Below are 72,089 nucleotides of genomic sequence, written 5' to 3'. Positions count from 1 at the left end.
GGCTGGGTGAAGGGCATTAATGTGACAGATTTTCAGTGACTCTTCAATTTGATTGCATGGGAGCACTAGTCTAGTCTGTGTTTTGCAAATCTGCGCCAGCTCCTAGTTGATAGTAAGCTGACGGACCCCAGGAAGCTTGCTATGGAGGCGGACTGCTGGGTGAGTACTAGGGTCCACAAGAAAGCGTTTGGGAGAGACTCAGCCAAAGTTGGGCAGGGTCCCCAGCAGAAAAGTGAAGGGGACAAGGGTAAAGCACACAAGTTCTCTAAAGGGCCCCAAACTAACACCCCGTTAAAGAGTCCCATCCCCCCGGAGATAAGAAGCAAGGGGTCCCATCAAGAAAGCCTGCTGAGTCGGATCCACACTAGTGTTTTGCATGTGACGAGGTGGGCCACATGAAGAGGGACCCCAAGTGTTCAAAGGGGGCTCAGCCACCCACTCGTGGGCAGTCCAAGGTGTTGGCTAGTGTAGCTAGTACCCACAGGAAGGAGGGACCCTGCAGAAAATACCCCTGTCTCACTAGGGGACAGTGAGATGGTCCCAGGACACCAGGCACTCCCTAACACAGAGAAATACAGCACCTGGGTGACCATCAATGGGAAAAGGGTACAGGCTTTCGGAGATACAGGAGCCAGTGTGACCTCAGCCTGGTATCACCTGGTCTCTGAGAAGCAGGTGGTCCCAGGGGCATTCCACCAAGTAATTGCGGTTGACAATTCATAGCGCCAGTGTCTGGTGGCGCAGGTTCCCTTCGAGTGTGGAGGGGTCTCAGGTGCTTGAGACTGGTTGCGAGCACTTCCATGCCTGTAGATTGTCAGCTAGGTAACAACCCGGAGCAGTCCTTGTAGAAGGATGTTGAGCTCAGGTCTCACTTGGAGATGCTTGGGTTGCCAGAGTGGGCATCCATGTCCACCCGGTCAATGGCGGCCAGAGAGGGTGGTCAAGAGGGCTTGGAGCCTGAAACAGTGGCCCAAGTCCCTGCCAACAGAAAGGGCAAGGGGCGCAGGAAACGGACCCTGAAGGTCATATGGACCGGGAGGAGGCGGACCTTGAAGGGGACGCCCCGGTGTCTACAGGGGAGCAAGTAGCTGAACTGGGGGACATCTCTGAGCTGACCTGCAGGCAGCAAGAAGGGGGTCCCACCAGGGAGGAATGCTGCAAGGAGCAGAAAGAGTACCCTTCTCTAAAGGTTCTGCAGTGGCAGGCTGCAGACCAGGCAGCTGGTGCTCAGTCCGGATCACATTGGATCTACTGGGAGAATGATCTCCTGTATAGTGAGCTTAAGGTTGCTGAGCCTGGGTCGGCCTGTGTGCTGGTGGTACCCCAGCATTTTAGGACCTTCCTACTGGGTCTGGCTCATTACGTACCTTTGGCAGGACATTTGGGGCAGGACAAGACCTTTGACAGGCTTGTCACCCACTTCTTTTGGCCCCATATGTGTAGGCAGTCAGATGGACATTGCAGGTCTTGCCAAACTTGCCAGGCAAGTGGTATGCGTGGGAGGAAGGTCAAAGCTGCTCCCCAACCTTTTCAAGTTGTTGGAACACCCTTTGAGAGGGTAGGGATGGACATTGTGGGGCCGCTGGATCCCAAGACAGCCATTGGCAACAGGTACATCCTGGTCTTGGTGGACCATGCCACCCGGTGGCAATCCCTCTCAGGACAAGGACGGCGCCAGTGGTGGGCCAGGCATTAATGGGGATCTTTTCCCAAGTGGAGTTCCCCAGAGAGGTGGTTTCTGACAAAGGGACCAACTTTAAATCCAAGTATATGACATCCCTGTGGAAGGAGTGTAGTGTAACCTACCCCTTTCCGGTGCTGCGCAGGAGTGGAGGCGGCGGCGGATCCTCATTTCCGGGCTCATAGTGACAGAGTCAGCACCTGCGAGCTCGCTAGGGCTGCAGGCAGTGGGCTGACTGGATGGAGCACATCTAGGACACGAGGGGAGCCAGGAGACCGCTTTCTCTCTGAGTTGGCCCCAAATAGAGGTAGAGGTAAGACTTTGGTGGCAATACAGAGGGGGAACTTGTCGGTCCTCTCAGTGCCTGCCCTGGAGGCGTGTGGCGAGGCGTGCGGGATCTGCGCCGCTCGAGAGAGTTCAGAAAAGGCTGCCCGACTACTCAGCAGACGGGTCTTTGAAGTTGTATGGAGAATAGAGTGTGGTGCCCCCTGCAGTGCCAGAGCTCAAAACCGTGTGTGTGTCTGTATACTTTGCGCAATAGGACCGCGGAATTTGATACTGGTATCAATTCCATCATTCATACTCATGTCTCACCTCCAGTTGCAGAGGTAAGGGCCATTGCTAGGCTGGGCAAAAGGGAAGCTACCACGGAGAATATCTCTCCAGGTGGCGGAAGAGGGAAGGGCGGGGCTAAGAAAATCTTATCGTCTAAAGTCAGAGTAACCTCCTCCCTGAAGACGTTTTACAAAGTTATATATACTCCTTCAGATAAGGGTCTAAATGAAAAAGTCAGTATGTTATCTCTGAACACACAGACAGTCCACCTGCAGAACCCTCCCCCGCCTCAAGAAACCATTTTGTCCTCTACTATGCTGTCGTCTCTTTCTGGGGTAGTAAATGAAACGTATTCATTGACTGAACAGCAGGTGGCTATCCATCCCTCCATTGATATCTCTAACAGATATTCGCCCTAGAAAATCAAGGAAACCAAGATAATGGACCGGGTCCTTCTCAAGCTATGGCGATGGTCGACGTGGCGGCAGCGCTACCATTTTCAGTCTCTGATTTACCTGGTCCTCCAGACATATCAGACCTACATAAAAAGGAATCCTCTAACATTGTGGGGGCTGCATCATTAGCGGACATTTTGATGATTCTAAGAGAGGATATAGGGAGAAGATTTACCACCTCTGAAACCAACCAAGCCGCAAATAAACCCTCATGTGAGGTGTTATCTCAAAAAATCGAAGAAGAGTCACAAAGAACCGATGTTTTGGAACTCGAAATTCCCCACATAAAGGAAGCTTTGCATAGTTCTTCAGTGGAAATGGACAAACTAGCTCTCCAAAACAGAGACCTGAAAGACGATATAGAGCGCCTTGAGAACCATGCTAGGAAAAATAATTTCAAAATATTAAATGTTCCTGGAGGGAGGAGATATTAGAAATTTTGTGATTTCTCTTCTAAAAGACACAATTCTTAAAGACTCCCCGGAATTAGATCTGACTCAGGACATTCAGCGTGTCCATTGAGATCCATATAAGAGGAATCTTGCAAATTGAAAGCCAAGGAAAATATTAGTGAACTTTCTAACATAATCCCTAAAGGAGAAAATCCTATCCCTCGCATTGAGAGCAGGCGTGGTCAAATGTAATTCCTTTTCTAGCCCATTCTCTTTCTCTATCAGGTCTGACGTATCCCACATTACCGCAACAAAACAGTGGGAGCTGGGTAAAAGAATGACAATCTTGAATTCATTGGCATTGCTTCGATTTATGTGGAATAACCACATGTATAACATGTGACAGATTGAGGAGGTAGATACCCTCATTGACAAAATTAAGTGCGGCGGTGGGGTATAGGGTGGGTGGGTGGATGAGTCCTAAGGTAGCAATCATCATAGAATCACCTGGCTGGTTTGTTTAGAGGGGTCTGGCGTATCATATGTATAATTGTCTTTTTTTTAAAGCGTCTAGGAGACCTCGACCATAGGGCTTTCACCCGGAGTAATAGGGGGGTTTCCCAGGGTAGCAAGAGGGAGTCACAGGATCAGGGATGGGTGGTGGGAGGGAGGGGGAACACTGGTCGGGAGAAAATCAATAAAAATATCCTCAATCTCAAACCTGATTTAGAATCGAAGCCATCCTTAGAATGTTTGAATGTTGCACTGTTAATCGGCAGAAATAGGCCGCCTCAATGAGTAGTAAAATTAAATGTATCTCTTGGAATATTAACGGGCTCAGATGTCCACGTAGGCAAGGGCTGGTTATGAAGTATCTTGAACAGTCCTCTGCTCAGGTTTGCCTCCTTCAAAAGATGCACCTGAGTCATTCGGAGTGTAGGATCATCTTTGGTAAATATTGTTGGATCGAGTCTTTTTGTTCCTCTGAGCAGGTCACACATTATAAGGGGGTTGAAATCATAATTAGATACGGGGCAAATGGCACTATTAAATCAGTTACCTCAGGCCAATCTGGGAGATGGATTATAGCACAGACTGAAATAGGGGGGACCGGGTTAACTATAGTTTCATTCTATCGCCCAAATGTCGACGATCCGTCGTATCTCTGTAATATTCAGGCTAAATTAATAGAAACCACTACCCCAATAATCATCGGAGGAGACTTTAATGTGCTTCTCGATCCCTTAAGGGATAGATCTAACCATAGTCATCATGTTGGAGCCCCACGCATTCGCAGAGCAATGATCAACATGATTCACGATCTCGGGCTAGCAGACCTTTGGAGGGCTAAGATGGGAGATAAAACTGGTTTTACTTTTTTTAGTAAAAAATATGGTCATTCTTCGCAGATTGACTACATCTTAACAGATAGGTTGGGCTTAGAGAATGTCGGTGATATTTCTATTTTACCTTGTATTCTTTCTGACCATGCTCCTATTTCTTTTTCCTATGAAGGGGGTAGGCGAAGCCTTAGATCTAGATGGACTTTGAAAAGGGCAATTGCTTTCTAATGTCGAAATAATGAGGGCACTTAAAGCTGTAATAGATTATTTCACCCTTAATATTGGCTCAATATCCCCAGACTTTGCCTGGGATGCCTATAAAGCAACTCAACGCGGTCAGATTCATAGTCTGATCTGCTCAAAAAATAGGGAAGAGTCACTGAAATTTCAAAACCTAGAAAAAGAGATAGAAAAGTTGGAAATTGAGAGGCTCTGTAGTCCCCAGATATCTATTAGTAGGTTGGTACAAGTCAATAAAGACCTTGACCGCCTCCGTCAAGAATATAGGGGCAAATTGGATCTAAAAGTAAAAGCCCAGTGGCTTTCACATAACATGCAACACTATGAATATGGCGAAAGGGCGGGGGCTCTTTTAGCCTGGAAGGTGCGGATAGATCGAGCCAAGAACAATATAAGTGAATTAATTATCAATGAGAGCAGGGCAACCTCTTGTAAAGTGGCGGACATGCAAAGGTGTCTCCTCTCTCTGTTTTCTGACCTCTATAGGGAAGAGATTACCCCCTGTCCAGAGAGCATCCAAAAGTGGCTGAGGCTTAAAGAGCTTCCAGTTTTAACCGAGGGTAGCCGAGCTTCTCTGGATGCTCCCATTACAGAGAGTGAAATAAAAACACATATAAAAAAGATCAAGAACAACAAGGCTGCGGGGACTGGTGCTCTCCCAGGTGAGGTTTACAATATCCTCCAGGATGAATTGGCTCCAAGGCTTTGTGATTTATTCAATTATGTATATAGCCCAGAAAGTCGAGTCCCGGGGGGCGTGGCTGAGGAAGCCATGATGGCGGACGCAGCTTAACGGAGCTCCGTCCCCGCCAGCAAAGTATCCTCTGCATAATCCTGCCTCCCCCGTCCCAGAGCGACCCGGAGGGGAGAATCCTGTATCGGACCCTGGCGGCGCCCCTCCAGAGTAGTTTTGGGCAATTTGGTGTGCTGGGGACCTTGCAAAAGCAGCGAGGAGGAGTGCGGCCTGGGCAGCCTGCCGAAGCCGGGGACCTCGATTTTCGCGAGTCCCGGCGGTAGGCGTGTGGCGGAGCAAAGGGCACATGTGGAGCGGAGCGGGCCCTGAGACAGAAGGGGTCCGTGGCAAAAACGAGTGGGACTGACTGTGGATCCTGGAGCCCCAGACATCAGTGAGGACCCCGAGGAGGCCGGCGGGATCCTAGTCCCGGCGAGGCGGCAGGGCTGCGGGGCCTAGCCCAGGCGCTGAAGCAGGGGGCTCGAGTTTGGCGTGCTCCCCGGGGCGGCTCCCGCCCCTCGGCCTGGTGGCGGGTCTCCCCGGACGACATCGGCCTGGCAGCCAAGACAGTAAGGAGGAGTGTGCCGACCCCCAGGTGTGGGGGAGTGGGGAGGCCCAGTGGGACTACGCTATTGAAAGGGGCCTGGGACCGGGCTGGCGGCGGTCAGGTCAGGCCGCGGAGGTTGCAGACGCCACGTGGGGGGCCCGATGATCTCTGGCTGTTGACAGGGGGGCTGCTCTAGCCTGGGGCCAGCTGACGTGGCATAGGCCTTGATTGCATCGTGGGGCTGAGGTGGTGCTGCCGTCTGGCGGGGCCATCATTTGGAGCCCACAAGAAGGGTGCTGCCCCTGGCTCAGGAGGCACAGGCTGGGGACACATTCGGACTCTACAACAGCAGAGGGGCTCCCGAGCGGTGCCTCGGCGGCTAAGGCGGGCCGTGGCGGGGACTTAGACGGTGCTGCAGGCAAGGCTCCTGGCTTATTTAACGACGGGACTCGGAGAGGCAGCCTCCCAGCAACCATGACGCAAGGTGGAGGAGGTGGGGGGCCACCCAAGCAAGGTCCAATAGACAAGTTTACGGGTCCCAGCGGAGGTGCTGGGGCGTCAGGTGCCCCTCAGGATGCTGGACCGGATAATGCGGCCCTCATGGCGGCCATCACCCTGTCACGAGATATGCTGGAGGCGAAGATCGGGGCGGTGGGATCCGATGTCACATTGCTGTGCCAAGATCTGCGGAACACAGTTTCCCGCATCAAGGAGGCTGAGACACGCATCACCGGGGTGGAGGACGACATTGTGACCCACAAGCGCAAGGTGGACAGTATGGAGTCCGTTCAGAAGGGCCTGGCGCTCCGCGTGGAGGATGCGGAAGGGTGCGCCAGGCGAAACAACCTGGGCTTTGTCGGTCTGCCAGAGGGATGTGAAAAGGGCAACATGGAGGGCTTCTTGGCGCGGTGGCTGGAGAGCTGGCTCCCTCCTGACTCTGTCTCGATGCTTTGTAATTGAGCGGGCGCATCGGGCCCATATGCAAAAACCGCCGGTGGGGGCACGGCCGCGGCCTGTGATTGCCAAGTTGTTAAATTATCATGATCGGGACGCAATCCTGCATTAGGCCAGAGCGAAGGATCCATTGCTATAGGAGAATCAGCCTATCCTGATTTTCCCTGACTATACCCGTATGGTACAACAACAACGGCAGTCTTTTACGGCGGCAAAGGCTCATCTGAGAGACTTGAAAATACCGTATGCCTTGCTTTACCCGGCCCGTCTTCGGGTCGTGTTCCAGTCCCGCAAACACTTCTTTGAATCCCCAGAGGAGGTGTTCAAATGGACGGACGAGATAGTGCCAGTGAGAGTGCATACACCCCCAGGGCTGGATTCTGACTCCTCTCAGGGTGGGTCACAGGCACGTACCTCCCGGGGGGCACAGCTGAAGGATAATTGGAGGTCCAGGTCCATGCAGCAGTCTACGTCGGGTAGTGCATCAGAGAAGGGGAAGGGAGCTGCCGGGAGTCAGGTGAAGGGCACCTGAGAGTTCAGATGGGCAACCATAGGAATGCTGTAATTCCCTTGCGGAACAGTGTACCGTACCCTCGGATACAGAAGGTTACTAACTGTGTGGGTGCAAGACATTTGTGGAGTAATAGGACGTTTCAGTATGTGATTCTTGGGTTGCCGGGGTGGAGGGAGGGATGATCGGGGCGGGTGGTTCCCCCCATTTGCGGGTTGGTGGTAGAGGGGTGGAGGGGTGTAGGGTAGTTCTATGGGGATCCATTGGTGTGGATGGTCTTCGATCCCATGTTGGGGGTGGGAGGCCTGCTACACCCCGACAGGTACTTCACTGTTCTTTGAGGTATGGGGTGGGAATGGGAGTTGGGGGTTGGGAGAGTTGTTTGCAGTTGGATTGGGGGGGTCGCACGGTTCTGAGGAAACTTCAATGGTGGTTAAGTGTGCACAATCATGGCGCGAGTTGTGGCTCTGATCCAGGTGGTCCTTGATGTCGAACCCGGATGATAGGGCTAGTGGGCCCAGGGACTCTCTCCGTGTCCTCAGTTGGAATGTGCGGGGACTGTTAGATAAGATAAAACGGGGGGGGCGGTTTTGCGACAGGCAAAGAGGGCGGGGGCAGATGTTGTGATGCTACAGGAAACACACCTCCTGGGTAATAAAACATTGTGTCTACTCGATAATGAAGAGGTCCAGGGAAGATGGCTTGTATGGAACATGATAGAAGACCTACAATCCGTACCAGAGATCTGAGAGAGATGTAAGACATCTGAAGAGTTTGGGCAATTTCTATTTTTATTGATTTTACTTTGGATAAGGGAAAGTGTAGAGTCACACACTCTGAATGTATCAAGAACCCCAATAATCTCATTTATTTGGATGGAAAAATAATATATTTCTACTTGTTGATGAGAAAACCCAGATCTTGCCAAAGAGAACTAGTAATCTCAATTTGAGACTGGAGAGACTAGAACTTTTGACCCATTCAAAAGATGTCAATCAGATAGATGATTAATCTGACGAGATGTGCCGCTACAGGTTTCACAATCTTTGTGAGTCTCTAAGGCACTGAGGATAAGCCGAAAGGTAGGGAGGAAAACTGATCAATTTTTTCTTTCCCTCTGAAATTGAAGATATTTTCTGAAGTTGTGGTGAATTGGGATTGTTAAGTACGCATCCTGTAGATCTAGTCGAACCATCCAATCTTTTTGTAATAATGAGTCTAAGAGGTGGATATTAGTTTCCATCTTGAAATGATGATAAATAATAAAATAGTTGAGATCACTTAGATTTATGACAGGTCTCATCTCTTTATTTTTTTCTGAACCAAGAACAAAGAGCTAAGAATGCTGTCTTGTGCAGCACACATGGAAAAAGCTAAATGCCAAGGTTTGTTTATGTATAGGAAGGTGTCACTTCCTGTACATAAACAAACCTTTTTTTTAAAAACCATTTTGTAACTTACATGTGTGCTGCATGAAGCAGCACACATGTAAGTCACAAAATGGCATTTTAGGTTTGTATGTACAGGAAGGGACACCTTCCTGTACATAAATAAACCTCCCTGCTCACAGACACCCTTCACTCTGGTGTAAGGGTGCCTGCATTGGTGTTAAGTCATGAGACTTAGCGCCATTTCAGGGGGAAACACCAGGCTGCACCATATCCTTGGTAATATGGTGCAGCCTGGCATTTCCGAAGTGGCTATCAGAGGCGTTAAGCCAAGGAGGCTAACGCCTCTCATTACCACTTCCTAGATAATATGCCCCACAGTGTTTGAAAATGTTAATGGAGCTGGATGATGAATCTGAAAATGAATTGCATAGAGCTCTACAGGATAACCTTGGACTACATTCAACACTCAATGGTCTGTTATTATGGTACGCAATTTGTTGAGGAGAAATCTTAAATGCCCTGCTACCATATGAAGGCCAAAAGGGTGACTTACCTGTAAGGATTGCTCTTGGCTGTGGAAACTTCTCATTCTTTTGGAGTGGAACTGTAGCCTGAATTCCTGGGGCCCGATTCACAGAATGAACTTAAGACTCAATCCTAAACTTACTACTATTTTGGTATTCACAGAATGCACTTACTACTTTTAGCATCCACAGAATGGACTTACTACTTTTGATATTCACAGAATGAACCTACTACTTTTGGTATTCACAGAAGTTAGGATTTTCGGCCACATGCATCATTGTTGGTATTTGCGATTCCTAAATTGTGAAAATTAAGGAATCGCAATTTAGAAATCGCAAATACCTATGCATTAAAAATTCGCATTTTTTTTTGCAATTTCTTATTTTTCCTTATTTGCGATTCCCAATTTTGTGAATAGCAAATAAGAAATCCCTTTACATTGATTCCTATGGGCCTGGAGGCCCATAGGAATCAATGGGAAGGCATTCTCATTTTGCGATTCGCAATTCAGGAATCGCAAAGTGAGAATACAATTTCTAGGGTGCAGTGGGCGTCCTTTGTCCGGACGAAGCCCGGACAAAGGGCAGACAGTCTGTGACAGTCCGGGACTGGACGAGGCTGGGCTGGGCCGCGGCTCTTGGACTGTTGCCCCATGAAGTAAGAGGACATTTAGAACCGTGGAACAGTGAACTTGATCCGGTAATGGTGATAATCCCCACTTTTATAGGTTGGGGGGCAAACACCGTGATTAATTTTATTTGTACATCCTCTAGCCTTGTTCCTTGGATTTTGCCCCCTAAAGTCGTTGATATTTCTCTCAGCAACCATAACTGTTTAACAATTGAGGCCTTTCTCTGTAAAGAGGATAGACCATCTAGTACGGGGCATATTGATAATATCGAACCTCATAGGTCTAATGGGACAAGACTTAGATGGAAAGGGGATAAAGCAGAAATGACGTCTGATCTTATTATAACCAGCTTATTATCTGAAATCACTGGGATCCTCGAGGATGTTGACGTCACTGTCGAAATCATTCGGCATTTTATCCAAATTAATTTAGTCATTGATTGCAAGCTTACTATCTCAGCTAAGCGCAAGGCAGACTTCCTAACGGGGTGGTTTGATCAAGCATGTACTTCTGCACTAAAAGAGTTAAAAAGGGCACTGGTTGCCAAACCTAGAGATAAGAGTCTGGTTTCTAAACTTAGAGGTAGCTATAGGGTCACATTAAAAAGAAGGAAACTGGAACTTCAGCAGGAGGCCTGGAATACTTTAGCCCAGGCAGCTGAAACCAATAATTGCACCTTGTTCTGGGCCACAGTGAACAGTCCGTTCCTTAAAGATGAGAAGGTCCCCTTATTAACATCGAAGGTTAACAGAGAAACATGGGTCTCTCATTTTTCTACCATCTTTGATACGGACAAAATTATGGGTCATGAAGAGGAGTATTGGCCCATTGTCCTTTTGTACATCACTGTCACAGAAGTTTTAGATAGCATCAGGGCAAGCAAAGGGGGGAAGGCACAGGGCCCGGACAGGGTGCCTATTGATATTTATAAATTAGTCCCAGAACTTTTGGGCCCTATTTTAGCTAAAACTTTCAATGCAGCAGTTTGTAATGGGGTGCCCCCTACATGGGAAGAGTCGATCATCATCCCTATTTATAAGAAAGGAGACCGAAGTGATGTGAAGAACTATCGACCGATCTCCCTGTTAGATTCTTTGGTAAAAGTTATGAGTAGGGTGCTTTTGGTTAGGCTGGAGGAATGGGTTGAGGCCAATGGCATTCTTGCAGAATGTCAATTTGGATTTAGAAAGGGGCGGGGGACGATCCAACAGTGTCTAAACCTCGAACTGCTGATCGGAAAGTATATGCAGGCCAAGCCGGGCACTATTTATCTCTGCTTTGCAGATTTGAGTAGTGCTTTCAATTTGGTGGATCATGCAATTCTTTGGGCCAAGCTGATCGAAATGGGGGCACCGGAGGGTATCGTTTATTTTTTAGCCCATCTTAACACCAAATTACGTACCTGTGTACGATACGGTTCCAATGGTGAGTGTACAACTAAGTTTAGGATCGGGCGGGGTATTAGACAAGGGTGCGTTCTTGCCCCCTTGCTCTTTACCCTCTTTATTAACGAAGTGGATTCCGTCCTAATAACCATTGCAGCAGATGCCCCTAAAGTTAATGATGTCAGTGTCCCGGTATTACTCTATGCGGACGACGCTGTTTTATTGTCCCGCACCCCGATAGGCCTCCAACACCTGATAGATGGGTTTTCACAGTTCATAAAAGAGAGAAAGCTTGTGATTAACAAATCTAAGACCTATATCATGGAATGTGGGCAGGGGCGTAATAGAAAGTCATCCTCTTATTTTATTGACGGAAATATGGTCGAAAAAACCGAAAACTTCTCATATCTTGGTATCACTTTTTCTAACAATAATAGCTGGACCAGCGAGCATAAAAATGTGAGGGCCAAGATGGTGAAGAGTGTTTACGGAGTGTTTACATTGGCCACTAAATTAGGGGATTGGCGGATTAGAGACATGCTTAAAATATTTCAGTCTAGATGTCTCTCTACCGCTTTGTATGGCGCCGCGGTATGGGACTTCGCCCCTGCCGGGAGCTTACAAGTGGAGGAGAACATCTTTTTAAAAAGACTCCTATGTCTACCTAATTCTGCCTCTAACGAACTAGTACATAGAGAACTTGGCATTCAACATCTTACCGACTTGATTCTCCTTAGACCCCTTATGTTATGGCGATCTATATGGATAAAAGAAGAAACATCCCTATGTAGAGCCATCATCAATGACTGCCTCTCCATGGATAATTATTCTAAGATCCCATGGATTAAATACAATCTAGATAGTTTCCAGGCGATCTATGGCCTCGATATTAAATTAGATAATTGCGGGGCCTCTGATTTATCTAAATCCGTTATGAAGATGTCCTTCTTGAACCTTCTTTCTGAGAGGCGACTTAGTTACAGTGGCAGCCTATCCACTTGTGTGTCATATAATGGTTTGAATGAATTAGTGGGCTACCAACCATATCTGACCCGTGACTAGAACATCACACCGGTTTGTACTAACAAGATTTAGGATCGGGATTGTCCACAATTTGGTGGCTTTCCCTTCCCTGAACAGGCACCCGGTTGGACCATGTCCGTGTGACAATACTTCAGCACAAAGCACTATGCACTTTCTTTTGCTGTGTCAAATGTATAGGTATTTGCGAATTGTTTATTTAAAACTTATTTTTGTGAAGTTTGGAGTGAGGACTGTAAATGACTCCATGAAACTGCTTTTTAACCTGCATCATCCTGATGTATGTTTTTTTACGCCTACCTTCCTCCTTAAAGCAATCAATGTAAGGAAAAGTATGAGTTTTTAATTATTTATTAACCCCCTTGCCTGTATATTTTCTTCTGTTCTGTTTTTAACTCTGGATATTGTCTTACATGTTTTTAATGTGCTTTTATGGACATTGTTCTTTGTTCCGAATAAAGCTTTATGAAATGAAATGAGTCTTAAGTTCATTCTGTGAATCGGGCCCCTGGTAAGTGTAGTTGTTAGTGCCTCTGAAAGCTGGATTTCTATAGGAACGGCCAGCAGAACAGCTCCTGCCACTGCCAGACCTGGCAAAACACCTAGGGCCCGATTCACAGAACTAACTTAAGACAAAATCCTAAACTTACTACCATTTCGTATTCACAGAAGGCACTTACTCATTTTGATATTCACAGAAGGCACTTACTCATTTCGATATTCACAGAAGTTAGGAGTCCTAACTTTAGGACTCTTAAATGCCTTCTGTGAATACCGAAAGTCTTAAAATTAGGATTTTTCTCAATTTAGTAGTAGTAAAGTTAGGACTCCTAACTTTAGGACTCCTAAATGCCTTTTGTGAATACTGAAAGTCTTAAAATTAGGATTTTTCTCAATTTAGTAGTAGTAAAGTTAGGACTCCTAACTTTAGGACTCCTAAATGCTTTCTGTGAATACCAAAAGTCTTAAAATTAGGATTTTTCTCAACTTTACTACTACTTAACTGAGAAAATTCCTAATTTTAAGACTTTCTGTATTCACAGGAGGCATTTAGGAGTCCTAAAGTTATGAGTCCTAACTTTACTACTACTAATTTGAGAAAAATCCTAATTTTAAGACTTTCAGTATTCACGGAAGGCATTTAGGAGTCCTAAAGTTAGGAGTCCTAACTTTACTACTCCTACACTGAGAAAAATCCTAACTTTAGGAAAAATACCAAGAGATTTTGGGGTACGGTGCGTACATACGCGATTTTGGGGTACGGTGCGTACATATGCGATTTTGGGGTACGGTGCTTGTACGGTGCGTACATGACCAGTACCCCCTCATCGTGTATGTACGCACCGTACCCCACTTTCTGTGCCATCCGTACTCACCGTACATACGCACCGTACCCCTGTATTCATGGGGTATACGACGCGTACATGAGGGGGTCTGTCGCGTACTGTTTTCGGGGCGTACAAGGTTTTTCCAGCACTTTTTGGCTCTTGTAAAAAAAGAGCAGTATGGAGTGCCGTTTGTACGAATCGTACTTGCCGGGTTGTAAACTGCTGCCGGGAATACATGGGAACGTCGTGTACAGAGCAATCCGAATCGGAATCTCTTGTATATACAAGTTGTATGGTCTTTTTTACAATTTGTATGGAGTGCGTCTATTTGTACGGATCGTACTTCCTAGGTTGTAGGGGCCTCCTTACAAGTACGAGTTGTATGGGGAAAACACTCCATACCACGATTTGTACAGCGTTTTTCCAGGATCGGAATCGGCCCCATGGTATATATTTGGGAAGACAATACCAAAATAACAGCTTCCGTACCAATGGTCGGGCAATTTGAAATAAGCCTTGTTCCCACATATAAAATAAATTCCCGGAAACACAGGCTCTGACCCATCTTTGAAACCCCAACCCCCAATTACCTTGTAATTGTGTTCGCATTCACTGGAACCAATGAAGATATTGGTATAATAACTAGTTTTCTCTCTTTTAAGACAAAGTTTCCCTTTCTTTTCGAAATCCAGCAACATGGCAGCATTAGCCCCCCCATTTGAGGTGCTTTCTATGCTTTCGGCCCATTTAGGAATTTTCTGATTTTTATCCTTTGCTTTCTTTTGGAAACTTTCTCTTCTTTTCTCTACCATATTTAAAAAAAAATCTCTTTTTCGTGTAATGAACAGGTCAAGTTATCTTTGTGTGCGTTATCTATGTCTATCTTTCCTATAGATAGAAAATAATCACTCATCTCTTGTCATATGTACAGGGTTTAGGTTTCTTCGCACAGGAAGTTCAGAAAATGTCACATCAAGGTTTGAGTAATAATACTGTAAAGGTCCTCTTCTATAAAATAAACTAGTTAGTATACTACAGGAAATTCCATAGGTTAAGGGCAAGTGATGATACGTCACACCTTCAGCAACCGAAGTAGGTAGCTTCATGCAGACATAACAATCATCTATTTCCATAGCTTCTACATAATGTACTAAGAGGTTTGCGAAAACATTTAAATGAGTTTTATTCCTGATCTTGTTGTAATGTAATCCTTCCTCATCTGGTGCTTCTAACTCTAACTGTGTTTGTTTAAGGCTAAGTGGTTTTTCTGGTGCATTTATTCTTTGTGGTGTATTTCTAGTGTGTGATTCTGCAGTGTCTTCGGGTAAGTGATTATTTGAGTACAAACTCGGGTCTTTACTCATCATAGAAGGAATAGCTATCGTTAATCCTATCCAAAGTATCAGTACTATTGCTACACTACATAAACATACTTGGCAGCATGGTTTTAAACAACTTCGTCTCGGTCTCCCATTCACAGAAGAATCAGACATTTTGGCTCAAAAGAAGCTTCAACCCCTCTTTGTAACTCTGCACGGTTTTGTTTACTCGAGCAACTTTTCAGGTTTGTTCTGCTTCTTCTTCGGCCTTGTCAGTTATCAATTCTGCATCACTTTCATCACTTATTTCCAAATTTTCAAATTCTTCCAGTACAAAGTAAGTCCACTCGGGACTCGGGTACTTGTTATTCAGTTTCTTTATACGGGCACTTCTTCTCTTTGTCTTTGTCACTGCTGGGTCAGTTTGACTTGAGACCTTATTTACCTGTTCAGACTCTTCGTTTATTGTTTTTAGTCGCAATCTCAGGGCCCGATTCACAGAACTAACTTAAGACAAAATCCTAAACTTACTACTTTTGGTATTCACAGAAGTTAGGATTTTGTCTTAAGTTTGTCTTAAGACAGACTTAAGACAAAATCCTAACTTAAGTCTGTCTTAAGTCTGTCTTAAGACAAAATCCTAACTTCTGTGAATACCAAGAGTAGTAAGTTTAGGATTTTGTCTTAAGTTAGTTCGGTGAATCTGGCCCTTAGTCTTTTCACAAATCTGGGTACTGAGTCACCTTTTCTGAGTCTTTTAACTGGCACTGTGTCGGCCTTCTTAAAACACTCTTTTGTTGTTGTTTAGTTGTTGCACGTTTGGTTCAGGCTCATCTTCTGTATTTTCCCCTAACTGACTAGGTCCAGGTCTTTCATCAGTTTCTTCTGCCTGGTCCCTAAACTGGCCTTGTTCAGGTGTATGCTGATTGTGGCTTTGATCTGTTTCGATTTCTTCTTCCTGAACACAATTGTCTAATCCTATCTGATCCTGTTCAAGCTCTTCGAACTCTTGATTTTCTTCCGCTTGAACGTCCGCCCTAATTTCTATCTGTCCCTCTCCTAGCTCAGGAGTTCGTGGTGAGTGTCAATTACCTGTTCTTTCCCTATCTGGTCCTCCTCAGAATCAGATTTGACTTGGATTTCGATGACCTGAGTACCTTCTTCTATACCTGTCTCGTCCTCACTATCCCACTGTCTATCTAAATAGATTTGTCTTCTGGTTCGTATAGGGTCGATAGTCAGGTTGATTATTGGGGCCCAATCATCTTGACTGGAGCTTGGTTGTTCCTCTTCAGCTACTTCAGGACCGATATCTTGGGACCCCTCAGCTGCACAACCTCCAGCCTCAGTTTCTTCAAGTTCTGTCACTTTCTTCGTATGGCTGGCATGGATCCAGCGAGGTACTCCTGCACACTTCACAGCTGTGGTGGTTACTAGAATCACCTGTCGTGGCTTTCCCTACCTGGGTTCAAGGCAACTTTTCCTGGTATGTTTCTTTATTACGACCCAGTCACCTGGATTCAGGTCATGTGCTAGAGTCGTTGGCCTGGCGACGGCGTCTCCCCCAACCTGGTGAGAGATAAAACGCACTTGGTCAGCCAGCTCTTTACAGTATTCTAGTACCAAATCATCAGATATGCTTATCAGTTGTATCCTGGCACCCATGCTTGCCGCATTGCTCTTCCCGTTAGTATCTCATGGGGGCTCAAGCCCATGTTCCGGTCTGGAATACTTCTGAGTCCCATCAACACAAGTGGCAAAGCATCAGGCCATTCTAATTGTGTGTATTCACACATTTTTCCCAATCTTGCTTTAATTGTGCCATTCAGTTGTTCCACCACTCCAGGAGCCTCTGGGCGATATGCACAGTGCAGTTTTTGCGTGATTTTGAATGCTTCACAAATTTGTTTAATTATTTCATTTTGGAAATGACTTCCACTGTCTGATTCAATTGTGACTGGAAAACCGTACCTAGGTATGAGTTCCCTAAGTAATAATTTAGCTACTGTGATGCTGTCATTTCTACGTGAAGGGTAAGCTTCCACCCATTTTGAAAATAGGCAGACAATGACAATTAGGTACTTCATTTCTCGACAAGGGAGTAACTGAATGAAGTCAAATTGGAGTCTAATAAAAGGGCCTTCTGCCTTTCCAATTTTTCCTGGTAACACTACAGTTTTCTTTCCTGGGTTAAATTGCTGACAAACCAGGCACCTCTGGCAGAGTGCTTCTGCTACGTTCCTGAATTTCAAATTGAACCAGGTCTGGCGTAACATGCGAATCATGGCGTCTCTGCCTAAATGTGTGTCTCCATGTATCAACCTAGCCATAGGAGCAAGCAGACAGTCTGGCAACACAGGTAACACATCCAAGTAAACAATGACACCGTCTTCCCCCCTCCTCTGGCAACCAAAGTTTCTCCATCTTTGTTTTTCCTGTGGCTCTGCCAAGTTCTGTAATTCTTTTGATAACTGGATTGCTTCCAGTACGTTCTGCACATAATTTCCATTACTGATAGGGGTGCCTGAGGAAGTCAGGAACTCCCTTTGCATCCATAACTGGCCAAAGTCATGCACAGCCCCATAACCATATTGGCTATCAGTATATATGGTTATCTTTGAGTTCCTCCCAAATTTGCAACCAATTCAGCTATTTGTGCAGACTTGACTCCATGTAAATAGGATGCTTCCACTGGGCCTCCTAGAGTACATACTGAGTAGGCAGCACTTAGGCCACCTTCCTCATGTCTCATGCATGAGCCATCTACAAACAGCTCATAATCTTCATTAATTAAAGGATTTTCTATTATATCTGGGCGTGGTTTTGTGCTAAACTCGGTCAAATCAATGCAATCATGTTCAGTTCCTCCCTTACTTCCGCTGCGAATGAACTAGGCAGTAAGGTAGCTGGGTTCAGAATATTACATCTAGAAAAGGTTATGTTTCCTGCACCTACAAGGATTCTCTCATACTTAGTCAGCCGACTAGGTGTGAGGTCCTGGGTTTTGGTTCTTGTCAGCAAAATTACAACAGAATGCGGAACATATACAGTTACTGGATGTCCCATCACAATGGACTCACTCTGTTCAAGACTCGTGCATGTTGCAGCTACAGCTTTCAAGCATCCAGGTAATCCAGCTGCTACTGGGTCCAATGTGGAAGAAAAGTATGCCACTGGACGTCGAGTCAAACCATGAATTTGGGTAAGGACTGAAAGTGCACAATTGTCTTGTGTATCACAGAAAAGTGCAAAATCCTTTGAATAGTCAGGCATTGCTATTGCAGGAGTTGTACACAGACATTCTCTCAATTTTACAAAAGCAGTCATGCTTTCGTCATCCCATTCCACAGGATCTTTGGCTCCTTTCTTTGTCATTTTATCAATGGTCTTGCTAGGAATGCAAATCCCACAATCCACTGCCTACAGTATCCTACAACTCCTAGAAACATTCTGATTTCTTTCTGGGTATTGGGCAATTCCATGTTTCGAATTATTCTAATTCTTTCTGTGGTAACTTTCCTGATACCTTTTACTGAAGAGGTACAGAATTGTAGTTTTTCTGGTGACACTTTATGTCCTCCTTCACCTAAATGGTTCAGTAAGGCAATGGTGTCAGTCACACAATCTTTTCGGCTCTTAGACCCCACCAAGAGGTCGTCTATATATTGTACCAGGACTGATTTTCCGGGCAATACCAGAGTTTCAAGGCACTTTTTCAGAATCTGATTAAAAATCGAAGGGCTTTCCACGTACCCTTGAGGGACACGATTCCAGACGTAGACATGGCTGTCGAATTCAAATGAGAAAATGAGAAAAGAAATTTGCTGTCTGGATGCAATGGAATTGAAAAGAATGCATGACATAAGTCAATGACGGTAAACCATCCAGCATTCTACGGTATTTGGTATAGAATCACTGCAGGGTTTGGTACGACAGGACAGCAAGGAACCACAATTTTGTTAACCTTGCGCAGGTCCTGTACGACCCTGTACTTACCACAAGGTTTCCTGATGCCAATTATTGGTGAATTACAAGGACTGCTCAATACTTCTTGTAAAATGTCTGCTTCTAGCAATCTTTTTATTTCAATAGCAACTCCTGCTTTTACTTCTGCACTCATTTTGTACTACTTGGTGTTTGGGTAGACTGCATCTTCTTTTAGGGCTATTTTAATTGGATCAACATTTGCCATTAATCCTACATCCTTTCCAGTAAAATCCCATAGCTCTGGTTTCACTGTCTCTTGGAGTTCTTCAGGTAAGTCCTGTATTGTCAGCCTTTTAATTTCTGAGTCGGGTCTTGCTAACATTAATTTGTAAATTCCATCTTCATTTGGGGTCTGAATTCCGACGCCATTTGGAGTGCAAAAGATAGTACAGTTCATTTTACACAGCAAATCTCATCCTAGCAGGTTTACAGGACTGGAGTCACACACAACAAATCTATGCATTTCTTTAAAATTCCCAATTTTAATCTCCATAGGTTCTGTAACTGGGGTACTAATTAGCTGATTAGAAACGCCCACTACTTGGATTGCTTCTCCCGAGAGGGGTAGGTTTGGAACGTCTGCTGTTCTCACAGTAGAACGGGTAGCACCAGTGTCCAATAGAAGGGTGACGTCATTTCCTTCAACCTTTCCTTCAATGTATGGCCCTGACAGGTCCACCGGCAAGGAGGCGCCAAGCACGCACTACTCGTCCTCCCCCCTCAGGCACCGTCAGTAGGTGTCATCACAGAGAAATGTATCATTTAACAGAAATTGTGAAGTTGCTGCACTTCTATCCTCCCTTCCTTCCCAACCATCAGGGTCTTCACTCTGTTGTGCTTTGCTCCTGTAATTTGGCGTAGGTGCACGAGGCAACTGATTCTGTTTTACCTGCTGCTGGGTCTTCCATGGTGTTTCATTCTGCGTCTGTGGATTCAAATCATTAATTTGTACATTACCATTCTGCACAGCCTTACATTCGTCTCTCCAGTGGCCTATTTTTCCGCACCCGTGACAGGGGAATTTCTTCCTTGCCTCTTCTCTGCTCATTTTTACTCTGGGCTTTCCCCCACCCCCGGGGCCTTGACTCTGATTATTAGTCATTTTGCTTAACTGCTGTTCCTGGGCTCTGCTAATTTTACCTGTGCCCACATGACCTTTTCCTTTAATTCTTTCCGTTTATCTGCCAGCTCATCTTCGCAGTATTTAGCATGCTTCAGGACTTCATCACTTGTTTTAGCCTGCCTGCAGATTTTATTGTCTTTGATCCACTGTGAGATCTCAGGCCTTAAACCTAACACAAATCGATAAATAAAGTGGGTCATGTCCTTCATCTCAATGTTGTCCAGTCGTTCATAGCAAGAATGCACAGTTTCATCTCTATTCTGGGTAGTTCTGTCTATTTTGGTCCAGTCAGTTTCCTTTGCAGGCACCTTTCCTTTCAGATACAACATTACCTGATCGTACTTCCTCATCACATCCCCTGAAGGAGCCCCTGTCTTCGGGTCCCTCGGGAATTCCTCACTAGGCCAATCAACAGCAATTTTACATTCAGTCCATAAATCTACAGGAACTACAATGTCAAAGAAACCATCTAGATCTTTCAGGAGGCATTTCTGAACTTTCACAAATCTCTCGACCTGTCTGTACCAATCTTCTTTTTTCTTGGCCCACCTGGCTTTCCATTTTTCTAAATCTCCCCATTTTCGTAACTGGTTTAATAGCTCTCTGATTTGTACCTTTTTCCCTGACACATTCATGTTCTCCAAATCTTTGTCTGAGAATTCTGCTCTGTAGGGTTTTTTTTTTTTTTTTTTTTTTGGGTGTAAGAAATTTTATTGCACTCGTCAGAGACAAACAATACATGCGTGTCGCCTACAACCCCACCGGGCCGGCTGTCACCTTGTGTATCAGAAAGAAATAAAGTTGTTAGTTGTACACAGCCCATCAGCCGACATCCATCTGACCGGCGGCGTCATTGCTGAACATCTCTGGACCATTGGTCCGTGCTACATACGTTTACAAATACGTTATCGTTCTTACTTGTTTTTTCCCCTCGTCTGTATGAATTAACTTAACTTTACAACATTCAACATAACTTAAAGTACCTTCAAGTCACAAGTACTCTGTGTCACTGCATCCTCCCCCCTCTGCACCGTTGTACCAAACCTTGTCCCTGTACATCTGTTAATCATGTAATCCAACCATTAACCGTTATCTGAGTCCGATCCTGACTCTCCATGTGTCAGCAAATAGGCACGTAAGAACCCCCCAATAGTCTCTGGGCCGAGACCTGACCGGTAACTCCTCTTCGTATGTGTTCAGTGTGTCCTGACAATACGTCATATCTTCTAACCAGTTTTTCACGTTTGGGCCTTTCCTACTGTTCCAGTGTAGTGATACCCTTCGTTTTGCCAACAATAGTGCAACAGCACAGAATTTGCGCTTCAAGGCTCTCAATCGCGGCGCTATCCCCAACAAACAGAATTTCGCTTCACACATCACGGATTCCCCAAGCATTTCAGTCAGCACTTGTATGACCTGTTCCCAGTACCCCGCAACCTTACGACAGTGCCAGGCCAGATGCATGAAGTCTGCATCCTCTTGTCCACACCTGATACACCTGGAGTCCTCCCTCAATCCATATCTATGTAGTCTGTGAGGCGTGTAGTACACCTGATGTAGGTACTTATAGTGTATGATCCTGAGGTTACCGTTTGGTGTCAACATGCTGGTAAGTGTGCAAGAGGCAGCCCATTCTTCGTCGGATAGAGGCGTTTCTAAGCTCGCACTCCATTTATCTCTAGCCTTGTCTGTGTTGCCGCCCACAGCCTCTTGTATACTCGTGTACAATTTGGATACTAGGTGTGACGCTGTAGGCGTAGTGAGGAGTAGCTGTAGCGGTTCAAGTGTCTTTGGTTCGTCTGGGTGTGTGGGATAGTGTTCCTTAAGCGCCTTTTGCAATCTGTAGTAGTTAAAAGTAAACAGCAGGGACGGGTTACTGATGTACTGTATCTCGTCCAGGGTTTTAAAACCTCCATTGGCATATATATCGCCTAGCGTGTCTATACCGGCTCGCTTCAACAGATTCATACCAACCTGCTCTTGTGTAACCGATATAGCCGGGTGGTGAGCTAGTGGAAGAGCAGGTGCGTAGAGCGGCAGACTATTCGCCACCTTACCAATCAGTCTCCATGCCTCCGTGGTGGTGTTCACTGTATTAATGTCGTGATCATGGAGCCTAGGGCGCTTGTGTAGTAGTATACTAGTTAGCGGGATCGGGTCAGCATCCCCCGCTTCTACAGCCACGTGAGTTAAAAAAGGTATCTCGTGGTGCCAGAAGTGTGCGAATTGTGCCTGAGCACTTAAATAGTAAAGGTAGAAATCCGGAACCTTGAACCCACCCCTAGCATATGGCAATGTCATGGTGTGCAGTTCCATCCTCGCCTGTTTTCCCGCCCAAAGCAAATTAAGGACTAGCGTATTTATGTTGCGGAATACTGCAGCCGGAGGTCTTATCGGGATATTGTTGAACAAATATAGGAACTTGGGTAGGAGCACCATCTTGACAATCGCTGCTCTGTCTGCCAGGGATAGGGGAAGTGCATTCCATCTTTTAATTTTCCCTTCAAGGGCCGTTACGGCTCTTCCATAATTAGTTCGGATGACCACTTCCGGGTCCCTATGAAACCATATACCCAGATATTTGGTCGGTTCGTCTTGCCATTCCAGCGGGTAATCTAATTGTGTTGGGCGCGTGCTGTCTGCCAGCGACACAATAAGCGACTTACTCCAATTGATCTGTAACCCAGCCTGTTGACCGTATTTTATGTATTCCCTGAGAAGCGGATTTAAGTGTAGTTCTGGATTTTTAATATAGAGCACCATGTCATCCGCGTATAGCGAAATTTGTATGGGACGTGTAGGCATCTGCAGGGCCGAACAGTGATGGTGTTGCCTGATTTTACAAGCCAGCGGTTCTAATATTAATGCAAACAGCATTGGTGAGAGCGGGCAACCCTGTCTGGTGCCTCGACATATCTGAATAGGTTCCGATACATACTTGTTTATTTTGATGCGCGCTGTTAAGTTAGTGTACAGCATCGAAATCCATCCTAGAAAGATAGGGGGAAAACCCATTCGGACCAATACCGCCTGAATAAAAGACCAGTTAATAGTGTCGAATGCTTTAGCAGCATCCAGCAATACTGCAACTGCCTTAGTCTCTGGCGCCAGATAGTGCGCCAATGCAAATAGAGTGCGAGTGTTATGCGTAGTGGCTCTGTCAGGTATGAATCCGGATTGATCAGGTCTGATTAATAAGGGCATAAGCGGTTTCAGCCTATCCGCTAGCAAACTGGCTATGATCTTAGTATCTACATTTAATAGCGATAGGGGACGATATGAGTCGCATCTATCCTCCTCCTTGCCTGGTTTTAAAAGTGCAATGAGTAAGGCTTCTCTCATAGATGCTGGCAATGTCTGGGCTTCATGGGCTGCTCCATAGAGTCTCACTAGGTGCGGGGCGAGTATGTCTACATACGTTTTATAAAATTCCGTCACGAAGCCATCAGGCCCTGGCGCTTTGGCGTTGGGCAAACGCTTAATGGTGTCAGTGACCTCTTCTACAGTTATAGGACGCGCTAGGTATTGCCTGTGTCCGTCTGCCAGCCATGCGATTTCTACATCTTCCATGTATGCAAGTAACTCTGTCTGCGGGGGCGACGGGCGCTCTTCATACAGTGCACCGTATGTCATTACAAATTCGTTCATTATCCCTTTGATGTCTCCTACCACCTCACCTGACTGTGTGCTGATGGATTTCACATGTTGCGGTGGTTTCCCTGAACATATCTTGTCTGCCAGTGTCCTGCCCGGCCTGCCCCCCTCCCCATACCGCCGTGCAGTCGCTCCCTTAGATACATAATTAAGCTCGTCTGCTGCAAATTGTCTATGCTCAACTAGGAGGGCCTGAATTTCCCCCAGTACTTTGGTGTCTCCCGTTTGGGTGTATGTTTGTTCTAATGCTTGTATGGCCTGTTCTCGTGCGTGTAGCTGCTGGCGTATATCCTTTAGGATCCCCGAGGTCGTACTAATGCACACCCCCCTGAGCGTGGCTTTAAAGGCTTCCCAAAGCAGCCCTGGGTCATCAGTAGTCGGGCAATTCAGATCAAAATAATCTATTATCGCCTTGTGTATGGTGGTAACATACAAGGGGTCTCGCAACGCGGCTGCGTTGAACCGCCAAGTGAAGGGTGGTGGCTCGTAAAGCGGGATGACATCCTCCAGCATCACCGGATTGTGGTCGGACAGTGTCCGTGGCATGTGTTTAATACATTTAACCCATGTTAGTACCTCTTGTGTGCCCAGCCAGTAGTCCAATCTGGACCAACTGTTATTCGCTGCATTAATGTGTGTAGCCGCAGTCTCCCCCGGGTTACCAATCCTCCACATATCCACCAGTTGCAAATCGTCCATAGCGTCCTGGAGCATTATCCTAGCATTCCCATGTTGTTCCAACGTATGCTTCGATCTGTCTAAAGTGTCCTGCAGTGTAACGTTAAAATCGCCTCCCCATATTGCGTGGTCTGATTTCACCGCAGCTATGCGCTGCCACACATCCCTGAAGAAACCCGGGTCATCTGTGTTCGGACCATAAGCGTTAACCAATATTATTCGCTGTCTTCTAACCGTACCCGCCACCACTAGACATCTTCCCTCTGTATCTCTGTGTGTGTGTGGGATCTCAAAATTCGTACCCTTCCTTATTAGAATGCTCACCCCCCTGGAATAGGAGGAGTAATTCGAGCTAACCACCGATTCGGCCCATTTAGCGCCCAGAGTGGACGTGGTGTTGTGTGCCATGTGCGTTTCCTGTAAGAAGACAATGTCAATATGCAATCGGTCAAAGTATGCAAATATCTGCCTGATCTTTTTCGGGTTGCCCAGGCCTCGGACATTGCATGTTAGGAGTTTCAGTGTGTTGGTACTACGTGTCATGAGCCTGTTTGGGTATCGCTACCTGACTCGTGAATTTTTGACTATACATCCTATTATTCAGAACTGCATGAACATGTGATGTACAAATCAACAGCAACAATGGTTTGAAATGTCGTGATGCACAATTTGCATGGTATCTCACGGCTAAGGAGTTTGCCATGCTTCTCAGACACAGAGATTGTAACCTAGAAAACCCCAAATTCCCCTCCCACCCACCACCCACTTTAGCTCCCAAACTTTGCCAAAGCCATCCCTCATCAGTATTTAACCCCCCTGTAGAACTTGTTTTGGGGTGCACCCGCCTGGGGGTGACACCAGGTTCACACATCTCCATCCACATAGTGGATGTGGACGGACGCATTTATACTCATCAAAGTAGCGTGTATAGAAATCCTTCTCCCCTCCTCCTTCCCGCCAAATACTATCAGCGGTGTCTGGTAATGCAGCCGCAGTCCACCAGGTCAACAATGGTCCAAGTATCTAGTCTCGTAGGATATTGTACCTGTGTAGCACCCACTTTGTGCCCTGCTGGACAGCTAGTTCAACCATGTGTTCCACCCAGGTGTCTTTCAGAGGTTCACATCTTACCTCCCATGTCCTGCGGCCTGTCTCTCCCTCTCGTATCAGAGCATTCATTCCGGTTACACGCAGCACAATCGTACCATCTGCAGTATGACGTTGTCAAAGTCAGGTCGCACATCGTGAGAGTGAGTGTACTGCCATGCTCTTGTGGCGTTCAGATGCCGTGTCGTTCCATTTAGCAGTTATCGCACATGACCATGTCTTTTGTCAATCTGACTTCAACGTCGTCCGCTCCATACATTCGGATTGTGGCGTGACGTGCCCATAGTCGATCAGTCCACGTCGCTCGTTCGTTCATCCTGATCTTGTGCCTTCCGTCGCTTCACCTGGTACTTGATGTAATCCTGTGCAGCCTGCACTGTCTGCAGAATAACGGGCTTCCCTGCATTAGTGATTTTGAGTTTCGCCGGGTACAGCATGGCGTACTCCAGGCCAAGGTCACGCAATTTCTTTTTCACCGGAGCGAATTCTTTCCGTGCCAGTTGCACCGCCATGGTGTGATCAGGATAGAACTCCAGTTTGTTTCCCTGATGCGTGACCGTACCCATTTCCCTGGCAAGTCGTAGGATTGTGTCTCTATCCCTATAATTTAGCACGCGGGCTATAATCATGCGCGGGGCTGCTCCAGGTTTTGGTACAGGCGCCAGAGAACGATGTGCGCGTTCTATTAAGAACACCGAGGACAGTTTTTCTGTGCCAAAAATCTCCGTCAGTAATGTCTCAATGTAGGTTTCCAATCTCCCAGTATTGGTGGATTCCGGCAGGCCCGAAATTCGGACGTTGTTGCGCCTGGACCTGGCTTCCTGATCCTCTACCTTGGCTCGCAGGGTCTCCACCGTCTTCTCCAGGCCACCGCAGACCTTCGATGTGGTCTTTTGGTCGTCCTCCACCGTGGATATTCGCTGTTCCGCCTCTGCTATTCGCCCGTCGTGATTCTCGATCTTTGCCGCCATGTTGTCCACTCTCTGCATCACGTTATCGAGTTTACCATTAATTTCCTGCAGGCTCTGCTGGAACGCACGCAACACCGATTCCATGCTGTTTCCCTCCGCCTGCGCCTGGTCGCCTTCTCCCTCTGGGTCTGGTGCGTTATGTTTAACTTGTTTCCGCGCTTCGAACGGGAGCCTGGTCTGCTGTCTGTCAGGTTGCCCCATGTCCCCGCGCTGCGGAGGCGAGTTGTGTCCGCGTGCCCCCGGACTGCCCGCCGTAGGAATGCTGGTAGGTGAGGTGGCGGTGTGTGCTGAGTTTGCGGTTCCCCTCTTCACAGTGCGTTTATGCATCAGCTGATTCATGCACGGCGTGATACCGCTGGGCGCGAAGCGGAGCGCCTTCTAACGTTTTTCAGGGCGCCGCTGCCTGGGGACCTCCTGGTGCATACGTAGGTCAAGGCGCGCTAGCTTAGTGCCCACCAGGTAGTTGACAACATCCAGGGAGCCGGGCGTATGCCTTGGTGCTGTTGGGAACCCCCGCCAAGCTGTCTCTAGCGCCACTGGCAGTTTGAGCGCCACTCACCCCTCGAAGTGTGTAGGAGTCTCCGCTCGCGGTGATCACAGCGCCCCAGGCGCGCCGTCCTGAGGGTCGCGACCGCGCTCTCCAAGCCCAAGCCCGGCGGTGCTCCCAATCCGCAATTACTAGCCGCTTTCTCTCCGTCCGCCAGGCGCAGGCAAAGGGCTCCGCATTTACTGCTCCGTTCGTCTGTCCCGCGGGCAGCCGCCGCTCTAGGTCAGATGCCGTCCAGCGTCGCCGCCATTTTGTTGTCGCTGGAACGCACGGCGATACTCTGCGTGTTCTTAGCCATCTGCAGGTCTCAGATACCGCTGTTGCTCATATTATTGTCAATGGACCATTTACGCCAGGGTCCCAGCAGTCAAACGATCGTACCTCTTTCCTCTCAGCTGTTAACAGCGATCATCCCGGCAGACAGGTGCCGCCATTTTGTGAGTGCTCCGGCGATTCTGGACTTTCTGACCTGAAAGTCTCGTTGCAGCCCTTGTGGAGTCCTACTTCTCACATGAGTACAACTGTACCGTCTTCCGACACCGAAATCTTGTGGTGGCTCGGCGATAGCGTCGGTTTGAAGGGGTTAAAGGCCGCTAGAAGCGCGCCCGTCCGGCGGAGCTGTCTCACTAGCCAGCCATTCCGCAGTGCGCCCTCTAGCGCCCCCGCTCTGTAGGGTTTTTGCAAAATTTTAGATCAGCTAATGTCTATTCCCATACTAGCTGCAGTGCCCATTAATTTCTCATGGTACACTCTGGTATTTCTGGTAAGGCTTTTACAAATAAATAACAATTCTTCTTCACTAAGGGTGTTTAGTCTGTCCAACCCCACATTCCCAGCCATCAGTTCCTCTAATTCTATTCTCAGTTTGTATATATCCAATGGTTTTGGCTGAGGATTTGGTTTCTCTAATTCTCGGGTCCATCTGTCAATTTCTTCAGGAGTCACTACCGTAGCACTTCTAGTACCGGAAGATGACTCAATTTGAACTTCTCTCGAAGTAAAAGGAGTGTTCTGTCTCTGTGAACTCCCTTCTTGTTCCCTTATCGGTAAATCCATCAAGGAGATCACAGATTCACATTCACTTGCCTGATCATCCACTATCAAGGGCTCTTTTCTTGGCTGTACTACAGAAGGGGTTATAATTGGAGTTTTCGGACTACTTTGCTTATCCCCGTACAGAGGAACAACTGGTCCAATAGTAACTGGGATTGTCAAAGCTTCAGGACTTGTATTTAATTGGGAGATTTTCTGAATTATTTCTGTTCTTTGCTTAACTAAAGATTCTCGTTCTCTATCCTGCAGTACCTTTTCCATGGAGGTTTCATGTACTATCTGCGGAACTAATGAAGGGCTAAAACTCGGGGCAGTCGGATGTGTCATACTCGGTCCCTCACCATAATTTGGTTTCAGAAAGGGGTTTCCCGTACTCTAGGATCTTGATTCCTCCTGATAAGGGGGTCTTAGACATGTATCCCTCGCATTTAAGGATCTTGGTCCTTCATTATAAGGTGGTGGGTTTTTCATTAACAAATCCTCCAAATAATCATCATCTGAATCACCACTCGTCATTAAATGCTTTGTTTTCTCTGTCCTTTTCCCTCCCATGGGCTCCTCTACTGTTATTACAGGGTACAGTCGTTCTACCATCATGTTTTGTCTCCATTCCTTCATTCTTTTTTCTCGGGTCTCTTTCTGCACTTTCGGATAAAATTTAGCTAACCCTTTGTCCATTCTGGGTCTGTCTCGCTCAAAAGCCTCTATTTCCCATTCTTCTAAGGCTTCATATTGAGTTAGTCTAGGTCTGGGATGTAATTCATTCATTCGGGTTCTCAAATTGAACAGAATCCTACTGTTAAATGTACCATCTAACGGAAAGGCCAAAATTCCGTCATCCTTAGTATATTCCACCCAATTTTCTAACCACACGCAAGCATGGTAGCCTCTGTCAAACATCATAAATGATGCGGGAGTGTTAGGTGATGGAATAATAACTCCTTCTCTAGTTTTGATAGGATTGTCTTTCTTGAAATAGTTCTTTACTTTGTCTACTAATGTAATTTTTCTCTTGTTTCCGTACATAATGCTATATCTATGGCTTTTCCGCGTATCTTTTGCAAACCCTAGATATCTTGGATCAGGTCTAGTCTCTGGGTTAGTTGAATACCACATATACCTTTTCACCAATTACTTTGTTTACAAAATCTCTTCCAATACAAATGCGTCTTTTATTTTTCTGCAACCAATCAAATGTGCAGTTTCAAATAACTTTAACCAATGGGTGCGCGGCGTTTCTCGTGATACGAGTTCTCACTCCTCCTTTACAATACTATCTCAGCTACACGCCCGCTGTCTCGACCAATACCAGGGCGGCACTGAGTGACGTCAGCGCAGCTCCGCTACTGACTCCCTCCTTCACAAGGTAAGGAAAACTCAATTCTTTATTTAAAGTGCAAGTGCTTTGTTTATTTTACAACGCAAAAACATTTGCCACTGTACTCGAGTGTCTAGAAAGAAAAGATTTGTTTCACTGCAAGTAAATCTCTCCCGTTTACTTTTCATATACTGCGAGTAGATCCCTTCTGCCTACTCTTCACACAAGCATTAGAGAACCTGTTACTCCTTCGACTCATCCACTCTGGGATATATACTAAGCCAAAAGTTTTACCAATGAACCCTTTTACTAACAATCAAGCGTAGACGAACCTGCTACTCCTTCCGTGTGACCCTTACTAGGTGATAGCACAATAGAAGTTTTGCCAGTGAACTCTTTGCTATCATTTATTCATACATTTATACAGCAAAACCCTAATAAGTGCTTCCAGTTCTGCCCAACCTGCACCAATTTTCCTCGAGCCACTGACCTCACTGCGAGGTGGATTCTCCTCACCACCCGCTATTCTGCCCCCAGGGATTCCAGACAAACATATAACAATCACTAACGAATTGGTTAGAACATTAAATCAATATAGCAGCATTTCAGAGAACATTTTTAAACATTTCATAACATTTCAAAGCAAAACATTTTTTCATTCGATCGATCAATACTTTTAGCAGCAATAAAAATGTTCACAGTTAGCAGCAATTTTAACTCTTAGAGGTAGCAGTAATTGTACCTATCTACCTATCTTAACTAGTCCTACCTACCTTTAACTAGTCCCTAACCATCACCTCTGCTACCAGAAAATTACTGATAGAGCGCGCAGGTCACCCAACTAATAATTTTACCATATGCACAGTTGGGCTCATAAATTTTAATACACCATACTAAATATAATCGGGTTGCCTACACTCTACTACCAGCAATCCTGTTCATTCCTATTTATTTCCAATGTACCTGACTTACCAATCCTCGTCACAGGTACCTATGATCAAAATGGATCAGGGAGCTAGCTGTAAAAGATAAGCAGTCACCAAAATACAATAACATTTATTATATTTACACTCTTTATAATAACCACAGACTCAGGAAGTTTTGAAAACCTTTATCTAGTCTTCTTCAATATCAGCAAGCAAGAAGTTGACAGTGAGTAAGCTATCAATAACCAAAATAAAAAAAAAGTGTGTAGCCATGTAAGAATATAATAAGGCCAACCATTTAGAAGCCTACAGGGAAGGTAAGAACAGGGAACACGCTAGTAAGATTTTCAGAAATTTTAGACTCGGTGTGGCGTGTCTAAAGGACGGGAAAGGTAAGGAACATACTAGAATGTCACTGTTGGAGTACCCCTCAAAGGTGGGTAAGGAATAGGAACTTTAATTTGTACTAAAGGGAATTTGGAGATACCATGTAGCTAAAGGGAAGGTAAAGAATGGAACACGCTAATGATTCAGAGCAAGCACTTTAATTCGGCTAAAAGGAAGGTAAAGAAAAGGAACATCTATATTTCATGAGAAGTATTTCACCATTTACGTAAAGGATGGGAAGAAAATGGAACATGCTAATAAACAGAAACTTTATTATTGGTCAGCACATGGAGGGTAAGAAAAGGAACAAATGCGCAAATAGGACGTTAGCAGTTTCAGAAAGCAAGGAAAAAGGACTTAAGTGTATTTCCCGCACAGATTTATATTTACCTAGAACAGTGTGGAGACCAACCCTGACCACGGGTCAGTTAAGGACAGTAGGAAGCCCAAGGAATGCAGTCGCCAGTAGGGCAACAGGTGCAGAATGGAAAATCAGGACAGGAAAACCAGAATAGCATCAGGACAGGACCACCAAGGTAAGACCAGCACCCGCAGTTCAGTTGCAACTCCCTGCGCTACACCTTCACTGCAGCTATCAGTCAGGACCCCGATTTGGGTTCTCGAATTCCCTAGCAAAGTGCTTCGCCAGGTTCTCAAAACCCCCAATTGGGTCTGTGAGTCTGTCGGACAGAGTGCTCTGCAGCACCTCTGTTTCTGGATCAGCTATTGAGTGCGTTGGTCAGTGACAGGTCAGCTATTCGGACAAGTCGGACGAATTCTCTAGCTAAACCTAGGCTAGTTATACTGTTTTTGGATCAGTGTACCACCCCCCAAATGTTGCAAGTGTAAGGATCCCCGGTTTCGATTGGGCAAAAGAGAGGACAGGTCATCACACCTCCTAGGATTCGACTTTCTCAAGCCCCTTATTTGAATCTTTCATACCCGCCCATTGAATTTCGGGTTCCCATGACATGTTCTTCACATATAACAATGGTGAATTTAACAATTATTACAATGTAATACATTTAGTACATCTCAGCTTCTTCTACTAGGTGAAGGTGCCTCTTCCCAGGCACATCTTGGCTGAGACCTCTGGGTTGGCATGCGTTCAATGTCACAAAGTTCATCCTCTGGCGGAAGACTGTCATGCGCAGAAAGGGTTTTCAAGATGGAGTATCCCCGTCCCTCATGCCCAAGGTTTACGATACATGAAAAGTAAATAGGAACAGTTTTAGAACACAGAATAAATGTATGCACTGTATACCATGAATCCCTACATTACTCCCCTTATTTCATAATAACTATAGCCTTAGGGTTAATGCAAAACAAACAGCATAGTGAAAGCAGCGATGCAAGCTTCAAGCATGTGAGAACACAAAGCAGCCATTTTATATCTACTGCGCAACTGCATAAGGATTCCCACCAGAACTGCGAGTACGTCACATCACATGGGTATGACCGACGCATGCGCAGACGAAATTCCCGCGTAGCAGCAGCCATTTTAATAGCAAGCGTATTAGGATTAATAAACACAAAGGCAAGCGTCTCGAGCACACCCAAAATGTCAGAATAAGGGCAAATTAGTAAGACAAACAGGTTGATTAAGGCTAATAGGGTTATTTGAGGTTCATGAATTCAAGCAAGACGCTTTACGTGCGAATTCTTGCTCCATCAGGGTCAGGGCCGGCCTTAACACTGGTGGTGCCATGTGCGACAACATTTGTTGCCTCCTCCAGTCCCCCAATGATCACCCATGCCACGGATTCCCTCACTACCACCCTTTAAAAGTGCTCTTCAAGTATCCATAACCGCTGTCTCTCAGATTCATTTAGTTTTATAACACCACTCATACCAGTGTGAGATGTTAGAGCACTTTACATAATACACACATTGCACAGAGACAATCATACATGTGTAAATCAGTGTATAAGACGTGTTACATCAGGCAGGACTACAAGGTGTAGGAGGCACTTCTTGACTTTGGGACACATTGTGCGGCTGCCTTTACTGTTTTTTGCCTTGCTGAGGAAACCGGGTCAACCCTTCTATCACAACCAGCCACCTCGCTGCTCCCGCGTACCGCCGACTGCCGGGGCACTACATCCCCCAGAAGGCAGTGCGGTCTCGCGAGAGGGGCCGCGAGAGCCAGCGCCAGCCTTTTAAATCAGCTGGGAGCCCCCGCGGCGCGGGACGCGCTTCTTGACTTTAGGACACATTGTGCTGCTGCCTTTACCGTTTTTTGCCTTGCCGAGGAGATCGGGTCAACCCTTCTATCACCATCAGCCACCTCGCTGCTCCCGTGGACCGCCGACTGCCGGGGCACTACATCCCCCAGAAGGCAGTGCGGTCTCGCGAGAGGGGCCGCGAGAGCCAGCGCCAGCCTTTAAAATCAGCTGGGATCCCCGTGGCGCGGGACGCGCGCGGGCAAGGGCTGGGCCCGTCCTTGCCCGTCTGTGCCCGATTGAGGCCGGGCTGGGCCTACTCTCTTGGCTGTGGAACTGGAAACGACTCTGAACTCACCAGTAAGGACATCTCAAGTATAACTTATTAACTTTCTTATTGGGATGTGTATCTTTCATCCTTGCTGACCTGGGACTGTTATTATTACCTGTGGAGCTAATATAATTATATACTAAGTGGAGAGTGTAGTAGAACTTGTTTGATATCGGGGTGTTTTTTTTGAGATATTTAAATCCAATATTATTATCTGTTGACTGTGTTCTACCTGCTTACTATGGGGAAAAGAAAATGCCTAGTCCAAAACTTAGTGCCGGGAAGAAAATCCAGATAGAGTCCCAACAAACTCTATTGAACTACCTTACTGGAGCTATTGGGGCTCTGGATAAGCAGATCAGCTCAGTTGAAGAATCTCTTGAAGCTGGTTCTTCACAGCTAAACCCCGATTCAGAACATTTAGAGCCCTTAGATAAATCAAGACAGAGTGTGACAAAAATAGCTTTGAATGGATACGCCCAGCATATTTGTGACAAAATAATTGTAAGTGATCTAGACTCCTCAGGCCCGATTCACAGAATGAACTTAAGACTAAATCCTAAACTTACTACTATTTGGTATTCACAGAATGCACTTACTACTTTCGGGATTCACAGAGTGAACTTACTACTTTCGGGATTCACAAAATGAACTTACTACTTTCGGTATTCACAGAAGAGATTTAAGACTACTAACTTTACGTCCGCACTCGGGCCGAAAATTCCGGCCCGGAGCCAGAGCTTCCGGCTTGGGGGTGGAGCTTGCGGCCCGGAGGTGGAGCTTGCGGCCCGGAGGTGGAGCTTGCGGCCCGGAGGCGGAGCTTTCGGCCCAGAGGCGGATCTTGCGGCCCAGAGGTGGAGATTTCAGCCATGGCTAAATCCCCACCTCCGAACCGGAAGCTCCACCTCTGGGCCGGAAGCTCCGCCTCCGGGCCAGAATTTCCAGCCCGAGTGTGGACGTAAAGTTAGTAGTCTTAAATCTATTCTGTGAATACCGAAAGTAGTAAATTCATTCTGTGAATCCCGAAAGTAGTAAGTGCATTCTGTGAATACCAAATAGTAGTGAGTTTAGAATTTAGTCTTGAGTTCATTCTGTGAATCGGGCCCCTCCTCTTTACAACCACCACAGAAGAAACAAAAAAATCCTACCCCTGTTGAGAATATTCCTGTTGATAACGATATAACCAATGAGGGGAAAAATATTTGTACAAATACGGTACCCACAAAAGCAAAATATACTCACCAAGTAAAGAAAAAGGTACCTTCGAGGAAAACTATCTTAAAGGCCAGAGGGGGAGATAGTAAAAACTGTGAGGCACATAGTAACGAAATAAAGAATTTAACAGCTGTGCTGGAAAGACTAGGGGGCATATTACTAAGCAGGGCGATAGGCAATTATCGCCGCTTTAGCGAGCGGTTTGGGTCCCGCTTTGGATGTCAGCGATATTTATCGCTAGTGACATGCAAAGTGGGCGTACCCAACCTGTTATCAACTGGAAGCAGTCGCTAACGTCGCTATCGACTATTAGCAAGGCAGGCGTAGCGATGGAAATATTCCCGCTATCGCCAAAAACTAATGCCTGCTCTGACCAGTTCTTAGCCATGTTATCCAAGTGGAGGTGAATAACATGGCTAAGAGCATTTTGTCGCTAATGCATGAATATCGCTGTATTCTCAGCGATATTCACGCTATCGCCGGAAAATGTATCGCTTTAGAGATAATCGTTGCTAATAGCACGTTATCTCAGCGATAATTTCCAGCGTTGCTTAGCGATAAAAAATGTGTTGCTAAGGCTAGTTTGCGATAAATATAGCTAATCGTTGGTAATATGCTCCTAGATCTTTATTTGAGAGTCAGGTTGGATCAAATGGGCTCAAGATTAACCCTAATTGAAGAATGTATATCCAGCACTAACAAAAAAAGTGGGGAAAACCTTAATTGTCTTTTAACACAGAAAGGAATAGCAAATACAGGTATGGATATGAAAGGAGGGAATTTGACATTTCAGGATGAAGGTCCCTCTAGTTTTGGGGATAAAGTCTGTCAACAAACAGCTGCCACCAATCTTAAACACTCAACAAATATTCCAGCAATAGATCGATTATTGCAAAGTAATAAAGCAAACTTAACCAAAAACATAATGTCTAGTGAGGGGTCCGGGGGTTCAATGAGGACTTCAGAAACCCTGGGTACAACTACTTCTTTGCATCACTCTCATGAACACTCACACCAACATCTAGATTCAACCCACTTAGGACTAAATCGGGTATACCCGGATATTGACCAACATCTTGCCTTGCCACCTGCTGCTACCCCATACATCATCGTCCTGGCAAATGTCCCAAAAAAGGGGCTAACAGAACTAGAAGGCTGAGAATCACTTAAAAATAAAGCGCTCCACTAGCTGGGTAGGAAAACAGGTCTGACTGAATATTTGTTTAGCGATTTTAAGATGGCAAGAAGGGTTCAATGGCTGGGTGGTCGTGGGAAAACCTTCTTGGCCGACTGCATTGTTCTCACCTTTAGGATCCCCCTCCTTGGTTAAAAGAATCCTATGGGAGAGTGGTAATCATTTATTGGGAAGGGATGAGATAAACATACTCCCACTTGGCTTTTTTTACCCTCCGCCGAATAGGCCTCATACAGGATTCGGGTTTGGCAATAATGCGTCAGGTTTGGAATATCTTTATGATGTACCAACCTGTAATATATTCAATCCCCTATCAGGATTGGAGGGGGTCGACTGACTTGTTATGCCAATTCCCAATTGTACTGAGAATCTTGAATCATTAACCTTGGCGGATCAGAACAAAAAAGTAGACTTACCTTCTCCCGCCAGATATTCAGTCCCGACTTTAGCTGTTTCTGACTTGATCCTGTGTACACAGTAGAATCATAATTCACGAGTAGATCAGGGTTCGGGTGCTAGTAATAATTATGAAGTACTCGACATTACAAATCATTCTAAATCACTAGCTGGGATCACTAGTCATAGCCCTGTACCCACCAGTCCTCTGGATAGACCGTCCCTGAGTATCCTTTATTGGAACGTTGCATGCTTGCGATCAAAAGTTGCAAATGAAATTTGGTTGAGTTTTGTAAAAAAAATTTAACATCCTTTGTTTACAGGAAACATGGGCTACACTTGAGATACATATAGATGGATTCAAAACTTATTTTATTCCAGGACTTCCCTCACCTTCAGGGAGAGCTAAGGGAGGTCTGACTATCTTTGTTTCAAACCGTCTGGTTGTTAATCGAATAGTTCCAGTTAGAACGGAACTTAACTTTCAGATAATAACTCAAGAAGAGCTATTAGCAGTATTAAAAGAGATTTTTCTCTCCTTGCAGGAGTTGAAAAACAGGGCACATAAGGATATGGTAATTATCTGGGGAGGTGATTTCAACCAAAGTATATGCAGACAGAGTAAAAATAACATATGCGGCCTCTTGGATGAGAATGACATCCCTCTGACTCATTTCCCACATACAAAAACAGGGGATTGTTTGAATGAAATTCTTTTTAGCTTGGAAATGGCTTCGGCAAATGAACTGATGAATCCTCCAGTCCCGCTTACATGTACCTTTAATGGCAGAGGAAGTTCCAGTATCATAGATTTTATATTCATCTCTGTCAATGCCGGATCACGAGTCCTGAAATTTAAAACCCATGATAATGCCACCAGTGACCACTATCCTAATAGCATTACCTTATCATTTTTTAAATAAACCAGACAGGCACAGTTCTCTGAGGACAGTTGGGAAAAATACCTTGAGGTTGAGTAAGCTAAATGGGTATACACTTTAGTGGGACAAAGTGGACCCATTAGAAATGACAGCAATTGTAGTAAAAAAATCAATATCAATCATTAAAAAGTGTCTAGATATCGCCACTTCACACGAAAATGTTTTGAGCAACTTTGCGATTATAACAAAAGCCATATAAGAAGCCCTTTTTATCAAATTAAAAGATAGATCGCCCAGACCTAAAGGTTGGTTCAATAATAAATGTACGAAAGCATATTCCAAATTAAAACTAGCCCTTCGTAACACAGTAAGGGACAAGCAGGAAATTTCAAACCTGAGAAGGGATTATAACCAGGCTATAAAACTTAGGAAATTTGAATTAAAACTTTGGGACCAACTACATAAAAGCTGCACCACAAAGGATAACATTGCCTTTTGGGCAATTGTTAGAGCCCGATTTCTCTCAGAATCTAGAGATACCCCCAAAATAGAAGTAGCTATAGACGAACACATATGGGTTGAACATTTTCCCCAGATATTTGGTTTGTCTTGTCGAGGAGATGAAGCACAAGGTGAAACGGTACGAGTAAATTTTGAAATGAAAGCAACACCGTATCCCATAGTTCTCAACATCACTCAGGGCGAAGTACAGCTCGCCCTGCTGGATAGTAAAAGTCGAAAAGTCCCAATCCCCAATGGGGTCCCAGTTGATTTCTTTAAATGTAACTTGGAACTGTGGACCCCAATCTTGACCAGACAGAGTTTTAGCAGCATCATGTGCGGTAGGGCTGGTAGATTCGTGGTCAAAATCTATCATGGTCCCGATTTTTAAACAGGGGGATCGCCTATCCCCCTCTTGCTACCGTCAGATATCCCTGCTGGACTCTCTGGGGAAAGTAGCAGGTTGTGTTGTCCTTGAGCGACTCCAATGTTGGGCGGACGATAATAGGATATTATCAGATCTCCAATTTGGGTTCCGAGAAGGCCTAGGTACTATAGACCAAGCCCTTAATTTGACCCTTTTGATGGGCAAATATGTATTTGCTAAGAGTGGGGCTTTGTACATGGCTTTCGTGGATCTACCAGCAGCCTTTGACTGCGTAAGCCATTCTAAACTGTGGTCTATACTGTTGGGTTTGGGGGTAGAAGTAGAACTTGTAAACTTTTTGCGTGAATTATATTCTGATGCCACAGCAAGAGTGAGGTACGGGGTTGGGGGAGAATTAACTGCGTCATTCAGGGTGGAAAGGTGGGTGAGACAGGGCTGCGTCCTGGCACCTTTTCGTTTTACACTCTACACCAATGGCTTGGAACAGGATATGGTAAAAGGGTGTCAGGACCTTCCATTTATCAACAAGCGTCCAATCCCCGCCTTGCTCTACGCTGATGATGCCGTATTTTAGCTCGCAACCCCTTAGAATTACAACGTGCTCTATTTAAATATCATGATTTTATGGCCAACTTGGACATGAAAATTAACATCAAAAAGACTTTTGTAATGTCTGCAGGTTCCAAAGTAAAGAAAACCAGGCCCATATTTATTGCTAACATGAAATTAGAGAGCACAAATAATAACTCCAAACCAAAGGCCACCCACTACCCCCAAACAATTCAAAGCATGGAAAAGAATCTCCCCATCTGATCTCAAAGCCCACCTTCTATCCTCACAACTAGACCTTTCTCCCGAACCCGAACTAGCCACACAATATACTCAGTGGCTCCAATCAGCCTTCAATACACTAGTACCACTCAAAACAACATCAACAAATAGGAAAACCCCATCAGCCCCCTGGTTCTCCGAAGCACTTAGGCTAGAAAAACAATCCTGTAGAAACACAGACAGACAATGTCGCAAAAACTACGACTTAACTCCAAAAATTCAATACAAACTAGCACTAATTAAATATAAACAACTCATAATCTCCGAAAAAAGCAAATACTTCACCAACCAAATTGACTCATCACAAAACTCCAGTAGACAGCTTTTTCAGATTGTAAAAAACCTGTCAGATCCTAAACCCAACACCCCTCAATGCTCTCTCAAACATTCTGCAACTTTTTAGCTTCTTTTTTTCAGGACAAAGGCAGTCATATTTATACTAATTTTTCAACCAATCTCGCCGCTACTAACCATTCCACCTCCTCCACCTCCCCCATCGATACCACACATATACCCACTTCCACATCAACCCCTACCGTAAACACCACGTCTCCACGCACCCTTCTAGAATTCTCCCAAGTCACTTCAGACCAAATCCTAAACCCCATCGCCTCCATTAAATCCGGATCCCCCAATGACCCCTGCCCTCCAACTGTTCTAAAACTAATACCTGAAATCATAGCCCCAGCACTAGCCAACATCTGCAACTCCATGTTCACCACAGGGATCTACCCTTCCATCTGGAAACAAACTATCATTAAACCATTGCTAAAAAAACGTACCCTGGACCCCACGGAAATAAAAAAACTATAGACCCATCACCTGCCTCCCATTCCCTGCCAAAGTATTCAAAAAAGTCCTAAACAACCAACTATCACTCTTCATCGAACAAAACAACTGCTTGGACAACACACAATTAGGTTTCAGAAAGGCACAAGGTACAGAGACAGCCCTCATCAAAGCCTCAGATGAAATCAGAAGGATACTCGATCACGGAGGAGCCGCTGGTCTGGTCCTCCTAGACACGGACGATCACAACATTCTTATCGACCGTGTCTCGGCACTAGGTATCAATAACAGGGCTAAAACCCTTCTCACGTCCTTCCTCTCAAACCGGTCACAATCAGTCGCCCAGGGCAACTTCAAATCCCCACCCTACACTCTCCCCTGCAGTGTCCCTCAGGGATCCTCGCTAAGTCCGACCCTATTAAATATATACGTATCGGACTTGGCGAGGGTCATCAAATCACACGGCATGTTACTCACTACTTACGCTGACGACACCCACCTAGTAATAGAAACTCACAACAACGGCCCAACAGTGGTAGCAAATTTTCAAAATGTGATGCACGCAATAAGCTCCTGGATGGCAAACAATTGCCTTAAATTAAATTCGGAGAAGACGGAGGTAATGATATTCGGCAACCTCTTTCCCAGCTGGTCTCCACAATGGTGGCCAGCTGATCTGGGTCCACCCCCTCACCTGTCAAAAAAGTCAGAAACTTAGGCATCATTTTTGACAATACTCTATCTTTTCAACAACACGCCAACACTGTGGCCTCTTCCGCCTTCCACATCATCAAAAAAATAAAAAAACTTCTACCATATCTCCCCACTAGTGCCGGCAAAAAGATCATGACCACCCTAGTTTTGTCCAAAGTGGATTACTGCAACGGTTTACTCCTCAACACCCAAGAAAAGGTATTAAATAAATTACAAATGGTTCAAAACGCGGTGGCAAGAATCCTGACCAACACCCCTAAGTTTAAACCTGTATCCAACATAATACGTAAACTCCACTGGCTGCCAATCAGAAGCCGCATCAAATTCCAGGCCTTATGCATCGCATACAAATCAATAAATAACTCTGGACCCAAGTTCCTACAAAAACATCTTAGCCTCTACACACCTACTAGACCCCTTCGATCTTCAGCAGCTAACCTAATGACGGACCCAGAACAAAAAAATCCTCCTGGGGCGACAGAAGATTTACAATAGCCACTGCTCGACTGTGGAACACACTTCCCCTCTACATCAAAACAGCCCCTACCCTCCTGACCTTTCGCAAACAACTTAAGACATGCTTATTTAACCAATAACAACACTCAGCCCACCGGCCTCTTGCCTTCCCTCATCCGTCCGCAGCGCCGAGACACCTACGGGTATTTGTTTCAGCTATACAAATCTCAAATAATTATAATAATAAGATTGGGTGGATCGCATATATCAAAAAAATTCTTTATGATCTTGGTATGAAAAATTCTATCATTCACCCATATTAATTTTAGAATTTCTTTGGAAGCTGTTTAAAAACTATGTATGGCACACCTAGAACAGCTGAGGCTGACAAATGAGGCCAGCAAAAAATCGGTTCAACATATTCTAACAGTCCAAACCACCTTGACTTTACAACCGTACTTAGCTTTTAATTTGAGTAGCTATGAAAGATTTTTATTAACATGGTTCAGTTTGGATATTTTTCATCGTCTAGTCACTTTCCCAAAAATAAATGACTGGGCAAAGACTCTATCAACCTGTCCATGTGATGATATTTCCCATCAATCTTCAATCCATACGGTTTTGTTTTGTAAATTTCATAACAAGCCCAGAAAGCGTTAGTTAATTCCAATTTTAAAAATTATAGGGATTAGAAGGTGCCGTCCCGCTTTTATTTCTCTCCAATTTTTGGATGAGGAGTATAGTACAAAAATTATAGTTAAATTCTTGAAGTTCATTGTTAGGCATAGGCACAACCTAGACCAGCCTGTGAAAATTATATTCTGACAGAAAATACGGCTATTTTATTTTTTTGTATAGATCTCTATATTGTAAATTGTTTTTAAATTATAAGAACTGTATTTTTGTACATTATATACCGTCACAACTCAAATGAACTTCTATTTTCTACTTCCTGGAACAAGTATCATTAAATTGTATTCATGTACATTTTAAAATGTACTTTTATGGTTTTTCTAAAACTTGAAAACCGAATAAAGGATTATTTGTTTGTTGTTTGTTTTGAACACCATTGTTAAGGATACTCTTCAATAAGAATTGATTTCTACCCAAATGAACCCTTTTTGCAAGATTAGGATAATGAAAGACTGGGCAAAAACACCAGCTCTTTGATGACAGTTAATAGCTCAGTGTTCTATACTAGGTTTTTAACTTACAAACTGCAAGTAACAAAATGATGTCTCTGACAGAAGCAGTAACACACTGACGTATTTTACATTATATGCGCTTGGTGATCTGCATGGTAAACATTCTTTCCAGCAGGCACATTAACCCTCTGCGCTACCTTACAAGCAGTCAAACTTCCCCTAGACAAAACTCCGGTCTCTCTCCAGGAAGACGATTAGTCAACGGATTTATCTTGCCATTTTAATTGATGCCTGAAAATTGCAGAAGACAAGGAACGGGGCAGCAGGTGCTTTTAAAAAGAGAATATACTTGAAAACGGATGCCCCCACCCCAAGTCAGCGACCGGTGCGGTGGCACCGATCGCACTGCCCTAGAGCCAGCCCTGTGTAGGGTCATAACCATTTACAAGTTGTGGCAGTAGTGGTAGCAGCAAAGTAGAGCACTAAAATGCTATTCGCCTGTGGTAGCAGCACCACGGTAAAGATTCATAACCAGTGTGAGCTGTACCAGTGGAGGCAGCAGCAAGGGTGCACAACTATTACTTGTATGAGATGACCCTGTGGAGGCAGCGGCAAGGTTACAGTACTTTAATCTGCATTCGATGACCCTGTGGAGGGTACAGCAATGGTGCAGCATCATAACCTGTATGAGATGACCCTGTGGGGGCAACAACAAGGGTATAGGACTATAATCTGTAATAGATGACCCTGTGGAGGGTACAGCAAGGGTGCAACATCATAACCTGTATGTGTAACCCTGTGGAGGCACCTACAAGGGTACAGTACTATAACCTTTATGAGATGACCCTGTGGAGGGCACATCAAGGGTGTAGTAGTATAACGTGTATAAGGTGACCCTTTGGAGGCAACAGCAAAGGTGCAGTACTATAATCTGTATTAGATTACCCTGTGGAGGGCACAGCAATGGTGCAGCCTCATACCCTGTATGAGATGACCCTGTGGAGGCAGCAGCAAGGGTACAGTACTATAACGTGTATAAGGTGACCCTTTGGAGGCAACAGCAAGGGTGAAGAACTTCTGTATTAGATTACTCCCCAGAGGCAGCAACAATGGTGTCATGCTGTACCCTGTAAGAGATGACCCTGTGGAGCCAACAGCAAGGATACAGTACTATATCCTGTATGATACGACAACGTGGGTGTTTTTTATTAATTAGAAAGTAATACAGAATTCAGGTCAGCCTAAGTTAGCATGAGTAGGCCGCAGCCATCTTGCATTTTTGTGAGGGGCATAAGAAAGCAGTTGAGCGGCTACCTTGGACACTAGTCACAAAGATTTACCAATCTACTAGTCTTATGGAACAGGTATTCAAGATATTTTTGTGTATTTACTCATTATTTGAAATGTCCATTGTATTTCCGTGTTACATTAAGATTCATAATATTTCCTTTATTTGCTATGCATACCTCAATTTATTAATATGCAGCAGAAAGTAGATGTCTCCAAAAGTATATATTAAAACATTGATTGGCTCACTCTAATGATACATTGCTAGTCGGGCCCTACTAAGTCACATCTCATTACAAGATATGTGTGTAGCTTCTATGTCTAAAACCCCACAAAAGATGCTGTTATTGGGAGATGTGCCAGGTCTTTTTGATCTAGGCCCAAGGCTCTTAAAGATCTGGCCCGTTTTATAAAGTTCTCTGTTTGTTTGCACATTGGAGGAGGGATCATCTCAGAATACTGGGATTTAGACGAATTACCTGCTGTTTCTTCCAACGATGTATCTTTTTATATTGTGTTTAACTTGGTTATGTTATCTATTCATGCCTCAGGTGGGATAGAGACAACCCAAAAGTTCTTTGTCCAACAGTTTAGAGCAAGTATTCTCCAAAATTGCCTTTTATATTTTCTTAAGCAGCTGTAGTTTGTGCCCAATTTGATCATATTCCTACCCCTTTTGAGCGATTCAGTGTATTTTCCATTTTTCCTAAAGTCTATAATCTCTTCTTCCAAGTTATAGATTATTGCAGGATTTTTTTGCGCTTGAGCTTGTTATTATTTTGAATCTGCAGCATCTTTCGTGTAATTGTTTACATCTTTTTTTGTGTTTTTGTTGAACTATCCATTGCCTTTTTTACTTTCTATATACAGTTCTCGTACTCTGTTACAAGATGATCCTCAGCAAACTATCAGGCCCAAACTTGTTATAGCCATCTTGTTGAAATGTTTTATGTTAGTGGTGTTCCAATGCAATTGTCCATGTGTTGGGCCAACATCACTCTGACCATATCGAGTCTCAAAGGACCATTCAGAGGATTGTTCCAGCAAGGGATCAAAGGTAACTTGAAGAACTGCTTGTTCACTGTGTGTAAAATGTAACAACTTTACTCCCGAGATTACATTGGATAATTCATGGTTTGAGATTCTATAGTGTATTGTTGAGATGCCTGTGATGCGTCTTCTAATAGGTCTGGCAGGTATATCTGACTCAACTCTTCCATTAATTATGATGCCACGTATGATTAGTAGGAACACACGTAGTTGTTTACCACGTTTGTCAGCTCAGTTTTACAATTTCATGCAAAGAGTTATTCAGGGATATTGCACACTTTTTCTAGGTAGGCCTAGGTGGAATTTCAATTTTACTAGAGTAATCTGAGGAATTTTTGAAATTCTGTATTACTCGTTGATGCGGAATGGGACTACCAATAATTAAACGATTGCACCCACTCACGTAATGAAGAGTAATTTGAGACTGTGGAGGCTTTATGTAATGTAGACAGCGTGCTCAGCATAATAACAACAAGCATGGCATAGCCAATAGGTCTCGCCTTTGGGACCTTATAAGTATTTAATTATGCAGCACAATATCATTAGTGCAACATAAACTGTTGCATGGCTAAACACTTATAAAGTCCCAAAGGCGAGACCTATTGGCTATGCCAATGCTTGTTATAAACGACAGAAAGTCCGTATTAAAAAAAAGAATACAGATGATCTGTGTTCCTTTTTAACATTGTCTTTCTTCATTTTAATGATCAGCCAGGGATCATTAAGACAGCTATGGAACCCATCAAAAAGTGATTTCTTCTTATGTGCCATAGACAAATAAGTAGGGCTAGAAATTGGTATCAACTCTGAGCACAGAAGGATTACATGGCAAAATCACTGACACAGGACTGCACACATCCACGGAGTTACAAGACAAGCTAAACAGACGAAAGATTCAAAATACCAGTCAGTGTTTTAGTGGCGGTGCACTTTTTTTCAGGTTTTGAAAGCACAAAGAAAAAAAGATACTGTGCATCTCCCATGTCACGATATAGTTGAGGATGCGGCCTAATGGCTAGAGCTGTCGACCTTGAAGCTGGGGGATCGGGGTCCAGTCTCGGCAGGGATGCTCAACACCTGGTGATTCTGGGCAAATGACTTAATATATGTGTGCCTAACAAAATGAATGTGTCACTCTGTAACATAACTGGTGCTCATGAAAAACGCTATGATACCTTCGGGTCGAGTTCGCGATATTTAAAAAACAAAAATAAATGTAGTATTGAATTTTGGGGTCTGTAGTCATGGTTTTCTAGTGGCAAGCACTAGAAAGTAAATTATAAAACATTTGAGGGTGGAGCTAGTGAAACAATACGTATGAAATATTAAAGGAAATTATTTGGATTGAATTTAAAAGGGAAAAAACAGAGCCCGTTTCCAAGAGTTGATTTACCATTAAGAAGTATGTCATCTTTTTCGAAAGTGAGTTGAATAATGCATTGTAAATAGGGCTCCCAGTTTTATGGTATTTATTTTTTTAACATTTCCTTCTGTATATATCCACATTTATTTTGTCGCGAGCAAAAAAAGACGCTTTGGCTAGTATTTATTTGCATTTATTTAAAAAGGCAGTTGTAGAACAAAGTTTTGATATATCAGTACCCTATTTATGTCCTCTTGACAGTGGGACAACTGAACCCCGTCACCACTTCCTTCTAAAAAACATAGGGGCATATTACCAAGCAATAGCGATAATTATCGCTATTGCTTGGTTACAGACAAAAGTTTACCGCTGAGCTGCAGCGATTTTTATCGCAAATAAACCTTGGTATTACCAAGGTTTATCGCAAATGCGATAAAAATCGGCCGCAATGCATGAATATCGCTGAAAAGTCCGCGATATTCATGCATTACCGAGCTAATGCTCTTAGCCATGTTATCCACCTCCCATTGGATAACATGGCTAATTTTATCTCCGCTTTCTTGGCTTTTAAAGCCAAAAAAGCGGAGATAAACCCCCTTGATATTATGCCCCATAGTTACAAAGATACAACACAAAGGGAAAAAGTTAAACACACATGTATAAATAATAAATATAAATAAAGGAAACTAGGCCAACGGCTATAGGTTCAGATAGATTTATGCAGATGGGTAAATAGTGTTACAGCTTTTAACAAAGAGATCCTTTTGTTACTTGCTGTTAATAAATTGCAAACCTTCTAATATAAGACAGTGAGCTATGAAGGGTCTTGTAAACCTCGCTGTGTTATGTATTGTATTGTAATTGTATTTATATAGCGCTTACTACCCTTGATAAGCCATTGAAGCGCTTTTTTATCCAGTAGTACACTACTCCGGAACTAACTCACAAAATCAGGGATTGTGAATTGCATGACTTTCAGTGGTGGTCACATATTAGTAAGGAAAACAATATTATTTGACTAGAGGTGAAAGAATTTTGTTTGCCATTGGTACGCATGCATATTGTCTTGTCACTGACCTAGCAGTACTAAAAGAAATGCAGTCTTCTTCATAAAAACATATTAGAAATATCAACATAAAGGCTCATTTTGAACCATCGGACTGATGATTCACATTTGCAGATTTCACTGAATCCTAAGATTCAGTAACAGTGAAGAAACTTTTCTAGGCAAAGGCAGGCAAGTGGCCTCTCAGTAACCGGTAATCCAAACTCTCTCAGATGAGAACATTATTTCAGTGCAGGCGCGCAATGCCCATTGGGCTCAAAGGGCTTTAGCCTCCCCAGTCGTGTGTGTCAGCCCGGTTGAGACAGCTTCCCAGGGCACACACAGCCGCACCCTAGGAATTCACAGGTCTTTAAAAGACCATTTACTTATTAATGAGCCTTTGTTGTACTTTCACCCCTTCTTAGAGCCCCTGCATCTTCACTCTTCTGATTGCTGAAAGAATTAGGCATCCCCCCCCACCCCGAAATTTCACCCTAGTTGCACCTCAGTTCAGGGTCACTGAAGGATATGTTGGTCTGAGACCCCCATAGAAAAACCGGAGCGAGAGAAGGCGAAACTGCAGAATGAACCTGAATTAGAAAAGCACTTATTAAAATAAGAGATTGGTGAAGCACTAAATATCGAACATGGCAAGGGGGCCATCGAGTAAAACAAACATAAGTTAAACAGTGCACACCACACATGGTGTGCCACACTAACTTATTTTTATTGGGAGACAGAGAGCTGACAATATTTTCTATCGCAATGGCGAATAATATTATTAAATCAGGCAGTAACAAGTAAAAGAAAAGTACTGAAAATGATTTTCCAGACATTACACCGTTTGAAAAACATTTTATTATGTTGAAACCCTTTTCCTGTTTACATACATGTACATTAGTAGTTCTCCAGTGCTACCGAAGCCCTTTTTGTCATTCGTGCTGAACTAAAAGGATAACAGAACTTGAGTATTTTGTTAACATATTTTTGCAGCAAAGTAACAGGCGTGCTGCTGAGAATCACTTCTCCCTATTTGACTCCTGCGTGCCCTTGCGATAGCCGTATCCTACACCAAACCTTCTTACTGAAAGCTGAGACGAAGTAGCGTAATCTTCCCTGCCTCTTTCATCCTTCATCTCCTGGGGCCATATAATCAACGGACCCAGAAGCGCAGCAGGTGCCCCGTATTTGTAGCACTTCAAGGTGACTCTGTGTCACACTGTGCATCCCGCCGCACCTCTGCTCCAAGCCAGGAACAAAAGGAGGCCTAATGGCCCCTTAACATCAACTCGGCTGAAATGCGATAAGCCCTCTCCCCGCCAGAGCTTGGACAGACTGGTGTGCTCCTCGAAGACCACAACAGAGATAAAACCGGGAGCCTTAATTGTAAATAATGATTTAAGAAATAACCCCCTTGTTCTGTGTAATGAAATCAGGTAACCTTGGCCTGCCCTGAAGTACCTTCAGTTGCTGATCATAGCTCTTCGAAGCCTGCTACAATTCTGCATGAACTAGGCACGGGCCAGGCAGCACAGCAGGGATGCCTTAAAACAGTGTGCTGTCCAAGTGTGCTTTGTCTTATGAGAGAGAATGTGAGCATGCATAATATTTTAACCAATGTGTCTTTTCAGTAAAAAGTGTCGGCATGCAGGGAGTGTCCGGAGCATCTGGTCACTCTAGTGCAAATTAAAGCAGAACCTGCCTCCTGCACACCCACGGACGTGGGACGCCTCTAGCGCTGACCATGCAGTTGAAGTGCGCCGCCACCTCGTCGTCGCGGGTCTTGTACAGCACGCCGCTAACCAGGGTCTGCTCGTGCTGGTGGCAGAAGCTGCAGACGCCCTTTATTTTTTCCTTTGGCGGCCGCAGGGCCATTGTGCTAACTCAGGAACACGGCTGACAGAGGTAGGTATGCAGCCAGGTAGAGCAAAAAATACTTTTCGGGATCTAACACTTCAGTGCCCCCAGGATGCCTGCGCTCTGAGTCAGCTATTTCTGTCAAAAGCTCCCAAGTGTTTTAGCTGCAGGCATAGTTTAGTTTCCAAGGCAGAAAGCAGCTGCGCGGGAGAGGGAGCCACGCCTCCTGCCAAGCCCCGTCCGTGAGAATTAGGTTTCGGTTTTGAAGTAGGCAGGATGAAGCTGCTGCGTCTTCACATCTGCGATTCTGTCCCACAGAGGGCCGTGTGCATCGTGGTACTGTTGGCTGACTAGGATTACCAACGCCACTTCGCTTGCTGCTTTAGATTTGCATGCATGCCAATGTCAATCCAAATTCTTGAAGTAACAAGCGCACGATTCCCTTGCGGGGGCGTGCGACCTAATAGCACAACGCGCTCCCGCAAGGAAATCGCCTGACGTGCACGTGTTTGGCTGAAAAGCCAAAGCGCAAGGAGTAGGTCATTTTGCCTTTGCAGCGCATGCGCGCTGTGTAGGCGAGACCTATAAAGGGGTCACTGTGAGACATTCTTTAATCATTGTCTCTTAAAGCGTGGCTCTTACCTGAAAGTACGTTGGAACTAGGGCCGCTGGGGGCTGGAGAGGTCAGGCACCCCACCATCATAATGCCGATTGCGGCACTTGCACTTTAGCTTTAAACATCTGAAGCTAAAGCGCGGGTGCCGCAATTGCTTCAAAAGTAAGGAAATAGAAAATTAGCATTTTTCCTATTTCCTATTTTTGAAGCAATCAAAAATAGCTGCACTTTAGCTTCAGATGTTTATAGCTAAAGCGCGAGTACCGCAATTGTAACTGAAATAAACAAATAGGGGAAAATATGGCAGCCACATATTTTTAGATCTCGTGACCTACAATGCGCGCAAGCGCATTGAGGGAGCGAGAATTCAAGTGCTCGAAATCCTCGTCAAACCAAGGGCTTTTTGCGCTGCGGTTTTCTTAGAGTTCACGTGAATCACGTGAGCAAACAAGCACGCGCATTCCCGGCCGCACAGCACATCAAAGGGCTACGCCCAGCGTGCGCTCTGCGGCTTCTCCTCCCCTAATTGAATCATGGCTGGCAGGCCTTACTTTCATTTTCCCTGCCGGCCGCTCTTAACGCTTGTTATTGTTGTCTTCCGTTCGCTTCCCCGCCATGCACGTAGCACGATTAAAGCTAAAATCTGATTTCACTCATTGTTCCTTATTGTTGTCTTCCGTTCGCTTCCCCGCCATGCACGTAGCACGATTAAAGCTAAAATCGGCCGGCCGCTCTTAACGCTTGTTATTGTTGTCTTCCGTTCGCTTCCCCGCCATGCACGTAGCACGATTAAAGCTAAAATCTTATTTCACTCATTATTCCTTATTGTTGTCTTCCGTTCGCTTCCCCGCCATGCACGTAGCACGATTAAAGCTAAAATCTTATTTCACTCATTATTCCTTATTGTTGTCTTCCGTTCGCTTCCCCGCCATGCACGTAGCACGATTAAAGCTAAAACCTGATTTCACTCATTGTTCCTTATTGTTGTCTTCCGTTCGCTTCGACGCCATGCACGTAGCACGATTAAAGCTAAAATCTGATTTCACTCATTGTTCCTTTTTTTTGGCCATTTCAACACCTCACCCCTTTAACACTTGGTGTTCACACCCTCCACTTCCTCCTGATTGTCCCGTGCCCAGCGACGGCTCTGCTTTTATATAGCGTGAACTCAACCTGAAGATACTAGAACACTTTACATGAGCAGCAGTTAAATTGAGCAAGGACACATTCCTTTTTAATATCCACCAGGAGATGACATTATTTGCCCAGGATTGCAAGGTGCTGATTCGACGCAGAGACTTCAACCTTAACAGCTCCAGCTGTAGGCCTACAATGGCTCGTTTCTGAAGAGGAGAGCCTGTGTACTTAGTTTCTTTTTTGTTGTATGTTCTTTGAGGTAAGCTTGTTTTAAATTGCCATTGGAGTTTTATATAGCGCTAACCGGAAGGTACTGCAGCACTTTATGCAATCTCTCTCCTCCATGTCAGGTTTTTTATGTTTGCAGTGTGATATGGCATGAACTCGAGCCAAAGAAACTGGAACGCTTTACATGAGTGCTTATCCCCTCACACCGGGTTGCTCCTTCTCTGTGTACTTCTCTGCCCCCATCACTCTTCTCTTTTTGCAGTTTTATATAGTGGGAACTCAGCTCAAGGGCTTTGGAGCCTTTACATGAGCACTAGTTCGATTCCATAATGACAGATTCATGTTTAGGCACAGGGACGTAATTTATTTTGCCCAGAATCACAAACTGTTGAACAGCGAGAAAGTGGTTTAATCTTGCAGCGCCCATACCACCCAATTCCTCAGCTGCCCCCACCTCGCTTTTACTGCTCCACCTCCAGGGTTTGTCTTCTTAATCTTTACAGCCACCGCTCACTTGCTCTCTTGCACCGCACCCACTCTTCCCCTTCCCCTCTTTCTGCCGGCATTCAGTCACTTATTTTTAACCAAACGCTTTTGTTTGTCTCCTTCACAGAGTGCTTGTTCTAAGTGGAGTATTATCTGCAACTTTAATATCCATCTCAATTGTGCTTGCTTTCAGACAAACATTGCATTTATAGAGCCCTGCGTTTTCTTTTGTTTAATATACCCCGTGCATTAGTCTAGGGCTAAAGTGAGTTGTGGCTTGTTTTACATCACTATCACCCACTTCCACTAATTGCTAAGTGAAATTTGGTGTGAACACATACAATATGGCTCTGGTGCGAGATGTGCACATGCACACTTTGCAACAATTGACAGGCACATGCATATGATTATATGGAGGGAAACAAAAGTCTAACAGTGAAAGTCAGCATTGCAGCCGTTATTTTCTAAAGTCCTCAGAATGGCAGACTCGGCTGGATACACGCTCTGCTGTATCAGCTCACTTTACCGGGAAGATGGCGGTTTTGGTGGCAAAGGTGTCAAAGGACTGGAAAATGCAACTCAATTTAGGGGACTGCCGTGTGGTGGGCTTTAGGAGGCGTTATGGGTGACAGTCAAACTCAATACAGGGACGTACTCAAAATTACATGAGCCACCACATTCCTGTCCCCTTAAACCATTGCCAGCCCCATACTGCTGCTGAATGGAGCTTGTGAGTGCTTTGGGAAGTGCTTTTGTTTGTTTGCTTGAAAGGTAGAAGTGCAATGAATTTCCACCAATTGCAGCGAGCCAATAGGTCTCGCAGTATTTGTTTTTAAGGCCGCACAGCACATCAAAGGGCTTCGCCCAGCATGCGCTCTGCGGCTTCTCCTCCCCTAATTATTCATGGCTGGCCGGTGGCCGGCCGTACTTTCAGTTTCCCGGCCGCTCTGCATTATCAGGTACGTGTTGGTGACGATTTAAACAGAACGCATGTTTGTACTACTTGCCACAGCTGAAAACAGTTTCATATTTTGCAGCACTTGTTGCCTGTGTGTCTGTGCCACAGAAGTGTCCGTGTCTTTACCCGTGTGCCTGTGTGTGACACACATGTTTGTTTTTCTTCTACACTTTGAACCTTTGCTTTCAGTGTCCGCATGCTTCACGTGTGATCTTACGCCGCCGGCACCCATCCCTCACTCTTACTCTGCTTCCATGCCTATGATTTACCTATATTACCCTAGGTATATCCCCGGATGTGCAGTGCTTCTCTTGATTCTGTGCTTCACTTGACTTTGTTGAAGAGCACCTAGGTCCGTGGTCGTGCATGCACAGATATACATTGTTCATTTATTATTATTAAATGAAGCTTGAAACACATCGTGCTCCAAGCCTCGCTTTCAGCCCTAAGCCTGCCCACAGCAAAGCCTCGTAGCCATGTGCTACCCCTGCATCTGTGTGGTTTCCCTTCCTGTTTCTGAGTGAGGCCAGGCACAGGCAATCTTCTACTGTGTTTTCCCACTCTCCCCCATTCCACCATAGACCTGATGCTATTGGAACGCTTTACACGAGCACCAAGTACATTACAAGAATACATTCATTTTTTTCTTCAGACCCGGAGATATTAAGTGTTTCGCCCAGAATCACAAGATGTTCACAAAGTTTCCCACAGGTGAACTTTGGGGCCCTTCACATCCATTTGAGTTGTGTTGCCAAACAAAGATCTCTTGCATCCATCTACCTTGGATGTAAACTTCGCACATTGCTACATAGGAAAGCTTCGATCAACACACTGTTGAAATCATACATGTATGTATTGGCTCGCACACGGACAAAGTAACAACACCATAATGTCAAGCTAGCAGATGCTGCATGCCATACGGACACTAGCTAACATCACAGACTTTGGTGTTTAAAGAACTGGGGAGGGTCTGAAGCCCCCACTCCTGGGAGTAAGCTGAAAGCAGGTCATTCGGAGTTCCCTGTTGTGTTTTGGGCTTATAATCCGCCCCTGGCGTAAGGGGCGTGTAGTGTGGAAGTCATGTGACCGCCTATAATAAAGAAAGGCTCCGCACGCACGTACGCCATTCTGAGACGGGCGCACGGAGAGCCAACAAGTTATTTCCCGTGTCTGCATCCTTTATTCCTAGGGCCACGTGTCAGGCCTAGTGCCGATTAGCTGAGTTGGTCCAACCGGTCTGAAGGACACAACAATTGGCGACGAGGGTGGCTGCTGGATCCTCGCTGGGTGAGAGTACCTGCCTCCTGCCCCGTGTGGCGGCCGCGAGCCTGTCCCTCGGCTCGTGGTGCTCGTGCCGTGCGGCGTACTCCACCTCCGCGCAAGCGCGCCTGGGAGGATGGCGACGATTCCGCCCATCGAACCCTTTGTGGTGGAGGGTGCGCCCTCAGCGCTCGCTCCCAAATGGAAGGAGTGGGTGGATAGATTACTAGTGTTCTTTGAAGCTACGAAGACGCACAAGGAACAGAAACGGGCCATGGTGTTACATCTCGGTGGCAAGGACATACACGCCATTGCTCGGACCCTCCCGGAGGCGACCCCCAGAACTCATCACACGCTGATTAATGCCCTCAATGCCCATTTTGAGCCCATGGCCAATCAAGATTATGAACGATTTGTGTTTAGACAAGCGCGCCAGCTGCCCGAGGAATCGCTGGACACATATCACACCAGGCTCAAGAGGTTGGCGCTCACGTGTGGGTTTCAAGATACCACTGAGGAAATTCGGGGGCAAATCATACAGGGATGTGCGTCGGCCAAATTAAGGGAACGGATTCTGGAGGAGTCTGGCAAGCCGCTGACGGACATCCTAACTCTGGGCCGCACGAAAGAACTCTCCAAAGCTAGAGCTGCGCACATGGAAGCTGCGTTGCAGGCATCGGTCAAAGTAGAACCGGTCAACAAGATACAGACACACACGCCCACCAAGTGGCCCAAGAGACCGCCCATTCAGGGTGGAGCGTCGGGACAGTCATGTGGGTATTGTGGAGGTCCGCGACACCAGATGGCAGAATGCCCAGCACGGGGCAAGCGGTGTTCGGGATGTGGCCGGCAGAATCATTTTGAAAAGGTGTGCCGATCGAAGAACTTCCGTAAACCACGCCCCGCGGTGCAGGCCATAGTGGAGGGGGAACAGAGTCGCAGTGACATGGATGATGACGAAGAAGAAGAACGGTCGGTGCACAAGGTGCACATGATTGGCACCGCTGCCCGCCGCACCAGGCCCCTGCCCCAATGCGCCATACAGGTAGCGGACCAAGATCTTATAGCCGTGGTGGACACGGGCGCATCCATAAACTTGATGAGTGTTTCCCTCTACAGGACCATGACCACGCCTCCAGCACTGCGTCCCACCCCCATCACTGTTTTCGCGTATGGGCAAGACACCCCTCTCGAGATCAGAGGAAAGTTCAAAGCGGTAATCCGACATGGGAACAAGACGATCAAAACCAATGTCTTCGTGTCAGAAGAAGGCCAAGGCATGCTGCTGAGTTGCAGAGCGGCGGAAGACCTGGGAGTGGTGACATTCGCCTTCGGGGTCCATGAGGAATCTGTCCAACATCTCCTCATGGAGTACCCGGACCTTTTCGAGGGCATTGGCAAGTTCAAAGGCCGAGAAATTCATCTGCACATTGACCCAACGGTGCAGCCGGTGGCTCTGCGACACCGCCGCATTGCGTTCCATCTACGGCCGCTGGTGGAAGAAGAACTGCACAAACTGGAAGCGGCAGGCATAATCGAAAAAGTTTCGGGTCCCACCCCATGGGTTTCGCCCATTGTGGTCACCCGGAAACCGAAGCAACCCGGAGCGGTCAGGATATGCGTGGACATGCGCCTCCCGAATGCTGCCATAAAACGGGAGCGCCACATCACGCCCACCATAGATGACCTCATCGGAGAGATGGCAGGTGCCCGTTGGTTTTCCAAGCTGGACTTGCGGTCAGGGTACCACCAGTTGGTGTTGGACATGGAGTCGCGCAACATCACTACGTTCTCCACTCACATCGGCCTTCGAAGATACACTCGCCTCAGCTTCGGAATCTCCAGTGCAGCGGAGGTGTTCCAGAATGTCATCCAGGAGCTAATCGCTGGAATACCTGGAGTGATAAATGTCAGTGATGACATAATGATACATGCCCGCACCATCCCGGAGCACAATCAAAGGCTGGCCCAAGTGTTTCGGAGACTCAAAGACGCAGGACTAACGCTCCACCGAGAAAAGTGTGAATTCCTGCGGGACCGGCTAGGGTTTTTTGGTTATGTCTTCTCAGCCGAGGGTGTCAACCCGGACCCGGATAAGGTGAAGGACATTAAAGATGCGCCACCCCCGCAGACCGTTACTGAAGTCCGGAGTTTCCTGGGCATGGTCAACTATTGTGGCCGGTTCATCAGAGACTTGGCTAACCTCACGCTTCCCCTGCGGGACCTCACCAAAGACTCCAATCCCTGGCACTGGGGACCTGAGCAAGAGAAAGCTTTCCGAGACATCAAAGAGTCTCTGTCCAACAACACCACTCTCGCTTTCTTTGATCCCCGCAACTTCACGCTTATCGCTGTGGACGCGGGGCCTGCTGGACTGGGAGCGGTTCTCCTGCAAAGGAAGAGAGACGACATCGACTGGACGCCTGTTGCTTTTGCGAGCAGATCTCTCACGGACACGGAACAGAGGTACTCTCAGATTGAGAAGGAAGCGATTGCCATTCATTGGGGGTGCCGACATTTTCACCTCTACATATATGGCAAGCCATTCACTGTGGTGACCGATCACAAACCCCTGCTGTCCCTGTTTGCGGGAACCTCATCCAAACCCCCGCCTCGCATAGAAAAGTGGCTGCTTCAACTGCAGGAGTACAACTGTACAATCGAGTATCAGCCCGGAGCCAAGAACCCGGCAGATTATCTGTCCCGACATCCCAGACCCGCCACGGCTGAGGAGATGGAGGAAGCTGAAGAAACAGAGGCCTATGTCAGGTGGGTGGTGGCGCGATCTTGCCCTCGTCCCATCTCCATCAGTGACATTGTGAGTGCCACAGCGCAGGACGCCTGCCTCCAGAGGGCCAAAGAACTTGTTCACTCGACCAACTGGAATCGGGCCAAGGAGGGGTGGAAGATGCTCACGCCCGAAGCACAGAAAATAATGGAGAGTCTGTACCATGTCAGAGAGGAGCTCAATGAAGATGAGGCCGGATGTCTTCTGCGGGGGCATCGCTTGGTGATACCCTCAGCCCTCACTGATCAAGTCATACAGTTAGCGCACGTAGGTCACCAAGGCATGGTTAAAACCAAGGCACGCTTACGGACAAAGGTGTGGTTTCCTCTGATGGATGACATGGTGGAGCAGGTGGTGAGGGCATGCGCTGCGTGTCAGGTGACGGGGGAAGCCCCTCGGGAAGCCCCGATTGCCGTGGAACCTCGTCCACAACAGCCATGGGACAAGGTCAGTATGGATTTTGGCAGCCTCCCGGATGGGAACTACACGCTGGTCATGATTGATGACCATTCCAAGTATCCGGAAGTGGAAATAATAGCCAGTACCAGCGCAGAGTGTGTGATCCCGAAGGTAGAGAAGATTATTGCCACCCATGGAGCTATGTGCGAAATCCGCACAGACAATGGACCCCCATTTCAAGGACAGGAACTGGCCACCTACCTGTCATCTCTGGGCATTCGGCATCGACGCATCACTCCCCGATGGCCACAAGCGAATGGGGAAGCGGAACGCTTCATGAGGACTCTGAATAAAGTGATTCGCATTGCTCATGACAAAGGACAGTCCGTGGAGATGGCCATTTTTACGTTTCTTCGCAGCTACCGACAAACCCCCCATTCAACTACTGGGATAGCCCCGGCGCATCTCCTAATGGGACGGATTGTACCCGATTCCATTCCTCACCACCCTCAATGGGCCCCTGCCCCCGTGAATGAAGAGGTAATTGCCCACAAGCGAAAGACTGCCTTTGCTAAAATCAGCCACAAGAGAAGAGCCACGGTGACACAATTCAGCAGAGGAGATGTGGTGCTTCTCCGTAACAGGGTGACGAGCGGAAAGTTTCGTTTGAATTATGAGAGACGACCCTGGCGAGTGGTTGGTGTTAAAGGAACACGCATCACTGTGGTCCGTGGAAGAGAGACTGTAACCAGGAATGTGTCGCACTTTAAACATTTCCATGAGGGTTTGAGCGCCTCGGATTCACCACCTCTGGTAACCGAAACCGAAACTGCCCAGGACTTGCCAGGCAGGGCGCCGACGCCCAGTCTCGAGTTCACACAAAGTAACACTCCGAGGGTGGTGATCAAGGAAACAGAAGGCGGTGCGGAGGCCCAGGAAGGGGTGTCAGATCCGGAGGAGCCCGACTTGGAGGCGCCTGAGACTGGCTCCGCCCCAGAGACAGACTGTTCAAGCCAGAGGGGCGTGGATCAAAGGCTGAGACGCAACCCGACGCCTTCCTGTCGACTACGCGATTATCTCACGTAAGACTGTTCTATGTATCAGAGTTGAGTGCAATGTTCCGTAATGTGTCCTAGGGTTTGGGAGCAGTTTTTGAAAGTGAATTTGAAGTCTATGAAGATCAGTACAATAGACTACCCCTCAAGACGGAAGGGTGCAGCTGTCTGAGAACTATTGTTTTGAGTTTTTCTTGTTTTAGGAGGAATGTTGTGTTTTGGGCTTATAATCCGCCCCTGGCGTAAGGGGCGTGTAGTGTGGAAGTCATGTGACCGCCTATAATAAAGAAAGGCTCCGCACGCACGTACGCCATTCTGAGACGGGCGCACGGAGAGCCAACAAGTTATTTCCCGTGTCTGCATCCTTTATTCCTAGGGCCACGTGTCAGGCCTAGTGCCGATTAGCTGAGTTGGTCCAACCGGTCTGAAGGACACAACATTCCCCTATCAAGTATCCCTATGCCTGCATGTGCGATGTATATGGGGAGTCGCTTAACGTTTTATTTGTCGGCAACACTGTCTCTCAGACTGCCCGACAGTGTGACGAGGATGGAGAGGTGAGGGGGTGGGGAGGCTTGTTTCGGCCTGTTTGTAGGCTCAACATCACAAGTTAAGTAAAGAACCACTTCCCGGCTCTTTTGCAGAGCCTGTCTTATATTACTCTAAAAATGGTCTGCATGCTTCACTTCATTTTTAGGTTTGGCTCTTTTGTGAACAAACTCACTCCTGAAACAAGCACTGGCGTTGCCAATAGGTCTCGCAGTAGGAAAGTTGGAGCTATTGCAAATAACAATGCCTTTTATTTTTGTTTTCTTTTTAAAAAATTAAAGGGCTTTGTCATTTACAAAAACCATAGCTCCAACTTTCCTACTGCGAGACCTATTGGCAACGCCAGTGCTTGTTTTTCTTCTGTTTGTTTACTTTTGTTATAATGGTGGCGTGCGTGCACCATTGTAACAAAGTTAGAAAATAGGGAAGGGAAAAAAAAGCACGTAATCAATTGTCCCGTTTCTATGCTGCCCTCAGAGGGAGAGGCTGTGGTTCAGGGGTTAGAGCTGCTGACTCGGGAGCTGGGGACCAGTGCTTGAGCCTCAGCATCGGCTCAACAATGGTAACTATTAGTGGCTCAACAATTGTAATAATTAGCAAATCACAGATCTTTCAATAATAAATAAACAAACAGGGATCTCTTAGGGGAAGAGGAGAGAGACAAAAAAATATAACTAAGGGGCATATTATCAACAGCCTTATCGCTGGCCGTGCATAGCGATAATTTTGTTATCGCGGGCTATCTCTGGAATTCATCGCCCTGGTAGCGCGTTATTAACAACATGTTCCTCCAGGGATAAAAATTCCAGAGATAGCGAGGTTAGCGCCATTTTGCAGGGAACATCGTTGGTTTGAAATGAAATGAAATTAAAAGATAATTTATATAGCGCGATGGCTACCATAAGGCGTCCCAGCGCTGCAGAGGTTTGGGCTAAGGCAGTGCTGCTGGAATTTACACCGGTTTGTTAAAGAGCCAGGTTTTAGGAGCTTTCGGAGTGTCAGTAGTTTGGGCTCTGATCTGATTGTGAGGGGAAGCGTGTTCCAGATCTTGGCCAGGTTGTAGGAGAGTGAGCGGCCTCCACACCTAGCTATCTTAATTCGAGGCACTGTGGTGTGGTAGGAGGCCCCGGATCTAAGGTGTCTATTGGGGTGATAGGAATTTACAAGGGAACGGTTGATGGAGGGACATGTTCCCCAATAGCATCGGTGGGCATTGCACATGGCCTAGAATTCAATCCTGGGGCCTCATTTAGGAGAAATAACGCATCGCTGCGTGAAAGCAGCGATGCGTCACTTCTCAGTGCGCACTCCTTGCGACATGATTGATGCGTCATATTTACAGTATGACGCATCATGTCGCAAGGAGTTACAGATACGTCAGTATTTCTGACGTATCTGTAAGCGCAAAAGTCACGCATTGCTGGAATGTGTCACAAAAGTGAGGCAACTCCAGCAATGCGTCCTTTCACATGGGGAAAGCCCCATGTGAAAGGGTTTGCGTCAGTCTTACGCCTGCTGTGAGGCAGGCGCAAGATTTTGATGCAACAGCGTCCTAAAAGTGACGCAGTGAAATCTCATAGATTTCACTGCGTCACTATTACGAGGCTTTTTGCGGGGGAACGCCCCCTCTGCATACATTATACCTGACGCAGGTATAATGTAGCGCAGGGGTTTACAAAGTGACGCATCTAAGCTTAGATGCGTCACTTTGTAAATAGTGCGCAACAGGAGGCATGTTTTACGCCGCCGATGCGTCACAAAAAGTGACGCATCGGAAGCGCAAAACGGACGCAAGATCTCATAAATGAGGCCCCTAGATTTTACTGGGAGCCAGTGGAGGTCCTTTAGTCGGGCTTTGACTGTAACTCGTCGGGGGATGTCGAGGAGGGTCCTGGCGGCACAGTTCTGGATAATTTGGAGTTTGTTTAGTGTGGACTGCGGAGCCCCGAAGTATAGGGCATTCCCGCAGTCCAGGCGAGATAAGATGAGCCCTTGCACCATGATCCGTCTTGAATGAAAAGGGAGGAGGGGAAGAATCTTGCGTAGCAGTCTCAGGAGCCCAAAACAGATGGCAGATATCTGAGGTTCCGTGGATTCGGGACCCGTGTCATAAACATCGTCGTTTCATGACGATGTTGGTATCAGCAGACCGAGAATGACGAGTATACTATATACAAGTATTTTTGGCGTATTCTAGTAACGAAATCAACATGAAACTAGAGATTCTGTTCTGAACCCTGGGGTTCCATTTTGTATACGGCAGCCATTTATTGGTTGCCCTCACATAGGCCGATGACTAAGGCCGAATGAGTCTTTTGGGACACGTACACCTTCAACTGACTTCTGTGTGACCTGGGTAAGCTGACTCCATTGCCCGAAGCCAAACCTGTTCGGTCAGTTCCTCTCCCAGTGGCCGATCGAGATTAGGGATCAAGGCACAACATACCATAAACCCTTCCTTGCATACAACTATGTCTAATCTCACACACACCTGTCTCTATTCCCTTCTTTATGGCCTGCTTTACGATGTGGAGGTGCCCAGTTTTATTAGGGGTCCGTCCGATTATCTGATGAAAAGTGTTGGATCTTGCCGGGTAATTGATTTTGGGCTGGACAAACTGAAAATGGGCTTGTCATCATGAATCATGAAGCATAATATTTTGTATAAAAAGGGATGGCTGGCTTTGTAAGATTGAGCAGTCTCCTGAGAACATACACCGTGTTGTACTTCTAGGATACCTGTTACTGGCTGCAGCCAATAAATTTGATCTTTGACGTCACCAAGAAGCTTCTGTGTTTCTGTAGTCTGAGACAGGTGAATCCGGTGTGTCCCCTGGCACCGCTGGGTTCTAAATAACCCGGTACTTCATTTGGCGCCCAACGTTGGGCGATTTCAGCGGTACCGGTCCAAGCCAGAGGTTCGTGAGGAACTTCGGGTGAAAATTCTGGAAGAAGGCCAACCACTTCATCGACCCCTGTATGTCGTCGTGGTCCGAAAGTCTTTGCTGCGAGGTTCCCCGCTTTCCGACGGCTACGAAGGACTGCTGCCCTGACTATCGCCCTGTCTTGGACCCTTTGATGATTTGTAGAGCGAGACGATAGACGAGTCTTCTGGTGACGTCATCGACACCTCAGTTAAGTATGAGCGGAGCGTCTCCCAGTCCTTAGTTTTTGGGTATCCCTTTGGGATCTTTGATTTGGAACTTGCAAGTACCAAAGCCGAGGGACTTGTGTATTCACAAGACTATCGTATTCGATAATCCTTTGAAGTTTGAAGCTAGACTAGTGAGCAAAGATGCCTGGTCTTAGCAGACTTGGAAATTTATTTTGTTGTGGTCGAAATAGGGATTCCCGATTGGAGGACTCGTGTCCGGTTCCTCCGATTGGAACTCCAACCTATGAACTCTATGTGAAGCATGGCGTGGGCCCCATTGCATATAACGAAGTATGGATTCGTTACACAAAAAGGGACGGTGTCCTTCAATGGCCCCGATATGGTAGTTTTGACACAGAAATTCTAGATAATCTAGAGGTTAGACTTTTTAAGAAGAAAGCCCGGCCGGCGATGTTTGACTCTTTCCGCCTATGGCGAAAGGAAGCAAAACAGAGAGAAATTAAATTAGCAAAGAAAAATAAAAGAGAAAAGGGTATCTCGATAATGCAAGCTGCCATGAAGTTTAAAGATAATGAGGAAGAACAAACGAGTGAGCAGTTGCACAGGCAACGTAAAATAGCAATTGATAAATGTTACCCAGTTTTGCCACCTGTTCAACAAGATGCAGCAAAGGAACTTGAGAAAGATCCTTTAATGTCTCATTTGTTGAGTTCGCCACCCCCTTATGCGCAGAGTGCTACAGCACCTCCGCAACCTTTAGTGGCACAACCTCTGGTTGCTTCGCCCCTTGCTATTGCACAGCCGCCAGCTCCTCTTCAGTTTTATTTATTTAATTTATTTATTTTAGCGATTTGTATAGCGCCTGGTGACCCAAGGGCATCCCCGCGCTGTAAGGAGATTGTTTATCCTGTAAGGAGAGGGAGGGAGGAGGAACAGTTATTTCGGGAATAGGTGCGTTTTCAGTTTTTTGCGAAAGGTCAGGTAGCTGGCTTCCAGTCTGAGGGTGCGTGGGAGGGAATTCCATCTCACGGCCGCTTGCACCGAGAATCGTTGGCCTCCGGTGCGGGTCCTTTTGAATTTGGGGACGTTGGCCAGGTGCTCACTGTCTGAACGGAGGGATATGGATGCTTTGTAGGGGGTGACCAGGCTGCTGAGGATAGTAGGGCCAGATCCGTTGATAAGTTTGTGTGTTGTACACATGGCTTTGAATTCCACCCTTTGGCGAACAGGGAGCCAGTGCAAGGCCTTGAGGGCTGGTTTTGCTGACACTCTCGAAGGAAGGTTCGTGAGCAGACGGGCCGCAGCGTTCTGTGTCCGCTGTAGTCTAGTCAGGGTGGCCTCTGGAGCGCCCAGGTAGACCATATTGCTGTAGTCAAGACGGGACAATACTAGCCCCTGGATAAGAAGTTTCCTAGAGGGAGGAGGTAGTAATGGGAGGATCTTACGGGTGGTGCGCATGAGCCCAAAACAGGTGCCAGCAGTTTTGGCCGCTTGCGTCTTCATGGTGAGCTCCGGTTCGAGCCATACTCCAAGGGTTTTGATTTCACGCTTCGGGGAGGGGATTTCTCCGAATACGTCGGGCCAGACTGTTGGGGGGATGGTTGCCCATTGTTTTCCCAGGAGCATCACTTCGGTCTTAGACCCATTTAATTTTAGTGATGAATCACTCATCCAGCTGTGTATTTGGGTAAGGCAGTTCGCCAGTTTCTCTGGGTGGTCGGCTAGTTGGGATAGAGAGACGACCAGTTGAGTGTCATCAGCGTAGCTTACCATTTTTATGTTAAATGGTGTCACCACGTCTTCCAGGGGAGCCATATATGCGTTAAACAGCGTCGGGCTCAGGGAAGATCCCTGAGGGACCCCGCTTGTGAGGGGGAGGGTGGCTGAGTGGTAGATGCCGTCCCATACCTGGAACGTGCGTCCGGTGAGGAAGGATTCTGTCCAACTAAGTGCCATCCCGGTGATCCCTGCTGCCGCGAGCCAATGGAGGAGGACACGGTGGTTGACTGTGTCGAAGGCTGCGCTGAGATCCAGGAGGATCACTGCCACTGACCCTCCTGAATCCAGTATGCGCCTTGCCTCCTCGATGATGGCGAGGAGGGCAGTATCTGTGCCATGGCCCGGGCGGAAACCAGTTTGGGATTCCCGTAAGATGTTGTTTGTTTCAAAGAACTGGGACAATTGTCTGTTGACCAGTTTCTCAGCTAGCTTGCTGATTGCCGGTAGGAGAGAAATTGGTCGATAGTTTCCCATGTCTGCTGGATCGAGCTGAGGTTTTTTAAGGAGTGCTTTTACCACCGCGCTCTTCCAGCTGGCAGGGACAGATCCCTGGGTAAGTGAGCTACCAGTTGACTCCTACTGCTTTGGTGCAGCATTCTCAAGGGCCGCCGACTTTGCTACCTGCTCCGCCTGTACTTCCTACGATTATGCCTACTGTATCGACTACTTTCTCCGATATTCCTTCTGATACTGCCTCTGCGCCTGCTTTGTCTCATTCTGTTATTCCTCCTGTTCTTTTGTCGACTTCTCCTTCCGCATAAATGGGTTACTGACCCCACAAGATATGAGTTAGAGTCTGTTATGGATGTCTTTTGCCAATGGGAAGCACCGAAGCAGAGATATGTTTTTGATAAAATGTGTGCTTTTCTTGGTGAAGAATTGGAGGATAACGATTTGGAACCCAATCCGCCTGAGTTGTGTCGTGTACGGTTCGAGTTTGAGAAAGGCACAATTGTTGATGTTGAGAGAGCAGTTGCGACATTGTTGTCATTTAGGAGTGAGACTATTTCTCGGTCGTTGTTTGAGCCTGATCCTTCCGTTAGGAGAAAGGTGCGACAATATCCAATGAGAGAAGTTCCCCCAGTTTGGAAAGAAGGGGATCTAACCGCTAATCCACCTGTCCAGCCTCATTTTCAGCGTGTTTGGGTACATGTTCCATGGAAGCGAGCCGAAGTTATGGCTCTTAAACAGACCTTACCTGACCCCCGTAAGAATCCTGCAGGTTATTATAAGGAATTATCACAGACTGCAGACTCATGTGTTATGAATTTAGCTGATATAGACATGTTGTTTGGAAATGTGGTCCCACAGCCTTTGTGGGGTTTGATCCGTCACACGGATCATGCGCAGGTGTTAGGTGACATATGGGCTAATATTAGTGCGGCAAATGACAGACAAGTAGGCGGTGCTAAACCTGAGCCTTTAGTAGCAGAACTCCCTGGTAAGATCGTTACTTACATGAAGACTTTAATGCCTGCGATGCGTGTAAATTGGGATAAATTGTCTGCATGCAAGCAGAAGAAAGAGGAAACCGTGTCTGATTTCTTCATTAGGTTTGAAGAGACGTTTATTGACCACAGTGGCCAAGACATGAGTACAGAAGGTGGCCAACGGTTGTTCGTTGACAAATTTGTGCATAATTTACTTCCCGAGTTGTGTAAGAAATTGAAATATTCAGATTGTTCGTGGGCCGTTTCCTCTTCAGCACAGATATTGGCCACTGCACAGTACTACGAAAATAGGGATAAGGATGAGAAGGATAGAGCAGACAAGAAGACTAAAGAGTTGAAGACGAAGGTTCTTTTGCAGCAAGCGTATCCGCCCCGTAGTAATCAGCGTGATTATCAGCAACCTCAGCAGTTCCAGAGAAACTCGCAAAGTTTGAGCCTTTTCAACAACGTTTTCCTGTAGGCCCTAATCAATGTGCATATTGCAAAGAGGAGGGCCATTTTAAAAGTAGTTGCCCTGTTTTGTTGCAGCGTATGAATGGTGTTCCTAGCGCAAGAGGTCGGGGTGCTCCACAAGCTCCTAGAGGTAGAGGACGTGGAGGTTTCCCCGGAACACACGTCCCTTTTCTCCACAAAATTCAAAGAATAGTTTTGATCAGCAGAATAATGCGTCTGGTACGACGACTCAGTACTATGCTGATGACTACTATGCAGAAGGTGAGAATATGGAAGGTGATGATTGCTAGGACAGCCATATACAAAGAGAGGGAGTTGTTTCAGTTCCAGTAGATCAGAGTGGACCTTATGTTGAGGTGATTACATCAGGTGTGTCAGAGCCTTTTCTGTTGGATACTGGTGCTACGAAGAGTTCTGTTATGCACTCTAAACTCCCTGGCGCACCTTTGTCTGGCGAGACGAATGTTTCAGTAGGTTTTTCTGGCGCCCCGGTTAGGAACCCAATTTCTAGTCCTATGTCTCTTTCTGTTGGACCTTGTGAATTCGAAGCACCCCTCATTCTGACGACAGGTTGTGGTGAGAACTTATTAGGATTGGATCTGTTGAAAAGATTGTATGCGACATTGTATTGTTCTCCTTCGGAAGTACAACTCACATTGGGTAAGAAAGTGGTCTCCCCGATGTATTTGTCAAAGGATAAACTTCCGGCAGAATTGTCGTCTCTTCCTGATATTCTGTGGGCTACTGGTCCTAATGACGTTGGTCTTTTGGAGATACCGCCATATGTTGTGACGTTAAAATCAAACGTTAAAATGGCACACATTCCCCAATACAAGATCTCTAGTGAAGGTGAAAGGGCGTTGCTAGCGATCATTTATGATTTGATCGAAAAAGATGTAATTGAAGAGACAAGAGGTAACGTTTGCAATAGTCCTGTTCTGCCTGTTCTGAAGCGTACTGACTCTTCTCAACCACCTGTTTACAGGTTTGTAATTGATCTTAGAGAGGTGAATAAAATAGTTGTACCACAGTTTCCAGTTGTTCCTGATATCACTGCATTATTGACGATGATTCCAGCTTCCGCCACTTGGTTCTCGGTGGTTGACCTGAAAAATGCCTTTTTCAGCATCCCGATTGCCGAGGAGAGTAGGGATATTTTCGGCTTCTGTTTAGGAGGTCGCAGTTTCCGGTTCAAGCGCGCTCCTCAAGGCTATTGTGAGAGTCCATCAATATATAGTCAGGCTTTGAAAGCACAGCTTGATACGATTGTTTTACCTGATGGTGCTGCTCTTATTCAGTACGTCGACGATTTGTTAGTCGCTGCAGATACTGAGGAAATTTGTGAAGAAGCCACCTTGTCGTTGTTGTGTCATTTGTCTGATTTGCACCATAAAGTGTCCCTTTCGAAATTACAGTATTGTCGACAAGAAGTGACCTACTTAGGTCATCTCTTATCGAAGGAGGGAAGGAGATTGACCCCAGAACGAATTCAAGCAATTGCAAAAATGAGTGTACCAGTTACACAGAGAGAAGTGCGTGCTTTCTTGGGTATCACATCATATTGTAGACAATGGATACCAAATTTTTCCCTGCTGGCCAAACCTTTGGTGGCATTAACTTGTAAAGATACGCCGAATCCCCTTCCGTGGTCTGAAGATTGTCAGAGAAGTTTTTCCGAATTGCGTAATGCATTGTGTTCGGCTCCTGTGCTGGGTACCCCCGACTACAGTAAGCCCTTTACACTGTATGTCCACGAGAAAGAAGGATGTGCATTGTCAGTGCTGACACAGTCTTTTGGGGACAAGCAGCGTCCATGTGCGTATTTCTCGTCGACTTTGGATCCGGTAGCTAGAGCATTGCCGAGTTGTTTGAGAGCCACGGCGGCAGCAGCTGTTTCTATTCGACAGGCTGCTGGTTTGGTGATGAATAATACGTTGATTGTAATGGTTCCACATGCAGTGGATACCTTGTTAAACAGGACCAAGACACAGTACTTAACTAGTGCTCGATTGTCAGGTTATGAACTGACACGTTTAGCAAATCATGTGCACATAAAGAGATGCAATACGTTGAATCCAGCCACGTTATTGCCGATTACAATAGAGACAGATGTTGTTGAAGAGCATGATTGCTTTCTCAGGACAGAAGAGGAAACGAAAGGGAGAGTAGATCTTAGGGACACTCCTCTTGTGAAGTGTGATGGTACCTTATGGGTGGATGGTTCATGCTTCAAGCTTCCGAATGGTGATACGACTGCGGCATATGCTGTTACGACTTTGCATACGATTGTTGAAGCTGCACGTATCCCACATAATTCAGCTCAAGCAGCAGAGTTGATTGCACTTACGAGAGCGTGTGTATTATCAAAAGGAATGAAAGTGACCATATATACTGACAGCCAGTATGAGTTTGGTGTGGCTCATAGTTTTGGACGATTGTGGAAAGAGCGTGGGTTTCTGACTTCGCATGGAACTAAGATACAGCATGGTCAGTTGGTGAATGAGCTCCTTGAGTCACTTACTTTGCCATTGCAAGTCGCAATTGTGAAGTGCAGGGCACATAAGAAGGTTACTGACGACGTTGGTCGCGGTAATGCATTTGCTGATGAAGTTGCGAAAGAAACGGCAAGAGATGTGATGAGTCGAATGTATGTTGCGGGCCCTGCAAGATGGATTGGTGACGTTTGAATGTGTGAAGACCCGATAGAAAGTGTGAAGTCTATTCAAGCTGAAGCTACAGAGAAAGAATTGAGTGTGTGGAGAGAGAGTACGGGTAAATTGGATGCAAATGGTTGTTGGGTTGAATTGTCAAAGCATCAGCGATGGTTGCTACCCGATGCATACGTGCTTGCAGTGGTTACAATGGCGCATGGAATGGCCCACATCAGTGTGAAAGGGATCTGTAAGTTGTTGGCTCCAGTATGGCAAAATGCTGGAATTCCCAAGTGTGCAGAGAATGTGGTCAAGAATTGCATGGTTTGTCTGAAACACAATCCTGGTAAGGGAACTCCAACTCCAGCTGGTCATTTTGCGCCTCCAACGTATCCGTTCGAGGTTTTGCAGCTAGATTTCATCCACATGGAGAGGTGCAACGTACTCGTTGTTGTTTGTACCTTTTCAAGATGGGTAGAAGCATATCCCCTGAAAGACAATACTGCCTTATCCACAGCCAAAGCCCTTGTGAAAGAGTTTTTCCCTAGATTCGGCTTGCCGAGAATGGTCTGGAGTGATAATGGGAGTGAATTTGTGGGTCGAGTGATGAAGAGAGTATGCGAAGGGCTAGGTATACGCCAAAAGTTTCACGCTGCAAATCACCCCCAATCAGCTGGACTAGTAGAATGCTACAATGGCACTCTAAAACTTAAACTGGCCAAAATACAAGCGAGCTCTGGTCTTAAATGGCCCGATGCTTTACCATTAGCACTTTTATCGACAAGAATGACTGTGCATTCACGAGTGGGACTTAGTCCGTACGAGATTGTGTTTGGCCGCCCGGCCAACATATGGGGAGTGCCAAGGACGACAAAATTCAGTGAGATTGAACACCCTGTACTGCTGGATTACTTATATGATTTGACGGCTAAATTACGTGTTTTACACCAACAGGTACACGATACTTTGCCTCAGGTTTCTGAAGATCCAGGACACGTCATCGATCCTGGATTGTGGGTCCTAATAAAGAATTTCCAGCGGACAAAGAATGATCAGCCCCGTTGGATCGGCCCCTACTTAGTCCTTTTGTCAACGAGATCCGCAGTGCGAGTGCAAGGAAAGAAGAACTGGATCCACTGCGTACATTGTAAGAGGGTCCCTTTGCCTCTGCCGTACGACCGGTGGGTCCAGGAGGGTATTGCTGACTCTGAGACTGAGACTGTGCCTCGTTTTCTGCCTTTCAGCGATGCATGGTTAATTGAGACACATTCTGAGCGTGAAAGTGACAATCTTTTGCAAGACGCTGTGCCACCATCAGTTCGATTGGACACTACCGAGCCCGAACTTTTATTCCAAAACCAGACGTTACCTGGGAAAAGCCGTTATAACCTGAGGCCGAGAACTATGGACAAATAAACAAATTCTTTTTCTTTGCTATTTTTGAAAGTGCAGCTCTCTCATCTGAGAAACTATTTTGATTTTTGTTTTTCGAACCACCATCCGGGTTCAGCTGTAGGGTCGCGGGCGACAAGTCTTTGGAGTGCAAGCTGAAGACACAAGGTGGACGGTTCTGGTTGGTTCTTGGGTGTTTCCCTTGGACTGACAGGTGCATTCCTTAGCACGGAACACCCTACCTCCGCGAGCAGCAAGGTTAGAGGATGGAGTTTTTCGACATGGAGAGACCTGCCAAAGAGATGAACTTTAAGGCCAGAATGTGTATAATGATGACCAGAAAAAGTTTTTTGATATTATGCATTTTCATGATGCTTAGTGCAATGATGTTTTTAATAGGATATGTCTTATTCTCTTTTCGAGTGACATTTGCACCCACTACACAGCCCATACCTCCTTCTACTGTTTCCTCACATTCTTTTCACCCTCTACCTGAACATGAGTCCGTTAGAAGACTAGAGTTCGTCAATAACTCCTTTGTTCAGCTTTTGCACCAACACCAATTAGTAGTGAACACGACTAACTGTTGGGTGTGTGGTCTTATGCCTCATACTACTGATAAAGGTATCCCTTATCTAGTCCTGCCATTCAGCCATAATGGTTCTGTGTGGGCATACAGAACGATGTTCATCTATGCTCGTGAAGTCCACCCCCTACGTTCTGTAAAGGATAATCCAAAGAATAGTGCTCTAGTTAAGGGCATAGTAGATATGATTGGAGGAGCTACTTCCTATGAGACTATCCCGAGAGATGAGACACTAGCATATATTGGATGGAACGTAACAGGATATGGAGTTGGTCTGGGTGAGAACCAGCGAGCAAAAAGATCCTCCCCGATTTGGGTTGTACCCCATCAGGGTCATCTATGTCTGCAAGGTAATGGAAAATATCCCAGAGCTCAGCTAGGGAAGAGTATCTGCAATGAGACGTATGTCTTTGCGTCCCAGACTTCCCCTTCATTCTTAGCAGCTAAAGGGACCTATTTCATCTGCTACGATAGAGCATACACCTGGTTGCCCCCTGACTTCTCGGGCACATGTTTTGTTTCGTTCCTGTTGCCTCCCACCTACACAGCTGCGGCAGATTACCACAAGACAAGAGTAGTTAGAGGTGTCTTCAGTAAGGAAGATACTGCTGGACAAGAATTGGGAGATTTCTCGAAGGGTTTTCTGCCGTTTTGGGGACCTATGGTTAACAGCAGGAACATAAGGCAATTGACGAGGGTGGCTTGAGTACACCGTAGTTGAAACTGCCGGTGCCCTTAGTAACTTGACTGCTGAGCTCCAGTCGGATCGTCTTATGACTCTTCAGAACAGGGTTGCACTAGATGTCATACTTGCAGACCGAGGTGGGGTATGTAAAGTGATCCAATCAAGTTGCTGTGTTTTCATTCCAGATAATGCTCCAACAGTGTACCAGGCCATTTCCAAACTGCATAAGATCTCCGAATCTATTCATGTGGATAAAGGAGATTGGTCTTTGATGGGGTGGTTCTGGTAACTGTTATCCGCCTGGGGATGGAAGATTCTGATGGTCAGTGGGATGATCTTAGCCATTCTTTTCCGGTTCTGTCTGTGCGTATAGTGTGCTCCTGCTATATGTGGCCTCTGTGCTACATCGTGTATAAGGAAACCTGTATCGAGAGACGAGCTAAGTAATAGGATGATGCTACAACAACATCTCAATGATTTTATGAATATAGACCTGGACTCAGATTAGCGTGAGTATAGGTTATTGCCTCTGTAATGGCAAAAGGAGGGTCTGAGGTTCCGTGGATTCGGGACCCGTGTCATAAACATCGTCGTATCATGACGATGTTGGTATCAGCAGACCGAGAATGACGAGTCAACTATATACAAGTATTTTTGGCGTATTCAAGTAACGAAATCAACATGAAACTAGAGATTCTGTTCTGAACCCAGGGGTTCCATTTTGTATACGGCAGCCATTTATTGGTTGCCCTCACATAGGCCGATGACTAAGGCCGAATGAGTCTTTTGGGACACGTACACCTTCAGCTGACTTCTGTGTGACCTGGGTAAGCTGACTCCATTGCCCGAAGCCAAACCTGTTCGGTCAGTTCCTCTCCCAGTGGCCGATCGAGATTAGGGATCAAGGCACAACATACCATAAACCCTTCCTTGCATACAACTATGTCTAATCTTACACACACCTGTCTCTATTCCCTTCTTTATGGCCTGCTTTACGATGAGGAGGTGCCCAGTTTTATTAGGGGTCCGTCCGATTATCTGATGAAAAGTGTTGGATCTTGCCGGGTATTTGATTTTGGGCTGGACAAACTGAAAATGGGCTTGTCATCATGAATCTGCTTTTTCTTTGTCGAAGAAATATGCGAATGAGCAACTTTAAAAAAGGAATGTTTGCCTGAAGCATAATATTTTGCATAAAAAAGGATGGCTGGCTTTGTAAGATTGAGCAGTCTTCTGAGAACATACACTGTGTTGTACTTCTAGGATACCTGTTAATGGCTGCAGCCAATAAATTTGATCTTTGACGTCACCAAGAAGCTTCTGTGTTTCTGTAGTCTGAGACAGGAGAATCCGAAGTCTTCGGGTGTGTCCCCTGGCACCGCTGGGTTCTAAATAACCCGGTACTTCATAGCTTGGCGGCCTGGTGATTGAAATTGAGTGCTTTGTCCAGCCATATGCCGTGGCTTTTGATTTGTTCTTTGGGTAGGGGGGGACAGCCTAGGCAGGGGGGCCAGATTGGGTCAATAGACTTGTGGATGGTGTTTCCCAAGAGCATAATCTCTGTTTTTTCCCGTTTAGTTTTAGGCAGGATGAAGTCATCCATGCGGCGACTGCTTCCAGACATTTGTATAGGCCATGGTGTGAATTAAACGGGGGGTCCAGCGATGTTCCCTGCGTGACGGCGATAACCTTGCTGATACGACCCAAAGGGTCGTATCAGCATAATTCACCACAATCTTAGGGATAGGTAAGTCTACATTTTAGCAGATGTTAGGGGCATATTAGCAAGGGCTGGCTATATAATTATCGCCGCTTTAGTGTTTGTTTTTGGGCAAAAAGCGGCAATAATTATATCGCAATATCATCAAGGACACTCTAGCGCGTGCTTCCTTGCTGTAAAGGCCAATTTTTCACAGCCTCGCCGCGCGTCCCTAAGGAGATGCAAAGAAGGCGTGGCTGTAAAAACAACACATGTTAATATCATGAAGGCAGCTTCACGATATTAACGAGGAGGTGTAGTGATAAATGAAATCGCGCTACCTCAGCCTTAACTCAGGAATTTAACGTCTGTTAAATTCCTGGCTAAGGCATACTTTTAATGGGAGATGGGTTA

The sequence above is a fragment of the Lissotriton helveticus genome, chromosome 1_1, assembly GCF_964261635.1.
Source record: "Lissotriton helveticus chromosome 1_1, aLisHel1.1, whole genome shotgun sequence".
NCBI classification, from domain to species: domain Eukaryota; kingdom Metazoa; phylum Chordata; class Amphibia; order Caudata; family Salamandridae; genus Lissotriton; species Lissotriton helveticus.
Note: the sequence above shows the minus strand (reverse complement) of the source record.